This window comes from Beta vulgaris, chromosome 8, assembly GCF_026745355.1.
Source record: "Beta vulgaris subsp. vulgaris cultivar EL10 chromosome 8, EL10.2, whole genome shotgun sequence".
Lineage (NCBI taxonomy): Eukaryota > Viridiplantae > Streptophyta > Magnoliopsida > Caryophyllales > Amaranthaceae > Beta > Beta vulgaris.
Window position 1 is genome coordinate 36829052 of NC_079209.1, and position 61196 is coordinate 36890247.

Below are 61196 nucleotides of genomic sequence, written 5' to 3' on the forward strand. Positions count from 1 at the left end.
CCATACAAGCAAAAACAGGAAATTGAACCATATGATCACGCCAAGGTGAAAGTACATCAAAATCAGCATCACTAACAAAAGTAACAAGGGAAGCATCAAAGTATGCATTAATTTCATAAGTTAAACTTTGAACACTAGAAAAACCAACACTAGTGCTAGCAACATGACATACTCTTTAGCAAGGTTTATTTTCTTATAAGGGCGAAGGATAGATCTTAGACCAGATAGAAAAGGATTCACATTAATTTGACTAGAACTCAAAGAACCACCAGAAAAAGATGGATAAGTTTGAGAATAATATGTATACAATTCGATAAAATGATCAACAATAGATTTAACAGGTTTTGCACGCTCGGAATTAGCATATAAACTACCATATAAATCACTAACAAACTTTTTTTAAAGCGTGGATCAAGCATGACAGCAACACAAAGATTAAGAGAATAGTCCTCACAACACTTGTTAAACTTAGCCTACATAGGTTCAACCATACCCTTAATGCAATCAGTTGCATGATTATGAGCATTAACAATCAAATTCTCAATTAAAGCAATATTAGAAAAATAGAAGTTGGCGGTTGTGTACTCAGAACCAGAAAACAACACAGTTTTATCATAAAAAGGTTCCAAAAAATCACAAGCATTTTGTATCGTTTTCCATTCATCAAAAGAAATATCAGTTTTAAACCCTAGCTCAAATCTAACAAACCTATCAATAGCTTCCCTTCCTTCCAAACAATGACGAAGCATTAGAGAAGTGGAGTTCCAACAAGTACAAACATCAGAAATCAACTTACCACAAAATCCAGTATTAACATATTTAACATAATCATCAAATCGTTGAGTCTAGCCAAAGTTAGACCAATGTAAGTAACAATTAAATGCAGCTTTTTAACACTCTTATCAATCATAGACATATCACTTTGTACAACTAAATTTAAAATATGTCTCGAACATTTAATATGAAAAAATTTACCACCACAAAACAAAGGATTGACTTTGTTCAACTCATCAACAATTTCAGAAACTATAACATTATTAGAACTAGCATTATCACAAGTCAATGTAAAAACCTTATCTTTAAGGCCATTCTTGAAGCAAATGTAGAAAAAATCTACTCAATTCTAAACCGATATGGGTTGAGGACAAGATCAAAATGCAAGTATTTTAAGAATGTAGTGTCAAAGACTTATCAACTAAATGAGCTGTAAGTACCATATAGCTATCATTCATGGAAGTCCAAATATCACAAGTAAAACATATTCTACAATCCATATTCATCAACCCATTACACAAACTCTTTTTCATGGTCTCAAACTCATTAACACAAATGTTAAGCATCATAATCCGAGTTATGTGTTTCACTCTAGGTTCCAACTAAGAGAGCAAAACCCTAGTTCGAACATGTTCAACCATAATTAAAGCATAAGCATGGACCATTATGGCTTCGGCAAACATACGACATAAGGTTTTTTGGTTAAAAAGTTTTCCCACACCATTACCTTTAACACTTAACAATAAGGATCACAATTAAGTAAATGCCTATTTTGATTAGTGGTACCTCTAACACTTTCACCATACAAATGACAACAGTGAATGCAAGTAGAATATATCTTACCCTCCACTTTGTATAAAACAAAACGCTTTGAAACAGGGGAAGTGTGTTTACTAGATAGTGGAGGATCAGGCAAAAGAGAAGAAATAACATCATCACCAGTAGTAGTAGCAGCAGAATTTGATTGAACAATGGAAGCATAGCAAGAAACAACGATATCAATGTCCTGTAATACCAAAACTAATTCAAGAGGTTTTAGGGTTAGTAAATAAATCAGTTTGTGTTTTAGGGTTAGTAATTAATAAGTAGTACAAAGGAAAAGATCTACAGTGCCTAAACAAGATTCATGAAATGGAAAAGTAAGTAAACCAAAAAAAAGCTCATACATCAATCAGTTTGTGGCTAAATAGAAATCACACTCTTTAATTTCTTAGGGTTAGTGCCTAAACATCAATCACGCTCATACAACAATCGATTTTTGTTTTAGGGTTAGTAATATGTTCATGTTTATTCAACAAGATTCATGAAAAATAAAATGCACAATGTTGAGTCATGTAGTATTTTGATGATTGTAAACAAATGATGATTATCTAACTAACATGTGTGTTTGAGATGTGCATATTACATTAACATGAAACAAGTCATCAAAGGTTGAATATATCACATCATGAAGGTTTTCCAACAAGTGAAGTTCCTAAAAGAGTTCATATAAGGAACACAAATAGAGCGGACCCTAGGTACATCCTATGAGGAACATTGAATATGAAAGTTCTGGAGCAATTCCTGAGTGGAAGCAGTAATATAACGTTTCAGAGTTGAAACAAGAAGTTCCTGAGCAGGAACTATGAGTGCGAAGTTTCTTAAAGGAACTAGCACACTGAAGTTCCAGAGGTGGACCTATCAACATGCGGTTCTTGAGTTGGAGCAGCATGGAGCATGAAGGCAGAAAATATGAGTTTATTTTCTAGGATTCATGTAAGTATATGGAAACATGAAAGGTAATAGAACAAGGTCTAAAGGAACTCGTAAGGTCAAAGGAACTCGTGGAAGTTGGAGTCAAAAGTATTTAAGAGTCAATAAATCTGATGCATATTATTATCTTAATCTATAAGAATTTATTTAGAGTTTATTTCTTAATAAATCTCTATGTGGTTAAATATTTATAGGGAAATTCTATATGGTGACCCTCAATTTTTTAAAATTCTATTTGGTAGACAATTTTTATCTTTCCTCTATTTGGTAACCCTCTACTCTATTTTTTTAATTTTATTTAACCTTATTGTATTTTATAATCATTTTTAAATTTAAAAACTGATTTTTTTAAAAACAAAAAACTAATTTTGAAATTTTTTTAAAAAAAAACCCAAATCCTCCCCCACCATTACCACCCATCCCACCCTCCTTTCCCCTCCCTTACCCTGTGACCACCGCAAATAGAGGCCACCCCTACCCTTCCTTCTCCATTTCTGGCGCCCCTCCATGTTTCCGGCGACCCCTCCCTTTCCCTTCTCCATTTCCGGCTCCCCTCCATGTTTCCGGCGTCCCCTCCTCTTCCCTTCTCCATTTTCGGCCCCCTCCCCTGTTTCCGGCACCCTCTCCCTTCCCTTCTCCATTTCCGACCTCCTCCTTATCGAAAATAACCCCCTCCAGAATCCACTCTCTTTCCCTACTCCTGCAAAACCACCTCGACGAAACCGATTCCCTGGAACCTTAACCTACAGGAAAAGCGGAAATGGAGTAGGGAGTTGGGGAGGGGGTCGAAATTGAGGACGGGGTAGGGAGTTGGGGTGGCCGAGGTCGGAAATGGAGAAGGGAAGGGGAGTGGGCGCCGGAAACAGGGAATGGGAACCGGAAATGGAGAAGGGAAGGGGGGGCGCCGGAAACAGGGCTGGGGCTCCAAAAATGGAGAAGGGAAGAGGAGGGGTCGCCGGAAATGGAGAAGGGAAAGGGAGGAGGTGTCGGAAATGGAGAAGGGAAGGGGAGGGGTGCCGGAAACAGGGATGGGGCGCCGGAAATGGAGAAGGGAAGGGGAGGGGTCGCCGGAATTTGTTGTGGTCACAGGCTAAGGGAGGGGAAAGGAGGGTGAGATGGGTGGTAATGGTGGGGGAGGATTTGGGTTTTTTTAAAAATTTCAAAATCAGTTTTTTGTAATTGAAAATTTTCAAAACTGTATGTCTGTTCCTCTCTAAGGAACAGACGTGGTAGTCTATTAAACTTATGAGTTAAAGGAACTAGACTGAGGTTGAAGCATTGCAACGGTACATTAATGGCAGTTGAGAAAATTATGCCTAGAATATAGGTAACCGTTTTATTTAAGGAAAAATCTGATTTTATGGAAAATCTTTTTAAGGAAAAGATTTATTTTTCAAAAGATAATAAAAAATATTATTCGGTTTTTACGGAAGAAATTTAAAGATAATATTTTTATTAAAATGATTTAATTTCAGATTTAATAATTAATATGTTTTTAATTAAATCAGATTTTCAAGTAATGCTTAAAGTGGTTGCTAAAATTAAGGAGCAGTAACTAAAAACACTCCACGTTTAACAGTGATCATGGAGATCATGGGATGTTTAAGGAACGTGTTCCTTCGAGTAAGGAACATCATGGGATAATGGTTTAACCACTAACACATGATTAATCCCACGTTCATTCTAAAAGACTGCTATAAATATACAAGTTCAATTAAGTTTCAAATTGTCTGACTGGTGTCTTTCCATAGTGTTAGACTTATGTCATTCCATAAGTTTGGCTTAAGGAATAGCGTTACAAAAGAATTACATTTTCTATTCCTTGTTTGAGTCAGTTCTTATGAGTTTCAAGTTCCTACGAGTGCCATGTTCCTTTACAGTTATTCAGTTTCTATATACTAGAGTTAAACCAAATTATCAAGTGTTTGTATTTGAGTTTGGGGTTGAAGGGTTTGAGTGAACTCTTGTGATGGGAACTTGGTAAAGGGTTTGAGTGAATTCTTGTATCAAGTTCGAGTTAGAAACTTGAGTAAGTTCGATTTAGGAACTTGAGTAAGTTCTTGTTGTGTATGCGTAGACTTAGGGTGAAGTCTATCTTGGGGTGAAGGGTTTGAGTAAACCTTTTGTAAAGAGTTGTGGGAACTCTTGAAAGACTTAGAGTTAAGTCTAGAGTATAGAGTGGAGATTGTGAGAGAGTTGGAGTTCCGAGTGGAACTTGAGTATGTAATAGGTTGAATCATAGGAGATTTCCTATTATAGTGAAGAGTTTGAATCCTGAGTAGGTCGTGGTTTTTCTTCTTGTATTGAGACAAGAAGTTTCCACGTAAAAATCTCTCTTGCACTTTCAGTTCCTTATTGCTTATGTTTTAAATTCCGCATTATTTGGGCAATAAGTTCCACACTACAATTCACCCCCCCTTGTAGTGTTCCTAGTGAAATAACACACAAATCATAGATCTAGTCTAAATTCCAAAAAAAAAAGCTCAAACAATAGAATACATGTAAATATAACAGAAATTGCAAACGAAGAAGAACAATAAAATGAGAAATTACACAAAATCTAATAGAAAATGCATGAAGATCAACAAATTTGTGAGAAAAATTATATAGAACACAACTTTGGCATCAAAAACAAAGATCCGCAAAACAAATTAATTGACGAAAAACCCAGTCAACCTCCTAAAATTCTCGCCTAAAACAAATCATATAACAAAGAGAATTTCCCAAATCATAAAACAAAATTGCGACCACACATAAATAAAATGAATCATAAAAGAATCACACAAAAAAAAACATACTTAAGATCAAAAATTAAAAAAAATGTACAGAAGAAAGCAAAGTTGCGATGAACCCAAAAAGGGGTAAAATTAGATAATACCTGCGAAAGTACTTGTTCCGACGATAAAATACTTGTTCCACCGATATCTTCATGTTTACCGGTAGATCTTTCTGTTTTTCGGCGAGAGAGATGAGATAATCACTTTATGTTTTTCGGCGAGAAAGATGAGTTAATTGCTTTATGTTTTCCGGCGACTGAGAGAGATGAGAGAATCGCTTTATGTTTTTCGGCGACTGAGAGAGATGAGAGAATCGCTTTATGTTTTCCGGCGACTGAGAGAGATGAGAGAATCAATTTAGACGAGATTTAGATGAGATAATCGATTTTCGGGTAAAGACAAATATGACAGTATGAGGAGAGGCCGCAGATAGGAGAGAGAATGAGAGTATGATAGATTCAAGTGTGTGTTTGAGAGTTAGGTTTAGGGTTTCATTTTAGGGTTAGTTTTTATAGGGGGTTTTTTGGGGTTATTTCAGGCGTTAGATTAGATTTAACGGTCATGATAGAATGAGACGAGAGATGAGGGTTTCTGAAAAAAAAAAAAGGGGGGGATTATATTCATTTTGGACAGTTGGCTCTTTACTCTTTTACAAATCAAAGGCTAAAATTGAGGATCCATGTGTTTGTCTTTTGGCCAATGAGATTTGAGAAATGATAATGGTTGTGGAATATGGCAAAAAATTATTATATATAAATAACCAATTAACAATTTATTATCATTATTATTATTACTATTATTGTTAGTTAGTGTTGTTGTTGGTGGTGGTGGTTGTTGTTGTTGTTGTTGTTGTTGTTGTTGTTGTTGTTGTTGTTGTTGTTGTTGTTGTTGTTGTTGTTGTGTTGTTGTTGATGTTGTTGTTGTTGTTGTTGTTATTGTTGTTGTTGTTGTTGTCGGCCATGCCATGAGTACCCTATCACTTAGTGAGAATAGCTAAGTGCAAACAAATCAACCTCCTCGGGAAACATGGGGATCATTATCCCCCTCGAGTCGAGCATGCATCTCGTGGTACCTCCTCGGCCATGCCAGGAGTACCCTATCACTTAGCAAAAATAGCTAAGTGCAAACCAATCAACCTCCTCGGCCAAGCAAGGGGCCTTCGAGTCGAGCACATATCTCGTGGTACCTCCTCGGCCATGCCAGGAGTACCCTAAAAACTTAGCCGAAAAATGGCTAAGTATCGTTAATTGGACCTACTCGGGATCCGAGTAGCATCGTGAGACCTCCTCGAAAAACATAGGGCTCATTACCCCCCCCCCGGGTCGAGAAACTCCTTCATTGGCACCTCCTCGGCCATAAGAGGAGCGTTCGAGCAACTCAGCCAAAAAACGGCTAAGTATCGTTAATTGGACCTACTCGGGATCCAAATAGCGTCGTGAAACCTCCTAGGGAAATATGGGGCTCATTATCGTTTTCCCACTCGGGCGTGCATAGCGCCATCTCCCACGTCCCACAAGCCTTGCAGACGGGGATCCCTAAGCCCTTGACTTGGGACGTCAAGCCGGATCGAGCGCACAACGTGCCAGACGCACTCGGGCGTGCATAGCGCCACCTCCCGTGTCCCGCAAGCCTTGCTGTCGGGGATCCCTAAGCCCCCGACTCGGGACGTCAAGCCGGACCGAGTGCACAACGTGCCAGTCGCACTCGGGTGTGCATAGCGCCACCTCTTGTAATCCCCCACAATTTGAAAGGATTTTATAAATATATTTAAGTATTATATATTTATATTTAAACTCAAATGAGTTTGGAAAATGATTTGACTATTTAAAAAGGTTGACTATTTTAAAAGTCAAATGAAATTATTTTTCATGGCTTAATAAAATTGAAAATATTTTAATTAAGCATGTTTTAATAAAAATTTTAAATATTAAAGTATATTGAAAAAGAAGTCTAATGGAATCAAAAATCCTAAAAGGATAAAAAGGAAAAGAGTCATGTTGATGATTAAAGTCCTAAGTTGTTCATCTTATTAGTCATCAAATCTCATTAAACCTTATCTCTTTTCCTAAGCCCAAAAAAGGAAGTCTTTATATAAATATCCTAAAACCCAATTATTTTATCCCACACAATCATATTTTCCTCAAACTTCACGTCATTCACGCCCTTTCTCTTCCTTCGACTTTTTCTCTCTCCTCCTTGTGCGTTGTTCTTGTTCTTCTTCTCAAACCACGTTTCTTCTTCTTCAAGTAACGTTTCTTCTTCAACAAGAAACGTCACAAGCCTTCCTAAAGTCTCTGAATTTCCGCCGCTGTGCTGCTGCCGTGAGTTGTCCTTGCCGACGCCTTCCTCCTCCTTCGTTTGTTGGTTGTTTTCTTTCTTCCTTCCTAAGATTCCATTAAAAGACTAGGTTTTTATGTTATTTTATTATTATTAATCACGTTTACTAGTTAAATTACTGTTTTTTTTATATATAATTTCGGTTATTATAGTTACATATTATAATAAATTTCAGATTTGTTATATTGAGTTTATTTTTAGTTTTAATCATGAAAATAAGAGTTTTTAGGGTTTTTATTTGCTAGAAACTAAAGAAATATATTATGAACTATGAGATTTACTTAGTACGCAATTTTAAATACGTTGTACATATTTAAGGAGGGTTGTTAGATTTTAAAAGTGCTGTAATTTCATAAAAGAGTTATTTATGGAGTTTTTAAGGATTTTTAATTGCTAGAATAGTAGTACTATACTAGGAATTAAAAATAACTTAAGTTTGACACTTAAAATCGATTTTAAAACGTGTTTTAAAGGGGTTTTAAATTATTTAAAGCTGATGTAATTTTTATTTTAAGTTATTAATTTTAGTTACCTTGTTTTCTAGGCGGAGAATACATCGTAGGAGACTTTTAACGATTTAAAAGTGGCGTACAGGCTAGTATATACGAGGTACGTACATTATTTACGTGCTATGTGGCTTAATAACATGTTTAAGGAAGGTTTAAATTTTTAGTATCATGTATAGGGACCTGATTTGTTCGTATATGTGATTTCTGGAATTATTTTACATGTTTTATGCCTGTGTGCAACATGTGACATAGAATTGTTTACGAATATTGAATTATATGTTTGTATGGAATATTTGATGCAAGCATGTCAAGTTAGTGTATTTATTAATTCATAGAAGAATTAGTATATGTTAAAGTGAATCATGTAATGCATGTATTTTTTAAGTAGTATCATTTTATTATCTTATGAGGACCGTGGACCTTATTTGGTAAGTTTACAAGTTATACCTATATAAAGGTAAGGTTATTGTTGGCTAGGTTCAACAATTAAAGGAAGTTAAGATTAAGAAGGAATTAAAGTAGTCTTGGATTGTAAGTTGTGATCACTTGTTAAATCCACAGATAAAAGAAGTTCTGTTGTGATTGTCTGGTTTTATTTATATGTTATTGGTATGTGTGTGTGTATCAACACAGTAATAATATGTAAATAACGTAAAGTGTAACGAGAATAAGTTATAGACTTTAGACTTGTGCACGTCTAGAGTTGGACGTAAGGGTAGGGGTTATGGTGAGCGTGCCATAGCTTTTCTAGGAATGGGTTGATCACCATCCCTCTTTTATTTCAAAGGTTCCTCGATATCGCAGGTCACTCTGAAATGCGGAGTCGCGCCCCCATTTCATATTAGTAGGCAAGACAACTCGTCCAATAACTATTCCATTAAAGTAATAAAAAGATGTTTTGAGTTTAGTTCAGTAAAAGTTGATGTACTCCTGTAGATTATTATATGTTTATTTATTATTTATTCCTACACGTTATTATTTAGTAGCATGCTTAGGAATGTTTATGTTTGATATGTAGTACTCAGCTTTACTGATTACGTACTTTATTTGTGTGTGTGATCATGGCTTTGCTTATTGATTCTGTGATGATCCTTCTGGTGAGCAGAGTCGATATTGCATTGACATTACAGGTTCGCAGATGTGCATCGCATTGGGAATCTGAAGTGGAGAGACTGTATTTCTAGCATAGTTTAATTTATACTTTCGTAGGAACATTTTATTTTAGATGGTTATTTATTTAAGTTGGTTGTTTAGATTCTCGACATTGTCTTTTACTTAGTGAGTTTTAATAAAGTTGGTTTTAGTAAATTGCTTTCCGCTGCAAAATTCTGAATAAGCCGATACGTTATTACACGGGCGATAATACCTGGGTAATTATCTAAGTTATATATTATAAAGTTATTTATGAAAAGAGAGAATTATCGGGGTGTTACACCTCCCGCGTCCCGCAAGCCTCGATGTCGGGGATCTCTAAGCCCCCGACTCGGGACGTCAATCCGGACCGAGCGTAGGACGTGCTAGACGCACTCGGGCGTGCATAGCGCCACCTCCCGCGTCCCGCAAGCCTCGCTGTCGGGGTCCCTAGGCCCCCGACTCAGGATGTCAAACCGCACCAAGTGTCGCGTCCCGCAAGACCTGCTGGCGGGATCTCTTAGCCCAAGACTCAGGGTTGTCCTGCAGCACCAAGCGCCGTGTCCCGCAAGGTCTACTGTCGGGATCTCTTAACCCCCGACTCGGGACTTCAGGCCGCGCCAAGCGTGCGTCCCGCAAGGTCTGCTGTCGGGATCTCCCAGCCCCTGACTCGGGACTTCCAGCCGCACCAAGCGCTGCTTCCCGTAAGGCCTGCTGTCGGGATCTCTTAGCACCCGGCTCGGGGTTGTCCTGCAGCACCAAGCGTCGTGTCCCGCAAGGCCTGCTGTCGAGATCTCTTAGCCCCCGACTTGCGACTTCAAGCCTCACCAAGCGTCGCATCCCGTAAGGTCCGTTGTCGGGGTTTCTTAGTCCCGACTAAGGAATCAACTCGGGAGCTAAGTAATTGGTCTGTGCTACTAACCCGGCTTACCCACTCGGTATTTGGAGCACTCTGCTCGAAGTTATCCTGTGTTATGAAAGAAGTTATCCTCAAGATCTAAGAGACCCCCGTGCTTGGTTAATCCTAGCGCCAGATAGCTAACTCACCATCATTCAACCTCGACAAAAGCATCATCCTTCCGCCAATCAATCGCACTAAGAATGGCAGATTTTTACTCCGATTACTTGGCGTGGGGCTAATTGTTTTGGCCCATTTCCTGGAATAGCCCATCTATGACGAAGTTACTAAAATACCCCTTCCTCTAGGGAACATAATCCTCCACTAGCTGGACCTGACAAAAATGCCCTCATTAATGACATGTATCATCCCCTATAAATAGAGGTTGTCTCATAAGACAAAGGTATGCAATCATCACCTAACAAAACCAGAGCATCTCTCTCTACATTTACTTACTTTCTCTCTCTACCTCAATCTCAACTGACTTGAGCGTCGAAGGGGCTTTCCTGGGAACACCCCCGGGCCAGTTTTTCATTGTGTTTTGCAAGATTATCGGAGACCTCTTCCTCAGCTCCTCAGACCTTCTCGGGATTTCAAGACTCTCAACACTACACTTATCTTTGACACTAGGCAGAAACAATATTGATAGAATATTTTGTTTGTACTTTATCATATATAGTCCCAACACAATACATATATACCGCGTTATGTTTGTTATTTTTATTGCTATTATATATTACCATTGTTGCTACTATTATTACTATTAGTATTTATATTGTTATTGTTAATATTCATGTTCTTATTTGTATTACTATTGTTATTGTTAGCATTGTTACTACTATTGTTATTATTTGTATCATCATCATCATCATTATTATTATTATTATTATTATTATTATTATTATTATTATTATTATTATTATTATTATTATTATTATTATTATTATTATTATTATTATTATTATTATTATTATTATTATTATTATTATTATTATTATTATAGTCATTATTATTATTGTTATTATTATTGTTGTTGTTATTATTATTATTATTATTATTATTATTATTATTATTATTATTATTATTATTATTATTATTATTATTATTGTTATGCTGTGTAAAATTAGCAATCTTATATCACACTCCCAAAGATGGGTTCTTATAATTGGAGACTTGTGCAACAATGATTGATTCAAATCCCGAAGCAAACTCCTGACCAGCAACCTGCACAAAAAGGACCCACCCTGGAGGTTTGGGTGGTATTTCCCCCTCCGAAGCTTAAGTCAGATGTCAGGGATGTAAAGGAACTTTTAGAGAGAGAAAGTAGAGAGAGAGAGAGAAGAATTTATGACAGAGTAACAGTACTATCCTCTGAAAACGTACCTTTCACCCTGAAATCAAGGACTATTTATACTGTTTGAAATGACTGCTGTGCTTTGATGTCACCCTAATTTGGGAGCATCTGATTGGCTAATCAAAGTAGCGGGACACGTGGCAGTAATTGATTGGTCAGCACACCTCACTTTCATAAAAAGGTGTAGATCATTTTTACTGGGCCTAAGTACGATTTTTGGGGCCAGAAGAGGGGCCTCTAGTACACTTTCTTCAGAGAAATGTACTTTTAGGCCTGCCACTTCCAGACCCTTTGTACTTTTACCCCTCTACATGTATGCCACATGTAGGGCTCTGATGGGGCCACGTGTCAGCACGATAGCCGTTGATTTTTTAGGCTACAACATTTGCCCCTTAAAAGAGGGAGTTATTATCCTCTAGGCGCCAAGACGGTTAGTCTTCCTCTTTTAACCGACCTGGAACTGCCCTTCCCCTTTATTCAAAAAAGAGGCGCGATTTTGCCGGTCTCCATAGGTCAACCCTAGGGATAACGGTCACTTTTCACCGGATGAGGAGGTCATTTTCACCCCTCTATAAATATGTGCCTTAGTCGCTCCTGGAATCATTTTAACATCGCTGAGAAATTTTCTAGAGAGAGAGACTCTGCAAAAATTTTACTGAACTTTTAGAGAGAAGAACAACTCCCGTCCAAGCTCTTACTTTGCTCGTCCGAGGCCTCAAGTCACCTTTGACGCTCGTCCAAACTTTCCTCTACAGGTATATTCTCAACTCTTTCTTGCTTTCACACATATTTTAAGAAAATGAGCTCGTCTTCTTCATCGAACAAACCCGGCCGCTCAAGGGTTGGTACTAGCCCTAGAACAGAGGGCCTATCTTCTTCGGCATCTTCTAGAGTTGGACCCATCTTGGCCGGACATGCATTCTTTTTCTTTTCTCATGGTCGGCTAAGTCAGACGACCCATTCTTTACCTGTGCAGGGTAATCTGGCTCGTGTTAAGCAAACAGCTCGTATCAGACGAGGAGTTAACCTGCCGGCCTCCAGCTCGGAAATGGAGGCATCTACAGGGCGAAATCCTGCTGACGGGGAGCGAGAAGTTCAAAGCGCTCATCCAGCAGTTCCAAATCCGTCTCCTGAATATGTTCAGGATGAACATGTTAACAGAGGCTCTCCAGACCCCAACCCGTCCACACGCGAGACGGTCTCGGATGAGCCAAGGACGGCCAGCTCTTCCAACCCTGCCAGTGATTCAGAAGAGCCGTCGACAACTTCGTCTGAAATAAGACGACGGCTAGGTCCCCTCTCTGACCCTAGGTTCATCCTGGCCGATAATACTTGGCTGGGACGATTAGGTTCAGACCTTAGCTCCTTTTCAACAGCCATGCCCATGCCGGGCTACAAATTCGTTCTCCCTGGCCGGGAGGATACCATCTTTAGTGCCCCTCCTGGCCATTTTTCAGTTTATCGGCTGGCGTTAGATGCCGGCCTCCGTTTTCCTCTCCACCCTTTCATCAGCCAACTGCTCCATTATTTCGGTATAGGACATAATCAACTTGCCCCAAACTCTTGGCAAAACATCCTGACCTTTCTAGCCGTGTGCAATTTGAAAGGGAAGAACCCTTCTCTGGCTGCCTTCACCCACATCCATTATGTTGCCAAGGTTCCTAGAATTGTCGAAGGGAGCTGGCTGAGTGTATGCAACCGTCAAGGCTTCTTGACGTCTTGGGATAAAACATCCAAGATGCACTCCTGGAAGGGTGGGTTCCTCTTCGTCCAGGCGCCCAGCAAAGCGGTGGTAAGCCGGCTTCAGTATTTTAGCCGATCTGCCACCAATACTGGACGAATGGCTTCGTATCTGGAACTAGAGGATAGCTCTGCCGAGGAGATGGTGGAGTATTTCCGGGTTTCAGAGTATGCCATGGAAGACGTCTCTTTCAAGGGTCCGTCCAATTGGATCCCTTTCAAAGAGATGTTTTACCATGATAATTTTCTTGTCGCTGCCGGCCTGCGGCAGGACGAGGACAAAGGTATAATTACTAATGATTCTCTAAGTAAAATCCCCGGCCTGCGTGTCATTCGTCTAACACCTGCGGTTTTGTTTTTTCTTTTTTGCAGATTCAGCCAGAAGTAAGCTCATAAAATCTTGGATTGGAGATATGAGTTCATCCAGATTTGCGGATACTCTTTGAGAGGCAACTCGTCCAAGGTGACTTTTCGGACGTGCTGCCCTATCAAGGAGCAACTCGTCCAGACATCGACTGGACGAGCTGCCTCCTTGAAGGGCAACTCGTCCAAGTTATGTCTGGACGAGCTGCGCCTTCGAACAGCAACTCGTCTGGACAAGGACAGGACGAGGTGCTTCTTTGAAATGCAACTCATCCAGTTTATTGATGGACGGACTGCTTCTTGGGAGAGCAACTCGTCTGGACTAGGACAGGACGAGCTGCTTCTTCGGAGAGCAACTCGTCTGGACTAGGACAGGACGAGCTGCTTCTTCAGAGAGCAACTCGTCCGGATTATGTCTAGACGAATTCCTTCTTCGTGGATAAACTCGTCCGATTTTTCTTGGACGATCTGCCTCTTTGCAGAGCCACTAATTCTCTTTTCATGCTTCTAATATCAATAATTTATAGAAAAATGCCCCAACATCAAAGGCATTGGCCGAGAAAGCGGCAGCAAAAAAGCGGCCGGCTGGGGCCAGCGAGGCACCCCCCTCCAAGAAGCCAAAGGGGTTTACAGCGAAAAAGAAGAAACCAACACGGCCGGTTCCTAAGATCGTGATAGATCTCCCGGCCAAAGAGGAGGCTAAGGAAGAACCGGTCGAGGTCGGCCCAATGGCTCTGGTAACATATGCTGGGCCTGCTGAGCAGCTTGCAGCGCCACAACCTGACGAGGTTGTTATTTTGGATGACGCTGGTCAGTCTTCTCAGCCGGACGCGGCTGCTGATGGGTCTGCCTTTCTGGGCCAGTGGCCAAGCTGGTAGAGCAGATGCCCACTGCTTATAGGACGGCTTCCCGATCTTCTGGTGAGTCTTATTACTCAAACGTAGTTAGAACGCTACGGGTTGGCGGGCGTCCGATGAGTCCGTCCAACAAACAAGCCGTTGTAATCTCCATCAGATGTACTGACGAGTCTAATCTTTCAGATAAAGGGAAGGGTCCAGCTGTTGACGGCTCCCCTAGCCTCTCTGACGACGAATCTTCTCCAGCTTTTGGCAAGATGTCGTCGTCCGACCGTGAGAAGCTCAAGACGGAGCTGTTCAAGTGCTTCCCTGAACCTTATATTAAGGAATTAAGGGGAGCATCGTCTGGACATGTAGGTTACATGTCTCAGCTTGCTGCCGAGGTACATCCTTTTCTCTTTAGACGCTTATGTTTTATACTTGGCATTTATTTACTTCTTTTTCATCCGTCCTGACATGCCTTATCCTTTCATGTTTTCAGCTTTTTGCTCGCAGCATGATAACAGAAGACTGGGCAAAGGAGCTCAGAAAAGAAAACAAAAAGCTCGTCCACGATGTGATGGCGGCCGCTAACCATGCCCAGTTTGCTATGGCCCAGCAAGAGGTGTTGCATCAGCAGACCAAGATTGCTCTGGAAAAGCGGTCAGCCGAGCAGGAATCCCAGATCAAAGTCTACCTCCTTCGGTTGACGGAGATGCTGGACGAACGGGCATCATTGGAGCGTGCCCTGACGGACGAGAGGAATTCAGTCATGACAATGGCTGCGGACTTCTATAAAGAGAATCTCGTCCTGAAGGTCAAGAACCAAGCCCTTCGTGCTGAGGTTGCAGACACAGTGGCTGCCGCCAAAGAGGCTATGAACACCGTCATAGACACCTCAAAGGAATGGGCGGTGCAGGCTTTTGGCATGATGGCCGAAGAGGAGGATATCCCCAGATATACTCGTCGGCTGGAGTTCCAAGAAGCTTTGCATAAGGCAACCATATCTGGAGCCGACCCTCCCGTCTTTGAAGAATCTTCTGAGGATGAAGAGGGAGAGGACGATGCGGAGGCCCAGGACGAAGAGGACAATGATCCTCCTGCCGCCTAGTTCTTTTGTTGTATCTTGGCCGTGAGCCACTTGTAACTTTTTGTTTTTTGTACTTTGTTTTTAGATTAGATTGTAACCATCCTTTCATATATGAAAAGCTTCTTTTTCAATCTCTATTGTGCTATATGCTTACTTTTTGACGTCTTACATTACAATCCCATATTTGTACCAAGTACAAAGGTACTCGTCATAATATCCTTCTGACGATGCAATCAGCTCTTTTGGCCGATTACATTAACACCTTCCTTAATGTCTAAGTATAAAAGTAATTCATCAACATTTTTTTTTATATCTGACCCAGTAGCTCTTTTCTGGATGTTCATTACCAGATGCTCAAGTAAAGACTTGTTTTAATTTTTGGGTTTCCAAAACTGCCAAGTTAATAGTTTGCTCGGCCAAAACCTGGGTAATCATTCGTCATTGGACAAAGACTTAGTCAATTTATAAATTATGCCCCATATATGCCCCCCTTCTTGGACGAGGAGTTTTTATAACTTTCCACTTTCAAGAAGGAGTTAAGACATAATTTTTAAATAACTTGGACGTTTTTCAAGTGATTGTAATCGTCCATCTTTGTTAAATTATGAAATAACTTGTTCCTTTACTAAGGTTGTTATTTCGAAGTTTTGTGGCTGTTTGACGGAAAGTAGGACACCTTTACTAAGGCGTCCTAATCCTAGCCGACCTTGTTTGTGAGGTGTTCAACTCTTTAAGTAAACCACCGGCCAAATCTTGCATATATCCATTTAAGGACGATAACATGTTCGGCCGACCTCCTAATGAAAGGTGCATTGTCTTTGCTTTGTTAAATTTAATTGACTTTGGACGATTGTAATAACTTTAAGCAAATAAATCAACAAGTATAGAGAAGTAGAGCTGTATTATATGAAGTTTGCTTGACGAATAGTCAAGATACATGTATACATTCTACTTTTTCTTTGTAATGCAACAAAAGATTACAATTTAGCTGGATGCCCTAAACAAAGTATTTTTTCAAAGTGTCAGAATTCCACGTCCTAGGAATAGAACGTCCGTCCAATCCTTCTAGACGAAAGGTGCCATTCTGAACTACTTCGATTATCTTATAGGGTCCTTCCCAGTTAGGAGTAAGCTTGCCTAACTCTTTGGCTCGGCCGACCGCTTCCATTTTTCTAGGACGAGGTCTCCCAGCTTTAACGGACGTCTTGCAACTCTTTTGTTGAAGTCTCTTGCCATTCTCAACTTGTATAGTTGCATCCTCAGCAGAAGCATTGCCCCTGACTTCAGGAACTAAGTCCAGAGCCGTCCTAAGAGCTGCCCAGTTAGCGTTTCTGAATACATCATTACCTTAAAGTGGGTTCTTCAACCTCAATAGGAAGGACGGCCTCAGAGCCATAAACCATCATAAAAGGAGTCTCCCGTGGAATTCTTGGCCGTTGTCCTTATTGACCATAAGACCAGCTGCAATTCTTCTACCCAAAGCCCCTTGCATTGTCCAACTTCTTTTTAATCCCGGCCGAAAGAATCTTGTTAAAAGCCTCCACTTGCCCATTAGCCTGTGGATGAGCTACTGCTGCAAAGTGGGCTTAATTCCTTGGTCAGCCAACCATTGACGAAGCTTGGTGTTTCAAATTGCGGCCCATTATCAAAGACGATCGACTGGGGCATGCCAAACCTTGTAATCAAGTTCTTCCAGATGAACCCTTTGACGTCATTGGTGGTGATGCCCCTTAATGCTTCAGCTTCAACCCATTTTGTAAAGTAGTCTACAGCTACTATTACAAATTTCTTCTGGCCGGCAGCAATAGGGAAAGGCCCAAGGATGTCCATCCCCCATTTAGCAAAGGGAAGAGGAAAGAGAATGGGCGTCAAGTAATTGGACGGCTTTTGATGGATATTACCATGTTTTTGCAACTATCACACTTCTTGGCATAGAGCAGTGCATCTTCTTTAAGGACGGCCAAAAGTAGCCCGTCCTGAGAGCCCTTTCTGCCAAAGCTCTTCCTCCAATGTGAGAAGCACAAGCTCCCTCATGCAACTCCTTCAAAACGTCCAGACCTTCCTTTCGGCTGATGCACTTGAGAAGAGGCCGATTATAGGATTTCTTGTATAGAAGCTCATTCCACAATCAAACCACTTGTCCCTTGCTTTCACATACTTGGCCTCAATTGGATCAAGAGGCAGACGGCCGGTTTTCTTGAATTCAATGATTGGACTCATCCACTCATCATCTCGGCTGAGAAACAGTACTTCTCCGGCTTCAATGCTCTTGGCCGCCTTTACCTTCCCAGAAGACTGTTCTAGGAACATCTCCTTCGCCGAGCTGGCCAGTTTAGAGAGGGCATCAGCTTGATGGTTCTCTGATCTGGGCACCTGATCTAGGACGAACCTCTTTAAAGACTTGATCCTTCCTTGACCAAATTCATATACTTGCTCATGGACGCTTCCTTGCATTCAAACTCACCATTGACTTGACTGACAACCAGCAGAGAGTCAGTTTTAGCTTCAATTTCCAAGGCCCCAGCCGCTTTGCACATTTTTATGCCGGCTAAGAGAGCTTCATACTCTGCTTCATTATTGGACGCCTGGAATTTGAACTTCATAGCATATTCAAACTTATCCCCTTCTGGAGATTGAAAAATGATTCCTGCCCCACATCCGTTAGCAGTTGAGGATCCGTCCACCATAAGGGTCCAATGACGCCTTCCTGCCGCCGGTTTGGACGCTTTCTACGTAGGCCGAGTAAGCTCTACAATAAATCAGCCAAAGCTTGGCCCTTGATTGCCTTTCTAGGCTCAAATGTTAAATCAAACATATTAAGCTCAACAGCCCATTTTAACATCCGGCCAGAGCATCCATCTTATGCAACACTTGCCTAAGCGGCTGATCTGTATATACAAGAATGCTGTGGGCAAGAAGTAAGGCCTTAACTTCCGGCTGCCATCAACAAAGCCAAGCCGAATTTTCAATGGACGAATATCTGTTTCTGCATCTTTCAGCACATGGCTCACAAAATAGACGGGTATTTGACCGCGTCTCTTTCAGCCAAGAGGACTGCACTTACTGCGAAGGGTGATACAGCCAGTATAACATACAACTTTCTCACCTTCGGCCGGACTGATCAACCTAGGAGCTGCCGAAGATGTCTTTACTTGCTGAAGCGCCACCTCAGCTTCTTCCGACCACTCAAACTTGGCATTCTTCTTGATAGTAGCAAAGAAATGGTGACATTTGTCTCCTGATTTTGAGAGAAACCGTCCAAGAGCAGCCAAACAGCCCGTCAACCTCTGAACTTCTTTGACTTGGACGGCGAAGACATATTCATAATAGCTTGAATTTTGTCGGGATTTGCCTCAATCCCTCTCTGATCAACCAAAATCCCAGAAATTTCCCAGCAACTACGCCGAACACACATTTTTGCGGATTAAGCTTCAACTTGAATTTTCTCAAGTGAGGAAGGTTTCCCTCAGATCGTCCAGATGATCTTTCTCTTCTTTACTCTTGACGATCATGTCGTCGATATAGGCTTCCATATTTCGCCCAAGCTGCGGCTGAAATACCGTATTAATGAGCCTCTGAAATGTGGCTGGCGCATTTCTTAGGCCGAAGGGCATCCTGAGCCATCCATACAATCCTTTCTCAGTAATGAAGGAAGTCTTATCTTGATCATCCGGCCACATAGGAATCTGGTGGAAGCCAGAATAGGCGTCCATAAAGCTCAGCAGGGCATGGCCGGCCGTGAATCCACCAGACGATCAATTTTAGGCAACGGGAAGCTGTCCTTAGGACAAGCCTTGTTCAGACCGTATAATCAACGCACATTCTCCAAGTGCCATTCGGCTTTGGAACCATCACAACATTTGCTACCCAATCTGGGTAATATGTTTCCCGGATGAACTTAGACTTGAGCAGCTTTTGGACTTCTTCATCAACGGCCTTATTTCTGGCCGGCCCAGATGCCTCTTCTTCTGCCGAATAGGCTTTTGCCCCGGCTCAATGTTGAGCTTATGGACGGCCACTTCAGGTCTATCCCAGGCATCTCTTCTACAGCATAGGCAAACACATCTTCGAATTCTCGCAGCAACGCAACTAAGGCGTCCTGAATCTCTGATCTCAAAACTGACCAATTTTCAATGTCCTTTCCGGACGTCTGGATTAAGCAAATCTCTACTGGACTTTCCACGGTTCTGGACGTTCTAGTCCCAGACTCATTATAGCCATTATCTCAGATGAATGCTTTTCTTCTTTAATTGCCAAACACTTTCTCTTCTTGCTAGGCAAAAGCATGGACGGATTGCTTTCAGAGGAGGCATCTTGAACCTTCTACTTCTTCCTAAGCTAACAATCTGGCCTTTAACCTTCTTGGCCGAATCCTTCTTGGCCTTTGGACACTCTGCCTTCTTTTCCAAGATGATGGTTTGAGTGTGGTGAGATAGCATTCTCTGGCAGCTTGCTGATCTCCATAAAGAATCCAATCTTCCCACCATCACATTCAAACTTCATCAGCATTAAATGGGTCACAATGACGGCCTTGATGTGATTTAAGGTAGGTCGTCCGAGAATGACATTATAAGCTGTCAAGTCTCGTACTACCAAAAATTTCACAAAAAGCGTCCTGGCCGCATCTTTTTCTCCAACCCTGACGGGCAAGTGACGGTTCCCATAGGGTGTATGACCCTCCGCCAAAACCAATTATAGGATGATTACGGCATCAAATCATTTTTGTCAAACTTTAACGAGACAAACAATCAGCACTGATTATATCAGTGAGCTTCCAGTATCAATCAAATTCGCCTAACCCTAAGGTTGGCAATCTTCATTTCCACAACAGCGGATCATCATGCGGCGTCCTATTCCCTCGGTCCAGCTCGCTGACCACTATTTTTGGAAAGGATCAGACTCGGCCTGGTTGTGAGCATAACCTGGCTGAGTTCCCTCAAATAGTTTTTGTGGCCCGATTTGTTGGACCTCCAGCCGCAAATCCTCCTGAGATGACCATTACTACATCATCATCCGTGCTATCTCCGTCCATTTTCTTCCTTGACGGTTATCCCTTTTCTGAAACTTCCTTCCTGACGAGGGTAGGTAATTGTTCATTTTCCTTTTCGAGCCAACTCTTCTAGGCTCGCTTCAAATGCTTGCATTCATTGGTTTCATGCCCACAATCTTTGTGAAAGTGACAATACTTGCTCTTTCTCTGTTACGGTAAGGCGTCTTCATTTCGGCCGGCGCCTTTAGCTCATGCTGATCTTTTATTTCCATCAAAATGGAATATTGATCTTTGTTGAACTCTATTGGTTCACTGAGGCCGCCGGCTCTGACCGCCTACTTCTCTTGGACGAGTGGTCATAGAAGTCATTGCCCAAGTCTCAGCCTTCTTGGGCGGATTCTTTTTTGGCTGAACAGCTTCTCACTTTCTTCACTTCTGGCTGTTTGCTTCAGCACAAACCTCTGTGGCATGAATGAATGCTTCAGCCTCCCTCAATGCTTCCGTCAAAGTAGTGATTTTCTTCTTCACCAAATCAAACTTAAAACTTCCTGGCTTAGCCTCTGATGAAGGCGTCAAACGCCACACCCGCATTCAGATCTTGGATCTGCAATGCTCTAGATTAAATCTCTTCACATAACCTCTCAAGGCTCTCCTTAGGACCTTGGATGACCTTTCCCAGGTGCATGCTTGTTTTTGTTCTTGACGATTAGCCACAAAGTGACTGGTGAATAGAATGCTAAGTTCAGTAAAATTGTTCACTAGTTAGGGGCAAGTTGTTAAACCATTTTTGCGCTACTCCCTTCAAAGTAGCGGAAAATTCTTACACCAAGTAGCATCGTCCACCCCTTGGACATACATCTGATGCTTGTAAGCTGATAGGTGATCGTCCGGATCAGTAGTTCCGTCAAAAGGTTCAATGGTTGGGAGCTTAACCTTTGGGAAAGGAGGGGACTCCATGATCCTGACCGAGAAAGGAGTGGGCCAATTGATCTGGAGTGCCGCCACCTGCCCCTCAATGGGTATGTGCTCCTGACGGTACTCTTTCAAAACCGGATTAGATGAGGTGTTAGCTAAGGCTTGACGCCTGTACACCATAGGCTGCAAAACTGTCTTCTCTGCCTTGGCTGGAAAGCTGATGGCCACGGCTTCGCACCACTGTTCTGGACGGGAGCCTTAAGGACGGATCCTTCATATATGGCGTGGAGCCAGAGGCGAACGCTGCTGTGCTGCCGCCCTCTTGGCCTCCAAGTACTCCCTGCATCAGTCTCCATCATGTGACCAGTAGGAGGGATATTATCTGCTGGACGGACCACCAGTTTCCAGTCCATCTTCCTCCTAGAATCACTAACTGCTGGCTGCTTTCCTTTGGAAGGCGGCCTAGTCAATTCTGGCCGAGGTGGCCGACTAGGTCCTGGACGACCCTCTGGGATCGCCCTTTGAGTGGCGCAGCTGCCTCTCCTCCGGACTCATCTGAAAAACAAACATATTGTTCTTAATCTGCTCTTCCATAACAGCGGCCATCCTTGCCTGGAAGTCATTCAACACATTTTCCAAATGACCAGCTGTCACTGGACGGTCAAGATTCTCTTGGATGACTGGAGTTACAGTCCTACCCTCTAGATGAACGGCAGCATGGCCCTGATCCCTCCATCGAGGTGGCCTCTCGTCATCAACGGTATCATCCACCTGAACTCTAAAACTTCTGTTCCTTGCCACATTCGAAGAGTGACAGTCCGTCATTGTTGCGTCTCCCCACAGACGGCGCCAAATGTTATGTGTGTAAAACTAGCAATCTATATCACAACTCCCAAAGATGGTTTTATAATTGGGAGACTTGTGCAACAATGATTGATTCAAATCCCGAAGCAAACTCCTGACCAGCAACCTGCACAAAAGGGACCCACCCTGGAGGTTTGGGTGGTATTTCCCCCTCCGAAGCTTAAGTCAGATGTCAGGGATGTAAAGGAACTTTTAGAGAGAGAAAGTAGAGAGAGAGAGAGAAGAATTTATGACAGAGTAACAGTACTATCCTCTGAAAACGTACCTTTCACCCTGAAATCAAGGACTATTTATACTGTTTCAAATGACTGATGTGCTTTGATGTCACCCTAATTTGGGAGCATCTGATTGGCTAATCAAAGTAGTGGGACACGTGGCAGTAATTGATTGGTCAGCACACCTCACTTTCATAAAAAGGTGTAGATCATTTTTACTGGGCCTAAGTACGATTTTTGGGGCCAGAAGAGGGGTCTCTAGTACACTTTCTTCAGAGAAATGTACTTTTAGGCCTGCCACTTCCAGACCCTTTGTACTTTTACCCCTCTGCATGTATGCCACATGTAGGGCTCTGATGGGGACACGTGTCAGCACGATAGCCGTTGATTTTTTAGGCTACAACAATTATTATTATTATTATTATTATTATTATTATTATTATTATTATTATTATTATTATTATTATTATTATCATCATCATCATCATCTTTTTATGTTTATTATTATTATTATTATTCTCATTATCATCATAGCTATTTACAAAGTTATATATAAATAATCATAATGCTTATAATAATAAATCATTTATATAAAACTTGGAATTGATCGTCTACTCGTTATTATTGTCGTTGGTTATAATATATACTAATAGAACACATAAAAAGTCGTTCTACTCCTTTATTATAGTGGTTTTACGCAGTTGATAAATCGAATAAGAGTTGAGTAAGAGAATACACTAAACATCACGTTAAACAAATATATTATCTTTATTAGTTTTTCGTTATCATCCATATATTTATCGCACACACATATAGTATATATATGTCGATCTTAATACTTTTAAAAATATAATTCGTTTAAAGAATCTATAACAAAATCAAAATGATCAGACCAGGAGTCAACCGAAGTTGAGTTGACGTTCAATAGCGAATGGACCCGATGCTTCACAATGATCGAACTAAGGTCATTAGTTATTCAACCCGAGTACACTTGACTCTAAACAAGTGTACATGAAACCCAAATACAACCTGCACAAACCCGGTTAAAAATTGTCCACATGCGATCATACTCGGCAATGAATCGACTTGTAAATGGAACGTTCAGACCTGTCGGGCACCTGAAAATCCCATAATTGACATGTGATAGACCCAGTTGAACAAAACCTGACCAATCATGACCTAGGGCACTAAGTGTCATAATCCTGACCTGTCTAGGTTGACCTAGTTCGTCCTAGGTATATCCATGTTTTGACACCACTATTTCATAATTAATTCATGTATGATCATTTATTTTCTATTGTATGTTGTAAGCGAGTTTTTTGTTTTCGTTTATTTGGTTGTACCATGAATGTTCTGCTAAACTGTGTAATTTCTCTCAGACTTCCACCCATGTACATGTTAGGCTTTTACTTGCATTTGATTGATATTCATTTATTTATTACTCTTAACTAAATCAATTTGGTAAATTCATACATAATGGAAGAATTACTTCAGTTTCTTGGTAAATGAACCCTTATGTTAGGTGTTTTCGTCAAAGAAATACCCATCATCTTTGGACCCCTTTTGTAGCTCTATAACTACCAACTTGCTAAATGTATTAATGGCGTGTTCGGCGACAGCTTTTGGAGTAGCTTTTAGTGTTTGACTTAGTCAAAAACACTAATTATGTGTTTGGCATGCTAGAGGTTGAAGTAGTGGTTAGTGTTTCAAGTAGCTTTTCACTAGCTTTTCACAAACTTTATAAAATATAGCGTTCATTTTCACAAGTAGCGTTCTACTGTTTTTTCTTATTTTTCCAAAGAAAAAAAAAGGGCGACAATTCAGGAATAATTCATGAAGACTGGTTCTCATCTCCACACCTCCATAGCTGATGCAACATCACTCTAAAACCTTGAACAATATCTTTGAAAAAAATCCCACTTTTTAGGGATGAAAATTTGGGATTAACAAAATATGCGTGATATTATAGGCTTGATGAGTGTCCCCAAAATATATATACTGCGTTTCTATAAGTTTCATCGGAATTAACAGTAACATCCACAGATTTCTTCCTCAGGTAAATCTATAATTCATTGTTCTCACCCATTATATTTAATTGTATGATTGAGTTTTTTGCTCTTTTTTTTTGTATTGTGCAGAATCTCTTATTTGCCATTGTCTTGATAATTATCTCACCCAAAATATATATACTGCGTTTCTATAAGTTTCATCGAAATTAACAGTAACATCCACAGATTTCTTCCTCAGGTAAATCTATAATTCATTGTTCTCACCCATTATATTTAATTGTATGTATGATTGAGTTTTTTGCTCTTTTTTTTTTGTATTGTGCAGAATCTCTTATTTGCCATTGTGTTGATAATTATCACAAGCAATTCAATCGCCTGAAACAAAGGTATGTGATTTATCTTTCCCTTATTTTGCATCCTTCGACTTAGAATTTCTTTCTCTCTCCATTACACTCTTATTTTTCTCACCTCCATTTTTTTCTTCTTAATCCTACCGTAAGCTTTAATTTGCTTGCATTTCATTTTTTGCTTTTTGTTTGCTCTGATCACCTTTAACTTTCCAGCATCATTATTAAATTGTTTGAAGTTTAGTTTATAGTATGTTACTGAGTTATTGGTTGCTTAATTTGAATGCTGATTATTTTTAGTTTGTAGGTTTTTTTGGGGGGGTTTCATATGGTTTTTGGTTTGATTGGTTGTTAATTGAGTATGATTTTAATAGTTGAATTGAAAAAAATGGGTTTGACTGGGTTTAAGTTGTGGGGATTTCGGGTTTTTTGTTTTTGTTTTAGGTGTTTCACTTGAGCTCAATTTGATTGATTTTGAGGAAATTGAAGTCAGTGGTTTTGTATTGATGAGCTGATGTTATTAGCCTAATTAGGCCAGAGAACTTCAGAAAATGGCCAAATTCTGATGATCACTTCTTCCATTGCAGGAATAATAACTTGACTATTCCAAAATTTTGTTGCCATTGTCAAAATTCACCATCTCATATTTCTGCTTTTTCTCCTAAAGTTTCGTTCTTTGCTTATACTACATTGAAATCCAATGTGGGGGTGTTTTTTTTTTCTTTTCTTTTGTTTTTAATGTTAAAAGGGATTTTGGATTGAAATACACAAAAATGAGCCTTTTTCCATATTGACCCAGAAAAATTGATGTTCTAATTAATTGAGAGTTTTTTTGGGAGACTTTTAGAAGATTTTTTTTGTTGCTTTATATAGGTCAACTATTAACAAGTTGTAGTAGTGATGAGGATAGAAGTATAAATTTTGATGCTTATTGAAGTGATCAATTATGTTTGATGAGTTTAAGTTGATCAGAGTGAGTGGGATCATAATTAAATATGGTCAATGTTACTTAGGTGATCAAATGATTTTGCTTATTTGGCTCATACACCCTGAAAACTCGTGATCATGAATTATTGATAATTTGAATCCTGGAAACATGTCTATAGTTCATTTCCTCTACAACAATCCATGACTCTAATGTCATTTACACACACTGCATCTCGTTCTCCATCGTTTTATGCCTTAAACCAGAGAAGCTGGTGGATTCTTCATATTTGGGTGGTGCTATGGTTTTTAAAAATTCATTTTTTACGGAAATTATGTCTTTTATTCTGTCTTGCTTGCTTACTCTATGTATGTTCTTCTAGCATTAAGGTTAGGATTTCTTTAGATTTTTGATGTATCTAATCCTAGAACTTGTAACTAATATTTTTATTTTTTTATTGTGTTGGAACAGACTAACTAATTACTAATTAGTTGTATGAAACAATCTATGTTAGCCAACGAGATAATGTATGAAACAATCTTACCTTGTGTAGACTATGATTGAAGTTGATACAGGGTTTACTCTTAATTGGCAGTTGGCACTCAGTATTGCTTCTGTAAGTTGAGTTGAATAAAATTGTGTTTCGTCTATTACCTTTGAGTAGTTCTAGGTTAGCAGGGGATTTTTTGAAAGGCTGTGAAGAGGTAAAAGGTAAAAGACTTAAAAAGGTTATGGAATTTGTTTGGAGAAGTTTATGACATTGTTTCTTCTCTTTGAAAAAAAGTTGTTGCGTTCTAGGGAAACCTCTAGGAGGTTCTAAAGAGTGGAAAAGATCAGATGTGCTAGGCAATTATGGAGTTTAGTTTTGATTTGGGGGATGGGAAGTAGACTATGATTATGAATTATAAGAGTTGTGTCTATGATTATAAATGATAAGAGTTGTGTTTATCACTTTGATAATAGGTTGTGACTTTGTATCTTAATTTTCATCTCTCATTTGAATGAATCAAACAAGAAGGTGTTTTTTTTGTTCTTGTGTGCTTGATAAATTACAATATAGGAAATATAATATTTCATAATCAAGTTATCCCAACTTTTTAGATTTTTATCCATTTGTCTTCTTAACCATGATTTTCTTTGTTTCCTTCAATAATTTTGCTTTGTTCTGGTGTTATTGTTGCTATTAATTAGCTTGGTAATTAAGATTTTATATTCTTCATGGTTATGTTAAATATGTAGATGGCTTCATCTAGTAACAAAGAAGGGACGAAAGAAGTATTTAAGTGGACTGATGGGGACACTATCATCCTGTGTGAAGTATGCCTTCAATTTATTAAAGACAATGGTCGATCACAATGTTTCAAGTGGAAGGAAATCCAAATAGACGTGGAAAAAAAATTGGGCGTCCATTTAGTAACTTGAGTAGTTGCAAGCATAAATACGATACAATGAGAAGAGATTGGCGTAATTGGACTAAATTAAAATATTCGAAAACTGGTCTCGGGTGGGATCCAAATTCTAGAAAAATTGATGCATCAGATGAGTGGTGGCAAAGAAAAATTAAGGTGTGCTAATGTTTATTATCCATAATGATTTTTAGTAATATAATTTTCAACAACACTAGGATAACAATTAGTGGAATTTAATACAAGTATTGTTTATTTTTGTAGGAAAATCCAGATATTAAAAAGTTTCGACACAGGGGTGTCAACTCAACTCTTGAAACTAATTGGGATAAATTATTTGGAGACTCGTATGCAATGGGTGAAAATGTTTATGTACCCTCAATGGACCACATTGAAGACCTTACAGTAGGGAATGAAAATACTGAGGAAGAGTTTGTAGAAAATCGTAGAGTTGATGATTTTACAACTGAATTATTAGATGAATGGAACTTTTTTCGAAATTTTGTGGAACAAGCAAGAAATGGTGCCACCTCAGGTAATCGAGGAGGTGGTTCACAAGTAATTAGTGAAGGTGCAGATAATGACATGCATTCTTCTAAGAAGCAACCTATGACAAAGCAGAATAGTGTACCATTGAAGCGTGTAAGAAGGCAGTCTGTTGGATCTGCCATGTTGGCTAAGGAAATAAGCGAAATGTCACAATGTGTCAAACTTATGAGTAAAAGCAGCTCTATTGATAGCATTGATCCATCTATGTCCACAATCCCTGTAGCAATGAAAATGCTTAATCGTATGGTAGAAAATTACGAATTAGAAAAATGTAGTGATTTGTGGTTTTATGCTACTAGTGTAATTCAGGATCCCAGTAGTAGGGATGTAACACCCCGATAATTCTCTCTTTCTAGAAAATACCTTTATAACAAACCTAGAGAATTACCCAGGCATTATCGCCCGTGTGATAACGTTTCGGCTTACTCAGAATGTTGCAGCGGAAAAACTTATTAAAATAAAAATCAACTTTATTAAACTTACGAAACCAAATGACAATGTCAAACTTAACACACCAACTAAATAAACCTCAAACTTAAATGAAAGATGTTCCTACGAAAACAACTTAAATAATACTAATGTCACAAAAGCCTCTCCATTCCAGATTCCCCAATGGTATGCATCTTCGAACCTATAATGTCAATGCTTTCTTGACTCTGCTCCCCCGAAGGATCACCACAGGATCAATAGGCAAAGCCATGATCACAAACACAGACAAGCACGTAATCAGCAAAGCTGAGTACTACATATCAGACATAAATAATCCTAAACATGATACTACAACATAAACTTGCAGGGATAAATAATAACATAAGTAAGTAATACTCTGCAGACAACTTTTACTGAACTAAACTTAAACATCTTTTATCACTTTAATGGAATAGTTATTAGACGAGTTGTCCTGCCAATAAAAATGAAATGGGGGCGCGACTCCGCATTTCAGAGTGACCTGCGATATCGAGGAACCTTTGAATAAAAAGGGATGGTGATCAACCCATTCCTAGAAAAGCTATGGCATGCTCACCATAACCCAACCCTTATGTCCAACTCTAGACGTGCACCAGTCTAAAGTCTATAACTTATTCTCGTTTCACTTTACGTTGCATTCATTTTAATATTTGAGTTGACACCACAACAACCAAATAACACACAATTCGCAATCACATAATCATAACAATTTCTTTTATCTTTGGATTAACAAGTGTCCACAACTTATCAATCAAGACTCCTTTTATTTCCTTTTTATCCTTTGTTGAACCCAGCCAACAGAAATCCGTACCTTTACATAGGTATAATCCATACTTACCAAATAAGATCCACGGTTCTTATAAGATAAATAAATAATCTCCAAGAATCTATGTAACACATGATTCCAACTTACTTAAATTAATCCATTACGAATTAATACCAAACTGAACTTATTTGCTTGCATCAAACTTCCATACAAACAAGTCATACTCATACATATTCTCAGTTTACATGTAGCACACAGGCAAGTAACATGTAAAGTAATTATAGTAAATCAATATACATGAACAACAAGGTCCTATACATGATACTAATAAATAAAAACATCCCTAAGGCATGTTTCTAAACCATATAGCACGTAGACTATGTACGTACCTTGTATAAACGCAACGGTAGGCCACTTTTATGCTCTAAAAGTCCCCACAGTGAATTCTCCGCCTAGAACACCAAATAATCAAGTAAATACTTGAACTAAAAAAAATACAGCAACTTTAAAAACGTCCCAAACCCTTTTAAACGTCTTTAAAAATCGTTTTTATAATTTAAACTCTCGTTATTTTTAATCCCTAGTATAGTACAACTATTCTAGTGATTAAAAATCATTAAAAACCTTAAAATACTAACTTTCTGAATTTCCAGCATTTATAAAATTTTCTAAACCTTCTGAAAATATTTTAAATGCATATAAAAATCGTATTCCAATCAAAATTCATATTCATACTTTAAATATACGATTTCTAGTGATTTAAAACCCTAAAAATCACATTTTTCATGATAAAAACTAAAAATAATAAATCTGAAAATTTTTCTTTTATCATATGAAACCGAAACTATTTTTCATAATAAATAATAATTCAAATTATAATCATGTAAATAGAAATAAAATAACAATAAAAATTAGGACTTTAATGGAATCTTAAAGGAGAAGTAAAGAAAACAACCGAAACAAAAAGGAGGAAGGGGCGCCGGACTGAAGACAGCAGCAAGGACCGGCGGCAGCAGGTTTTTCGGCTTCAAGAAAATGTTTGTGACGTTTCTTGTTCAACAAGAAACGTTACTTAGCGAAGAAGAAACGATTTTTGAGAGAAAAATGAAACTCACGCTCAAGAGGAAGAGGAGAGAGAAAATGTCGAGTGAGAGAGAAGAGTTCGGAAAACGTGCAAGGAGGAGAGAGAAAATAAAGTGTAGGGCAAAATATTTAGGTTTTAGGATATTTAAATAGGCTAATCCTATTGGGCTTAGGAAAAGGAATTTCAATAATTAAAACTTTGATGACTAACAAGATGGGCTTATTAGGACTTTAGTCATCAAATCATCCTTTCCCTTTTTATTACTTTTGGGCTTTCGATTCCATTAAGTTTTCTTTTCAAATGTGCTTTTAATAATTAAACTCTTATTTAAAACACGCTTAATTAAAATATTACAAATTTTATTAAGCTAAGAAAAATATTTTTAGTTGACTTTTAAAATAGTCAACCCTTTTTAAAAGTCAAATCATTTTCCAAACTCATTTGGATTTAAATATAATTACATAAATACTTAAATATATTTATGAAAATCCTTTAAAAATGTGGGGGATTACAAGGGAAGTCTTCTTTAGTATGGAGGATGATGAAACTAGGGTTAAGTGGTTGCAATACTTGATTAACGAGAAAAACAAGCATTGAAGCTTCTTTAGTTTAAGACTAATTTCTTATTTGCTCTTACATGTTTTTATTGTGTTTGAAGTGTATGGATAATAAGTTTCTTGTATTTTTTTCTTTTGAGGATGTAGTTGAATTTATATTTCATATGAATTTACTAAAATCTTTGTTTATGGTGCTTATAATTGTGGTTTGCTTCATAATTGACAGGTTCAACATAATATGAATGTCGAAAGAAAACGCAAAATGTGTATTGCAATAGCGTACACAATATCTCTAATAATTACATATTATTATAAGTACATTTACAAGGAACCTTGCATGACTTCAATTTTAACGGGGGAGATGTGGATGAAAGAAGTGATCAATGGCCACCCTATTCGATGTGTCAATGCATTTAGGATGGAGCCTCAATTATTTTTGAGAGTATGTAACAACTTATCATTAAATTATGGGTTGAAAGCTAGTAGTAACATGCCTATTTTCGAGAAATTAAAATCGGTATATTTTTGTACGCAATTGCTCAAGGTACCTCAAATAGAGTTCTTGGTGAGTGTTTTCAACGTTCTGGTGATTCTACTAGTAGAGCAATTCATGAAGTTCTTAATTCAATTTCTTGTCGAAAGGTGAAGAGTCTTGCACATGATATTATAAAGCCTTATGATCCCGATTTCACAAGTGTGCCTGCAAAAATAGCTCAAGATAAATGATATATGCCATTTTTTAAGGTACATATTATTTAAGGTTTCTATTTGTGTCCTATATATGTATAAAACTATAATGTTTATATATGTCTAATATGGGATTTATATGATATTCTTACAGGATTGTATTGGATGTATAGATGATACACATATAACAGCATATATACCTGAGGATCAACAAATGCCTTATAGAGGAAGGAAAGGAATTCCCACATTTAATGTAATGGCTGTCTGTGATTTTGATATGTGTATTACATTTGTATCAGCGGGTTGGGAACGTTCAGTACATGATACTCGGGTTTTTCTTCATGCGATTGAAACTCCATAATTAAATTTTCCTAAGCCACCTGAAGGTATTTTTATTTACAAATCATTTTTATGTTTCGAATATAGTTTTACAAATATGGGAATATAGTATGTGTTACATGCTAATAAATTATCTTTTCTTCAATCAAATTTTCATGTAGGTAAGTACTACTTGGCTGATAAAGGGTATCCAGATCGAAAGGGTTATTTGGTACCATATCCCAAAAAAAGGTACCATCTAGAACAATTTAAACACACACCTCCACGAGATGATCGAGAAACTTTTAATCGCTGGCACGCACTCATCTCTTTGAAGTTGCATTGAGAGATGTTTTGGAGTCCTGAAGTAGAGGTGGAAAGTACTTACTAACATGCCACAATATAATGTTGAGACACAAATACAAATTATGGTTGCTACATTTGCATTGCATAACTATATTAGAATAAATTCACCTAATGACCCCCTTTTTAGAGTTCTAGAGGAGTATCCCGATTTTATACCCTCGTCGGAGCTTCCTAATGTTCATGTTACTTCAGATGGTGGAATTAGAACGGGAAGCTCTACTGAAATGCAGATTATTCGTGATTGTATAGCTGAATCTTTATGGCGAGCTAAACGTAGCCAAGTAAATTAATGTAAAGGATATTAGTTTTTGTAGAATGTGTTCCTGATGAAGACTATTTTTGCTTTTTAGTTAATGCATATGAATGCCATTTTATTTTTTTAGTGTTTCACAATCCTAATTTTAAATTTATGCTAAATTTATTTGGAGAGCTAGACAACATTATTGAATTATTCAAAATGATATTATTTTTTTCATATTTTATTCATTACAAGATGGTTTTAGTTTTTATAAAGTGTATACATTTGAATACTATATTAAGAGTCGTAAAATCCAACTAAAATTTATTTGTTATGAAAAGAAAATAATGCGTTGTGTTCATAATATAAACATTTGATTTAACCATATAGTAATTAATCATATAATTATAATTAATATTATAATTAAATAATGTCTTTTTTATCATATATAATCACAACAGCTACTTTTACTGAACACTTATATTATAAACATCTACTTTCACAGCTAAAAGCTAACAGCTACTAGTCGACAGCTAACAGCTACCCGAACAGCTGACAGCTACTCCAACAGCCAAAAGCTACTCCAACAGCTACTTTTGCCGAACAGGCCCTAAAAGGTGGAGTAGGTTGGTGCTTAACATGTTGGCATATATATTATGTTTTTGATTCTACATGTCATGCATAGAAAAGCCAAAGTATTCCTTATAGCAATTACAATAAACTACTTTTCAAGTTGGTGCGCACGAGTTATTGTTTATTTTATTTATGCAGATTTTTTATTAGAATTGTTGATTTTTTTGTTGCTGTGAAATGAGATTTTTCAACACAATTGTTATATAATTTTTCCATTCTTCTTCTATTGCAACAATTACCACTTTGACTAGTTTTGTCTATTCGAATCATTTTGTTTTTGGTAAAAAAAAAACAACTAATGACAACATCGCATTTACTTTATGTTAATAAAACCATCATTAATTACTCAAATTGCCTCATAAAGTTGCGTTTACTTTATTATGGATTTACTTATCCCTCACTCTAGTTTAACCCTCTATGTTAAACTACCCTTTTTTATTTTCTTAGAAACCATGCCCAAACTCATTGTTGCAGTAGAAAAAGACAGAAAAAGTATTTGTCGTTATACTTTAATTTCTATATTTCTTATTGTGATATATAAATTCTATATTTTTAATGTTCAGTTGAATATTGTAACTAAGTCTATTATTAAATAGCAGCCCAATAATTTGTATGACTAACAATAGCTAACACATTTTTAACATGAAAAACATCTGAATGATACTTTAAGAAAGTAGAGGGTAAAAATTTAATAGATGTAGGACAGAAAGAATAGAGAAAAAATATGAGTGTCAGCCACAACTTCAACTTTTAATTATTAGCACATAAACACTAATCCATATATAGAATAGAAGATGAGAAAACAAAAAATAAGATCATAATGATGGTATCATGAATGAATTAAATTAAATATAAAACTAACATCTATTAATAATCGAAAATACTATTTAAGAGAAAAAACATTTTTAAGACTTATCAAACTTCCCCCTTTTTATGATTTGCAACCTCAAATAGTATAGAAACTCGAACCTTGATTTTTCAATTAGTTTTAGTAGAATTAAGTTATTGAGAAAAAATAAGTTTTGACATATAGATATATGAAAAAGAAAAACATAAATAATTATTTATGCAACAAATATACTCGGAATAAAATAATTAGTCAATTGCATGATACCTCTGCAATGTCGTTGACAAACTTTCATTTGATTATTCATGTAATGTCATCATGGTATGCTATAGGTTCAAAACTATATGTTTGTATTTTGAATCTTTATATGACTCGATTTTTAAAATATGATTTTAAAGCATAATTGCTATTGTTACATATAATATGCTATTTTTATTGTTAATTTTATATGTATTTATAGTAAATAATAAATAATAAGTTAGTGTTCATCCAAATAAATATATTTTCTAATTTGTATTATTATATTATATATGGAACTTATTTCGACATATTTCAAACACTCTCGATGGTAAAAAAATATAATATTGCGAATTATGTAGCAAAAACTATATTCAATTTACATAGTTTAATAATTTAGGTTGTTTTTTCAAAATTAGAGTGTAATCTTCACTTATTAAAAACACCTTATATGTATTTATATCTATGTTAAACACTTTTTTAAAAAAAATTAAAAAGAATGACATGTCATGCTTAGGGGGAGCTCTCTATAATATTCTAAGGTTGTTTTGTAAAATCATGCTCTAATTTTTTCATCATATCGCTATACATTTTAATTTTTGTTGTAACAACAAAAATTCCTTAATATTTTTTGTTGGAATACTAAATTATTTTATTTCAGTTGAGTAAGGCTGGTGTTTGTATCCTTTAGAGTTCTAAAAGAATTCTACAATGTAGAGTTTGAGCAATATCAACCATTAAATAAATAAATCAATAGCTCATATATCATCTTTCCAAAACCCACTCTATTTTTTCTCATCAAAATCCACCCCCTTATTTCCCCCCTTTCACCAATACACGCTCTTGATATTTTACCATATGCATGAAAATTTCCTATGCAATATCTACCATATGCATGAAAATTTCCTAAATTTTTCGACGGATATTTTGTAGTATAAATTACATTTTTGCATATAAACTAAAACCCATAATTCTAAAAATGAAAAAAAAAGTAAAATAAAAAAGAGAATCCCTAAAAGTTATTGTGGAAGAGAGAAAAAAAAGGTATATTTACTATAAAAAAAAAGGTATAGTAAAATTAAATACAAACTACTACAAGATGTTGAAAATAGGAAAAATTGATAAAGGCGGTTCGAACTATGGCCCCTTTCCATAAAAGGTCCCAACTTTTGAATACTCCACACCAGTCCCAACTTAGAGATGCATTTAACATGCGTGGTCCGTATAGATTTTTCTACCTACTGGAACCTGTAAACTTAGTCACGTGAGATAGTAGTTGTAAAATGTTTTTTTTGTCTTTCCACCCTCTCTCTCCTCCACCACTCTCTAGTGTGCGTTTGATTCTGTATTCAGGGTTGATATTTTATGGATGTTTATATTGTGGTTTGTGATGAGTTTTAGTCCATTGGTTTGAAGTTGTGTGGACTTTGGTGGGGACATCTTCGGCGAGGACGGAGGAGAGGACTTAGGCAGATTTGAGGACGTGATGAAATTGTGGACCGAGTTGGGTAATTGATTGAGATGAGGGTAGTCATAACTTGCAAGTGTAAGGTGGTGGGGGAGAGAAAGAGGGTGAAGCAGGAGGGGGTGGCAGGAGAGCAAGAAGGGATAGAGATAAAGAAGAGGATAAAATTAATAATAAGAGATTAAACAAATATTTTTACCGATCAAATTGGTAACTTGTCCACTTGGACCAATTTTGTAAACAATGCACTCAAAGTTGGGACCACTATGTAGTATTTAAAAGTTAGGACCTTTTATGAAAAGGGGCCATATTAAGTCTGGTATAGTCAGTATTTTCTTTAAAATATAAATCTTTCAAAAACAAAACTAAAGATTATATTATTTTAAGCAAATGGGTACATTATTAGTAGTTGATTACCACAATTTTAAGTTTGTAACCATATATGGCGAACATTTTCAAATTTTGTCAAAATTCAGTTGTATAACTTTACGTACCTGCAAATTAACCAAAATATTATCATCAAATCACAAAATCAACAGAAAAAAATCCAAAGTGCAATCAACAAGTTACCTCTAAGTTGTATGTCGCGAAAAACCAAACAAAACAATAATGGTTTGACGGGAGGTGGCCAACGGGTGTCTTGGTGTGATGCGGAACATCAAGAGAAAGAGGGAGAGCAGGAGTGTGGGAAGTTGGAGCGAAAGCAGTTTCATGATTGAGTGCCAGTTGTGGTCCAAATTGTGATTTTGTATGCGCGCCCTACAAGGGAATCAATTTTCCATTAAGTTTTTACTTTAAAAATTGGTGGTCACGTGATCCATATCTATTGAACACATGCACAATAAGTCAATCCTAAAATATTCTTAATACATAGTTACAAAATTTTGATCAAATCAAAAGCGTAGGAATTTACATGGTTTTCGCAGAAACATTCTAAAATCTTAAATATATAAAACAAAATTTTTGTGCAATTTGATGTGTTTTTTTGTTTCATTTACATATCTATAAATTTATATATCATGATTATAAGATTTTTAAACTTTAACATGTTATAACAGAGGATCTTTGTATCATCAAAGATAATTTTACATTTTCTTTCAACAGAGGATCTTTGTATCATCAAAGTAATACACACTTTCCTTTTTAGTTCGTTTCTTTTTAAACTACACTGTTGCTTTTTTATTTTTGGTAACGTATCACAGCTACTTTTTCCTCTTTTTCCACCCATGTCATTCACTTTTTAATATTTTAACCCGCTCTTTTGTTTCTCTCTCTCACTTTTAAGTTTCTCTCTCCATTTTTTCATTTTCTCTCTCATACTTTTGTACTTCCTCCTTGGTTCTCCCCCAAAGTGAAGTGAGTAAATTAAAAAAAAAACGGAGGGAGTATTTAATAAACAAAACAATTTTATGCACGGATCCAGAATCATATTTACATAAAACTTCCCATTCATTTTTGCACTGATTAAAAACTAGTTTTGATAAATAATTCTCGAAAAAGGAAGAATAAGTTTAAAAGAAGACCTATTAAGGAAAATTCCAATGAAATGAGAAAAAATGCAGATGTGGGATCACTTTGACGATAGTTGGATGGAATTAATTACTACCTCTGTATTTTTTTAGTTGCATCATTTGCTTTTTAACATTTGTCGAGACGATTCTTTGAACATTAATATCTCTTATTGGGTGTAAGTAATAATTATAAAAATTTGATATTTGGAGTTGTCGCATTGAGACAAATCTAATAAGACCCCACTTGACTATGTTTTTTCTTATATAATAATGCGAGATAGTTCATCAAAGTTGGTTGATGAATAGTGCCACAAACCAAATGTTGCAACTAAAAATATACGGAGGTAGTATAAGGTAGCAAAATCATTAATTTAACACTGTGTTTGGTGTTTTTTTAATAAAGAAAAGGAAAAGAAGGGAAGAGAAGAGAACATATGAGAAAGGAAAAGAAAAGAATTAAATTTTCTAATGTTTGGTTAATATGAAGAAATTAAATTAATTATCTATTTCGTCTTAATTTTCAAATTCCTCCAATTTTGAGAGAAAATGAAAGAGGATATTTATTAGGGTTTCCCTATCATCTTTCTTTCCATTTTAATTAAATCATTTATAATTTCTTTCACTAAACGTAGGAAAATCTCTTTTTTCTTTCCATTTTCTTTCTTTTCAATCAATTCCTCCCTAAACTAGTTATTTAAGAGATGTGGTATAAGAAAGGAGAAATTGACAGAAACAGTCATAACTATGGCCGTTCCGCCATTTTCAGACCCAACTTTTGATTATTTTTCAATGATCCCTATATTCTATAATAACGATCCTAGCAAGTTAGTGACCTTCTACCGCAAGTAAACCCTTTAAAGCCACCATCCCAGCCACCCCTCCCCTTACCTCAAAGCTGTCACCCCTCCTCCACCCAACTATCATATGAATAACTAGATTCCATTCATAAATCATTCTAGCCTCCCATTTTTGGAGTGCGAAAATCTCACGATGATATTGTTTTATGGTAAAACATAATATTATTTTATAGTAAAATCATTCCACCTCCTGAACCAAGCATCCAACACGTGTCTTAATACACCTCAAATGGAAAGAAGAACTAACAGGATATCTTCGCAAGCGACATCAAACCACTACTACTACTCAAACCCTACTTTTATCCTTAATCTAAACCTTAACAAATCAATTGAACCTTTCATATCAACATATTTTCAAGTTTTTCATTTCCTTCTCTTAACAATTACGCAAGTTACACTAGTTAGCTAAAATGATCGCATTTCTAACAAACTCCTCTTACTTTCATGAAAAAAAAGCAATTACTCAACTTTTCTAATATAAATGTAAAAACAACAAAATTCTACATTTTCCCTAATTTAATGTTGAAAAACTTACATCACAAAACAAAAATCAAATAATAGAACATTGCATTTCATCCAAATTCATATAATTCAACAAACCTAATTAATTAAAAAATCAAACAAAAAAAACCCCATAGAATTGATAAAATCAAATAAAAATTATTTGTTTGAGACAAGAAGGGAAGGTGATCTTAGTAGTAGAATGAAGAGACCTAACAATCTCTCTAGTAACATCTCTCCATCTATTACGAATACAATCACAAACGACTACGTATCTTCAGAGCTGCCATTTATCTTCAGAAGATTCAACTCGATCTATGATATCAATGAAAAGCTCCATCAACAGCCACGATCATCTTCCAACGTTGACGAAATCGAAGGTGGAGAGAGAAAATGAGGCGGTGGAGGTCGGCGGTTCGCGCTAAGATTTGGGAGCAGTGGGAGGGGGAGACAGAAATTGCATTGGAGTTGATCGAAAAAAAGTGTTGCGAGTAAACAAAAAGTGGAGGGAGTATAAAAATGTACTTCCTATAAAAAACTATTTAAGAAATGTACTTAAATTATAAATCCGAAAGATAAATGATTTTTTAGCTAGAATGATACAAACTTTTGTTTGTTCTCTCGAAATGATATAAACCTTTGATTATTTTTAAAGAATACAATTTTTTACCCAAAATTCCTCTAGTAGGTCAATGTACCTCTAACTTGTAAAACAGGTTTAATCTTTTCCTCTCTCCTCCCCCTCCCACAACCAGCTGAACCACCCCTAACCCACCAGCCCCTCCCACCAAGATACCACCCTCACCCCACGACCAAAATAATATGCAACCCCGAATCCCTAAGCCATCCCCATCTAGGGGTGTTCATGGGTGGTTAACCGTCCCGAAATAATATTTCGGTTCGGTAACCGGAAGTTTCAGTACGCTCTTTTTGCGAACCGTAACCGTTTAAACCGGTTACCGCCTAAGCGGTTAACCGTTTTTTTGGTACGGTTTTTCGGTTCACCATTAACTGTTGTTTAAGTTATACTATTATGTTTTACTTAATGTACATATATATTTTTCACTTTTTTTGTGCATATATTTTAATGTTATATTTACTCTAATATAAAGTGCATAATAAATCAATTGGAAAACATAACTAACACTAAGAATTCACTTCATTTCCTAATTACAGAGTTTATATTAGTACTAGAGTTTTTAAATAATTACATACTTCCTCTAATTGTTGTAACTTAGCAACAAATATTAGAATTAAAGTAATTGTTTGAAAATGCTTCATAACAATTAAATAGAGAAAAAAAGATTTCGGTATTTCGGTTAACCGTTTACTCATAAATCATAACCGTAACCGTACCGTTTAACCGCTAATTTTTTCGGTTCGATAACCGTACTGTTCAAACTTTTTTTGTCGGTACAATAACCACCCATTTAGACCGATTTTTCGGTATTTCGGTGCGGTTTTTCGGTTTCGGATTTTTATGAACACCCCTATCCCCATCCACCTGAAATACCACCCGTAAAACCATCCATAACCCCGAAGCCACCTGAACCACCCTTGATCCCACCAGTGCTGAAACCACCCATGAAACACCATCCGTAACCACCCTTGATCTACCCTGAACCTCCCCTGATCCCACCAGCCCTGAAACCACCCCTGAAACATCACCTGAAACCAATTCTCTCTCCTCTTTCAATTCTCTTCCTCACTCGATCTCTTTCTCTCTCCTCCAATTCAACCCCAAGAATCATCAGAGAAATGGGTGGAGGGACTGGGGAATTGTCTCATCATCACACGGAACCGCTCTTCGTATCCCTAATTACTCGTTTCCCTATAAAAATTACAAGATCACTCAAATTAAATCACAACCCACATAAAATTCAATTGTTTCTCCCAAATCACTAATTGCTTTCACAAATCAAACAAAAACCCATGAAGAGTAATCAAAGTTAACAACATACATCATGAGGGCAATCATCCCAAATCACCAATCCCACGTGAAATTAAATCACGATATTGAAATTAAATCACAACCCACATGAAACCCAATTGATATCTTCCCCAAATCATCAATCACAAACACAAATCAAACAAACCCAACAACAAAAATCATAGTTATTTAAGAAAATACATCGGCGGCTGATTGTTCAGAGTTGTGGCTGTTGTAGTGGAGGAATTTGGCGGCAGACCACGCAAGCTCCGCTACTTCAATGACAATCCGTGTGCTTATTATGAAGAAGAATTGCGGGGAGGGTGGGGTGGGGGTGGGAGAAAAAGAGTGGAAGGAACCAACGAAGAAAGAAAAAAAGGAAAATGTTGGGTTTTTTTGGTCTTTCAAATTAAAATAAAAAATTAAAAAACAACCAATAAGATAATGACACGTGTCATAGTGACTTGTTACAATAAGTTACAACCGATATTGACCTACTAGGAGAATTTTGGGAAAGAGTTTATATTATTTAAAAAAAATCGAAAATTTGAATCATTGTGAAAGAACTGACAAACGTTTGTATTATTCAAGTTAAAAAAATCCAAAAATAAAGGGGGAAAGTATAAATCTTGCCCTTCAAAAAAAAGAAAAAAAGAAAAAGAAAGTATAAACCTTGCAGTTGTCTGTGCTTCCCGGTTCCCGCCCACTCGCCCAGTTGTTTCACTTGTTTGTAAAGTAAATTGAGGGAGATTTTTCTGGTAAATTGTGAAGAAATGGCGAGAGAGAAGAAGAAGAAGGCGGAGAATCAAGATGAAGAAGAAGCAAACCCAGAGTTAGAAGAGCGAAAGAAACTGAAGAAACTCGCTTACTCTAACAATATTCTTTCACAAACTCCTGCGAAAGTGTTTACCCCTCTTACTCCCTCCAAAACTGTTATTAAACACCATGGCACAGATATTCTCAAGAAATCCCAGAGGAAAAATCGTTATCTCTTTTCATTTTCTGGCCTTTTTGCCCCTATTTCTGGGGGTAAAATTGGTGAACTCACTCATTTGGGTTCCAAAAACCCCATCCTTTACCTTGATTTTCCCCAGGTATTCTTCTTTCTTCTGCTATTTCTGCTTTTCTTGCTTCATTTCTTAGTGTGGGTACTTCTTAATTTTCATGAATGTCAGTTTGCCGGGGATTTCAATTTTGGGTCTGAAATATTGAGATTAAGCAGATCATCAAATGTATTAGTTCTAAACAAGTTTTTTACTTGCTTACTTATTTCATTGTTTAATGATGAATTAGGGGAGAATGAAGTTGTTTGGGACGATTGTATATCCGAAAAATCGTTACTTGACTTTGCAGTTTTCTAGAGGTGGCAAAAATGTCATGTGTGAAGATTGCTTTGATACGATGGTGAGGTTTTCTTTTCTTTGCCTGTTTTGTTCAATTTTTGTCCCACTGTGATAGATGTTGCTCAGGTTTAAATCATTTACTCTATATAATTGTTTCTAAAGTTCACCTAATACAAATGGTATTTGTTTCAATATGTTACTTTTGGTACTTTTTGTGAAGGCGGAGTATTTTTTACAACGAGGTCATGCTATGCAAGTATGCAACTTTAAAGTTGAGGAGAAAAATCACTATAGGTTAGTAATTGATAATGAAATTGATGTTCCTGACGAGGTTTAACTCAGAATCATAGTGACTTGGTTCCCATTTGTTGCATTTTTAAGGTTAGGTTTGAGGGTGCTTGAAGGACCAAATAATTGGTTTATTGTCTATGTGTTGGAATATTGCTTGGCTTGATAAAGTTAGAATATGCTTCTTCCGTTCCAATATAATTGCATAGATTCAAATGCACACAATGCCGGCCTCCAAGTTATAAAACATGTACGATAATCATAGTATATTAACATTAAATTTTAGAACGGTAATAAAAAAATAAAGGGCAATTAAGGTACTTTAGGTAGACGCTCAACTCCTCAAGAGTTGGTTCATATAGTAGAGATCATATAAGAGTGTGGCACACAAATAAAGAGCTTAGTGACAAGGTTAGAGATAGAGAAGGATAAAAAGAGGGACCCATGTAAGAGGAGAGAGATATAGAGAACCCATTACTAAACAAGCTATTGATGCAATTAAAATGAAACTTCACAAAATTGGAAATGATGCATTTATCTTATAGATATGTTATTCAATCATATAGAATTTCGGTATAATTCTTTCTCAAGCTTATCATACTTATGTGGCTTAGGAAGAGTGCACATAGTATTTGGAGAATTTTCATCATGTATACATGCATATGGGCTCCTATCGTCCTGTTATAGCAGATGAATTTGATGTTGTTAAAGAGAAGGGCATTAAATACTTCCTTGTGGATCTAGGCTTCTTTAGCATAACTGCTGTTACTTATGTGTCTCATGATTTTCCTGGACATTGTGATACAAATGAAAGTGTCATCAAGGTAGAACGCTGCCAAGGGCAGGGGTAGGGGGTATAAAATTGGATAAGACTGTTCGATTTGCATGATCTGGTGAGTCATTATGAGGCTGGTTTTGAAGGAATGTTTTTCTAGCAGCTCTAACTAGGACGTTTTGGTTATCACTTCCACCCTGTGATTGCTATGAAATTTTTACTTGCAGATAGTATTTTCTGATGCATGCTGGGTTGGGAAGAAAGAACAAAATCCAGATGAAACCAGATTGGACTTTCCGAAAGAGCTATATGAGGTTTTTATTCTTCCTCAATCATATATATATATATATATATATATATATATATATATTGCAGGCATCACTATAAGTGTAACGTCCTTTTGGTTTTAGAGAACACATCTGGAGTCTGATTTTGAAGGTGGTGCTGGTGCAACTGCTATGAGAAGCAAAAATTTGAAGAAAGTAGTTTCCAAGTCTACTGAAGAAGAATCTCTACCTGGATCACCAGTTGATGAGATGGAAGCTGAATTACCTGAAAGGTGTCAAAAACCCAAAGATGTGGAGTACAGCACACCAGTCCGGCAATCAGGGAGGACCACTGGCAAGACATTCAAGTATGAGCTGTCTTTTCCATCAGATTTTTTTACTGAAGTATTTGTTTTCGTTGGAACTTCATCAGTGTCAAATCTGTCAATCTTGCCACTGAGCAGTCAGCAAGTTTACCTCACTGTGATTAATTATAAACAGCCGTAATATGTGTTGAATTACTATACAACATGGTATAAGGTTTTTCTTTCGAGTTTTTCCTGATCATGTGAATATGCTAGTTCTTCCCACCTATCTGTCCTTTTGTGTTGCGTTCAGCTTGGACACTGCATTCTTGATGGGGTTATATCTGACTATCTTCTCTATACTTCAAAAATAGCTTGGAAGTTTCCTTTCTGCTCATAGATATTTCTTTTATTTGCATTCATGAGTGAGATAACTTCTTTGACTTTCAACTTCTGCCTCTAGCATATGATGTGGACTGTGGAGCAAGAAAGCTCTACGTGGGCTAGTATTTTATACTCCCTCCGTTTCATAGAAATTTACCCACTTTGGCTTTCATCGAAACCAAGGAAATGGGAGAAATGTTGGTGAGAGAAATTAAAAAGGTGGGGTAGGGCGAGAAACAATTATAAAGTTAGGAGATGTCCTTATGAAAGTGGTGGGCCTCTCAAACGGTCAAACCCAAAATAGAAAAAGTGAAGTGGGTGAATCTTTGTGAAACGTACTAAAATGGAAAGTGAACAAACTTTTGTGAACAATAGTTGGATGCAGTTATCTCTTCAAGATTGGAGATATGAGCTGCCTGCTTTTTCAGTATCTAAAAAGGAAAGTGAAGTGGGTAAATCTTTGTGAAACATACGAAAAAGGAAAGTGAACAAGTTTATTTGAACAATAGTTGGATGTAGTTATCGCTTCAGGATTGGAGATATGAGCTGCCTGCCTTTTTAGTATCTAGTTGGGTTCATGGCTCTTGCTTTTCATCCTTCTTTCGGATCTTAAATATTATGTAGATTGTATCTATCTTGTACATTATCAACGTATTGAGGTATAGTCAGCAGTGCATATTTCCTCTACCAATTCTTGCTAACTCATTTCTTTACTTCATTCAAAGTCTAGAAATCCAAAAAAGGGCGAAGTGAGTGGAATTTTTATAACGTTATGTTGCTATTATATCTCTTTGCTTGGCCAGCCAAGAAAATGCAAGTTAAGAAACTAATGGCAATCCAGATGAGGATGGTTTGTTGGATGTGTAACCATACTAGAGGAGATAAAGGAACCATGTAAGTAGCAAATATTTTTGAGTAACCTAATATGTATCACTTTTTGAAAGACACTATCTAATTGTTTCTTTTTCTAAATAAACAACTACGGATTATTATTTTTTTACAAAAGTCCATTACCTTTTGTCGGACAACATTAATAAAAGATGTTTTAGAGGCATTTTGTAGCGCTATTGGAAAATGTGTGTGTGGGGGGGGGGGGAGATAGGTTTTTAAAAGGAAGGTAGAAGTTATTGTGGGCTCTATTAGAGTATTTGAATTTTTCCAGCAACAAGTAGTGGTACTCTAAAATCAAGTTCAAACTATGTAGTTTCTTTTTAAACAAAAAATTGTTATCAAAATTACACTTATTAGGTTGTTAACATTTTCCTAAGAAATAAGGTGAGGGTAGATTTATTAGTAAGAAACTAGTCTTATATGCACGCTATGCGTGCGAAATTGTTATCAAAATTAAATTAGTTGTTATTCTTTTGTTCTTTTTCAATTTTTTTTGTTTAAATAAAGGAGTTAATTTCTTGTATTTTCTTTTTTCTGATTTTTTTTTTAAAAAAACAAAGGCATTAGTTTCTTCAATTTTCCTTTTCTATTTTTTTCCTTTTTCCTTTATTTTGGTGTTCCCCACCTCTTCCAATATGTAATAGAGATAGCTAGCAACAAGACTTTAGTGTTTTGGCCATGTTTATAGCAAAATCCCTTGAGAAGGTCCCCTTAGTCAATTACTCTATCCATCCCCTTTTGTTTGGCCTACTTCCTTTTTGGATGTACCCAAAAGATTGCCTCATACTATAAATGACCACAGGGACCACCACTTTACTCTTACATTCACTCTTTATGGCCCCACTAGTTTTGTCCTTCATGAACTCCGTCAAACCAAAACATAAAAAAGTAACCATAGTTCAATGGGGTAAACAAATGAAGATATTGGGAGTATAAGAGGAGAGGAAATGGCCTAAAAAGAATTAGAACAAGGTTATTAAGCAAAGATTGGCTGCTATAGGCCAAAATAGAAAGTATTTGATTCTTCTTCCCTTTAGGACAATCAAGGTAGGTGCAAAATATTTTGTTTTGCCTCATCATTGTTGTGTTTCGCAATATCATCGTCTCTTGGAGTTTGTGGGCTCTTATACTTCCGTCTTCCTCCGATTTTTTTTAGTTGTACCATATTGACTTTCGACACTATTCACATTCTTTATTATTTATACACAAGGTCACTTAGTTATGTGAGATGCTGAGATCCTAATAGATTTTTCTTAATATGCTTTTTCAACATATCAACGTTTTACAATTTAATTTATGTATGACTAAAGATATTAATGTTCAAAGTTGTGCATTGGCAAATATACAAAATCGTTTTAAGTACAACTAAAAACATAGAGGTGGTATTTTATATTCTACAACTTGATTTATAGTGTCTTTGTTTATTTTCCCTTTTGTTACTGATGTAGTGGGTGATTTCGATTAATTTGCTTATTTTAGTTTTTGTGTTAGTGGCTATAGATGCTAGTGTTAAGCACGGAAATTATACCTACCAGCATTATAGGTGCTATTGCTAGCCCAGTTGGTGTTGATGCTTTGCTGCTGCTGCTGCTAGTGGTGGTTTTAGTATCATCATCACCTTCGTCTTCATTTTGATCATCGTAATCATCATTATTGTTCCTTTTATTGCATTATCCTCTTTATTTCCTTTTTGTATTAACACACCTATTATCATTATCAAAATAAATATAGGATGTGGTTGTAATCTATTTGCTCCAGTTGGGAATGTTGATGCTCTCAATAACACTTTGTCTATTGTATTGGCTTTAAGTTGAGGCTGATGTTAATGTCTTCCTTCCCTGGTCCAGTTTTGCTGAAGTTTCTTCAGGAGATGATTCTGCTGACAGTGTCAGTGATATGTCTGGAGAAGTGAACAAAGAAGCTGCTAATATCCTTCCCGTTATTAGTCTTTAGCTTCTTATATGGAGTTTACTTATGCTGGTTTTCTCGTGTTCCTTTGAATTGTTGCATAAACCCAAGATACCTCTAGAACGTTTGGAGCCAAAAGTGATACTTCAGTCACAGCCTATAGTTACTTGCGTGAAGGGAAAAAAACTATGAACTGTAGTGAAATTATCATATTTCATTGTAAATAATAATTCTTTCAGCTAATTAGCTCGAATTAACTCTTTAGGTACTTCTCTGTTAGCAGCCTAGAGAATTTCCCCTTATGTTCTGATGTTGTCCCTTAGATGCAGGATGCACTTTAATGTGGGTACAGGATGTCTGGATATCACATAGGTGACTCTTCACTACCATATCTCAGGGCATTTTGTGCTCTTAGAGTTGTAAATACATCCTTTTGTGATTTTTGTGTACTTATATTGTTAGTAATAATTTTTAGCGATGTCACTTGCAAAAGGTTTTGTAATTTTTTTCAGTTCTAGAGTATCTTTGATACGAGATTTTAAAGTGTTGGGAAAGGAACCATGAAACCATTTCCATTACATGAGAAACCAGGGAATTAAAACTCTCCCGTTCCGTTACAGAACGGCCGTTCTGTAACGGATTTTGGATTTGACGTTCCGCAAAATCCCGTTACGGAACGCCATAATAAAATTCACGCACTTCTCGCCGCGTTGTCCGTTCCGTAACGCGAATTCGCCGCGTTAGAACGATTTTATCCCCGTTACATCCGTTCTTTTCAAACATTGGCCAAATTTTTTTATGATTTAATTATATAGTTGAGGAAACATGTATTCTATTAGATTTGATTATATTATGTTGTAATAATGCTTCATAAACTAAAAAATGCAAATAAGGTTAAAACATATTAATGTGAACTTTTTTAAAAAATTCACGCCGCGTCGGCCGCGAAACGTTCTATTTCGCCATTACAAGCCGTTCCCGCGACAACGCGACCGTTCCCGCGAACGCAACCGCGAGCGCATTTTTTTTACCTGTGAGAAACCGGTTGATGTTTCCATTTTATGAGGATAGTAATTTCCACCTAGTTATTACTGTCCTCAGCAATTAACACTACGGTATGACATTTCCTTACCCTTTTGAATTCCACTCTTATAAGTGTTTCCTTTCCATAGTGGAACCAATTATCCATTTAAACAATTACTTTTACCATTCCTCCCCACTATTTGACTATGTTCCCTTTTTATTTCATGAATTGATTCACGCATGCATTAATATTGGTATTTCCTTTACATATGGTAACACCGTTCCTCTTCCAAGACTTGAGTTTACCCCCCCCCCCCCCCCCCCCCCCTTATCTACTGCAGAGTTATATTTTGTTGTTTTACTAATTTCATTCATGTGATACAAAATTTGCAACCTTTAACCTGTAAGCACAGAGTTTCAAGTCACGCCCAGTTGATATCGAGAGTCCAGTGGAGATACACAGCTCTGAAGACACAGCACAAAAACCATTGCCTTCTTTGTCAAGTTCTGGAACTAAGGGATCTTCTTGCACTTCACTTGTCCAAGCTACTATATCAACTCTTTTCAAAAAGGCTGAAGAAAAGGTAAGCATATTGATTTATTTTGCTGAAATTTGGCTTAGCAAATAAAGAATCTTGGGGGCAGGTCCTTCAATAACCACCTTTTTTTCCCTTCTCCCTAAGGATAAGGTGTCTTCCCTAAAACATGAAAAATGCTGGAAGAAACCCCCTTGAAAACTGTGAAAATCAGAATCAAAGTCCATATAACATTTTCGAAGTTCTTCTTCCTTGTGTTGAATTGGCGAACCTATATCTTTGAGAAGTTTCTTTGATTATTATGTTCATGAAGCCAAAGAGAATACTCTAATACCTTCAATCTTAGGTCTCTTTTAGAGGGTGTTTGGTATGGAAAACGTAAACGGAATGGAAAGGATTTGGATAAGAAGGGGAAATGGAAATGATAACTGTTACCTTTAATTGTTGTTTGGTATCTTAGTGGAATGGAAACAATTGAGAGGATTATGATTGAGGAAGGAAACGTGATTTGTTTCCACTAGTTTGATAAGGGTAACAAATGGGGGGATTATGTTTCCCCTTGGAAACGGTATTTGTTACTTAACACTCATACCAAACAATTAAAAATGGAAACACTTATTTGAATCCGTTTCCTACATCAAAAAATTTCATACCAAACACCCTCTTAGTATATTTTGAGCTTCGCACTGCAGATTTTATTCTTTGGTCACAGCAAAATCCTCTCTCTTACATAAATGTAATAGGGTTATAGGGGTTCAAACTTTCCCTTCTCATAAATGCTCAGTAATGAGACTCCGTAGGAGTCATGTTGGAACAAATTTCATAATGTAAGCTCCTATAAAAAGACGCCACAAATAGAAATTAGAATCTATGAGTTTAGGGCAGTTTTTGGGTTTGGTTAATCAAATGCCTCACTGTCTGTATAAAGTGCTATCCCTTGTGGTGACATTATATATCCTAGGAAGAGGAGCTGAAACTAGCGTGATAATTATAATAATAGTTGTTTGGAGATTCTGTCTTTAGGCTTGCTTGCTGTTATGAAATTTTTGTGCCCATTGGCTTTTGTCAACTTTGCTCCCAATCATTTAAAAGCTCTTCAATATTGGATTGGATTTTTATCAGTATGTTCAAAAATTATGAATGGCTTACCTTAGTAAAATATCTATAGTTGCTTTGCTGGATATCTGTCTTTGCAGTGACCTATATGTGTACTATATGATTGTCATGTTTCTGTTTTTTGAAGCTTTAACTAATTTAATTCTGATCATGACGTGCTAAGATATCTTAACCTTTTTCTCCCAAATTTCTGCACTTCATTGGGTCATCGTGATTGTCTTTCTTTGCATTGCATAATGAATGTCGCTATTTATAATGGAACTATTTCTCATTTGAAGTATTATTTTCAGAATACATCCGGAAAATCGACAAAGGCAACTTTGCATAAAGGTTTCCACTTTGCCTTTCATATACATTCTTATTGAAGTTGTGGATAACTGTATCCATGCTTAGAAACGAGGAATTGTCGTCCTTTTTCAGTTTCTAGTGAGAAGATGCAGCTGAGTAGTTCAAAATTAAGTAACAAAAAAGTGAAGGTGAGGCAATTGACATTTGTGATGTACATCAGTTCAGGGGAGATAGTTGTTTGTTCATACCTTGATGCATTTGGTTGTACAGACTACAGCGCAGAAGAAAGTGGAAAATATCTTACAAGACAAAACACCAGGTAATTTGTACTTTAGATTGCACAGCAATAAATGTCTCATCTGGTTGTTTCTGTGATGGATTGTCTTGAATGACTTTGCCTTTTTTCTGAGATCTTATCTTTGTTGAATTTGGGTTAAATAGTCTTTTACTCTTCTCTGCATGTATATGCATGTAAGTTTTGATGACATATCAAAAGCCTGCTAACTCGTTTTTAGCGAAAAGAGTATACAAACTCTCTTTACCTATGTGTGAAACTTGGGTGTTTTTTTAGTCGAAATAAGATTTCCATTTATCATCCCCAATGTCTTTCATCTCCTGCTTTTGCTCTTTATGCTAAGTTGAAGAATATGGTATCTTCTCATTGTCTTCCTGTTGGAAACAATGTGAATAACTCTAAGAGATAGCTTAGAGAAAACCCCTCTTCACAATCAAAGTTGGACATTTTTTTTGTCGAGCAAGAAAATTCTGGTCTATTAGCTGAAATTCTGAAACATTTGAACAAAATTCTAGTCTTCTGCTCTTTTACAAAATTTCTATGTGATAAATAAGGTTTATATTCCGTAACTCAGCAGATTTTTACTTTTGTGTCTTTGTTCTCGTGTTTTTCAAAGTATTTCTCATCACTGCTGAAACATTGCAGGGGTAAAAAGTGATAGAAAAAAGCGGAAAGCTGAGCTAGCGGAGGTATTCATTTAAGCTCTATGTGTTTCATATAATCTGAATTTTCAAAACATGTGTGGATGGAGCATGGTGTGTAGTATGTGTTTAATATCCACTATGAATCATATGGTCTTGATCAGGATGCCCTGCTTTCTCACTGGTCAAAGAGCTTGTGTACATGAGGAGTGGGAGTTGATTTGCTTTAATTCTTATCGCTTTTCATACTGGAATGGGAATTTAGTCTTATTAACAGATTTTCAGCTATAATTACAAGTCCTGTTCTACTGCCACGTGATGTAACCACACCATATTTTTCTTGACCCTTTATATCCATTACGTGATCCCTTCTGAGCAGCGTATTATGTTTAGAGACTCCCCCTTGATACTTTATTTACGAGTCAGGATCTACAAAGACTTTCCCTTGATACTTTAATTAGCTATCACAGCCATAGTTTCTGCTGTCAAATACTGGTTTCCTTTTCACTTTTCTTTACCCTTTATACCCATTTGGAGAACCCTTCTGAAGCAGCATATTATCTTTAAAGACTTCATTTACCTATCGAGATGTTATGAACTGGGAAGACAAACATAACAGCTTCACACAACAATGGTGAATATTCAAGAACAAGTTGAAAATAGCAACGTTCAACAATCAAACAGAAGAGAAAGGATACTAGGAAGAACAGAAGAAGATTAGATAAGGCAGTAGATTGTAATATGGATTGAGATGGTAACCAGATAGTTTTCAGAGCATTCGAGAGGCTGGAACTCTCCCTTACAATAAGAAGTTTACTCTCAATTTCTGAATGAATGATCCAATTCCTATGCTCCCCTATTTATTTACTGCCATATCTCTCTCTCTACAGCTGTCCTATTCTTCCACTACTGCTAATCTCCACTACTGCTAATCTGGTAATTTGGATTATTCCCTGCCTAAGTGTCAGAGTACCTCAGTGCCCTAGTAATGACCTTCTTACCCCTTGGCTGCCTTCTTGCACAAGTAAACCTGATGAGTGGCTGGTATGGGTAGATATGGTTGAATAACATGGGATTCTCGCATCTGTTATCAAAGTTCGATTTCTCTCATTTACATCTGAGTGCATGTGTTCTACTAGTATTTGTTCTTGTAGAGAAAACAGGTACTATAATGACTTGCCCTTACATTTTTTAGGGTCCGTTTATTTTGGTGGAAAACAATTTTCAGGGAAAATGGTTTTCCATGAAAAGTCTTTTTGGGAAAATGCAAATGAATATTAGTTTTCCTTTGTTTGGTTTGATGGAAAACTATTAAGCTAAGAACGGAAAATGGAGATGTTGGGAATGAGAGAGTGGAGGAAAATGGTTTTCCTCGAAATCGTGGAGGAAAATGTTTACAAAGGGATGGAAACTCTTTCCCACCTTAGTTTTCCTTTTTAAATTCCTTGTTCAACCAAACAACGGAAAACATGGAAAATCATTTTCCTTCAGAACAAATGGAGCCTTAATGAGAAAGCCATTTTTATGTTAAATGGGTGTCCAGTTGTAGTTTAGCATCTTTAGTTGACACATTTTCCCTTTGTTTTGCATTTTGTATTTTGGGGCATTGCTCGCATACTTAACATGTATATCATTTGTGATTTTATAAGGAAGGAAAAATATAGTTATGTCGGATCTTGTTAGATTCATTTCAATATGTATATTTCGAAATATGAACTTTATATTTAATATAAATACATAATTAAACATATTAATGATCAAAATTTTATAATTACAAGCCTGCAAAGTCTTAACTTTTTTAAATGTTGAAACTTTTTTCTCTTCCGATTTTGCAACTTGTAACCTGGTATGTGTTGCTAGCCGACAATTATTTTTGCATCATTCTTATTCCCTACATTTTGCAGGTTGAAGATGATATCGAGGATTCCTCGAGTGCCTCAGAGGTCCCACTCCTATCTTCTTTCCTATATACTTCTAACCCTTTTTTCTTGTAGCCTTTTCGGTTGATTAAAAAATTAGTAGATTGGTTGTTTTCTTGGTTCAGTTACTTGTGGATCAATTCACATGTTTAGAATAATTGAAGGCAGGAATAGTTGGTCTACAATATTGGGTATATATTGCCACGTGGTGCTCTTTTTTCTTCTTTTTTTTTATTGGGGGGGGGGGGGTTCTTAAGTTAGTTTCATACTAGTTTTTCTATGAAGCTTTCAATTTGTGCAGGGTTTCCAACACCAGCTCCAGTAAATTTAGGTGTTGTGGTTGGTTATGTGTAGAATTGTAGATGTGTAAGCGAGGTTATTAATGTCTGGATCCATCACACCAACTTTGGCTGTGCGAGGTTTACTACAGGTGGTGGTAGATGGTAGAGCTTGATGCTTAGTAGCAATATTTCTGCAATGCAAAATGATGCTATGTTACTATGACATTAATGATACGTCCATGCAGTTTTAATCATTTAGCGAAAATATCTGCCGAAATGCTTCAGCTTGTTTCTGTCCGCAGGAGATTGATGGAAGCGATGACGATTGGCAAGCTTGAAATATTTGCTTTGTCACCTACTAGCAATAGCATTGTTGGCAGCTTCATGTGTACAGGATGCCAAGGCATTTATGTTAGACATCAACGTTAGAATTTCAGAAGGTGCATTATGTATTCTTTACAATTGGAAGATTGACGATATCTTGATAAGCAGGCATTGAGCAATTTTACACTGTGCAATGCCAATGAATCAGTGAAGGGGATATTCATCTTACAGAAGATGGTGGTGTATCTGGAAATTAGCTCTGTAGTCTGTTGGGACTTTACCCTTTTAGAACTTAACAAGGGCCTATCGTAAATTTTAAAAATCTTAAAGAGGATATTATTTATCTTAAAGGTGGCCATTTCTTAGTGTTAGACTACACATTTTTTTTAAAAAAAATTGCCTAACTTCTTGGTATTTTGTATACTTTTTCTGACGGGATTTTTTTTTTAATTATTAATGTTGTACTTCCTCTATTTCCTAATAAATGCATTATATCGACTTTTTGCATTTTTTGGATATCAAGTAACCATTTTTTATTACCATTTTCTCAACAAATTCGAGATATTGTAGAACTCGACTCCTAACTTACAACCTTACCTTGCTTTAATAATCTTCGATTCTTCATCCACCAAAGCACGATATGCATTCACCATCACTTCGAGTCCATTTGAGTGCTACTCAGTCAGGTTTTCCGTAAAACATAATTCAGTTTGATGCAGGGTGGAAGAAAGAAACAAAGGTCATGAGTTGTGCTTGGATCCTTCAGCTTCCTTCACCCATACAAATTTCTTCTTATGGAGGAGGCAATTATGGTCTGCTCTTCTCGGCTCTCCATGCAAGAGTTAAGCTTTCCTCAAGGCTCTACAGTGCGCAACTTCACATGGCATGCAAAACACTACCTTTCTCACGGATTGCACAAATCTTATTATGGCTCTTCAATATCCCATGTTTGTCCCTTCATCGATTTACTGGACTATAAGCGACATCAAGCTTCTTGCATCGTCTTTCCTTTGGTATTTTCTCTTAAAAGTGAATCGCCAACAAGTTCAAAGAGCTCATGATACAGTTCAGTTGTGTGCTAGAACTTGTTTGCAATTCACGACTTGTATCCCTTAGTTTTATGTCTTTCCCATTGTCAAAAAAAGAAGAAGATAAAATGTCATAATTTCATTATTGATGGGTTAATCTCAATGTATATTATCAAAATATTATTTACTCTGATTTTTAATAATATTGAAAATATTAATGGACAAAGATGTACTTCAGTAGTATATTTGATCATTGAAGGTTGGGAAGAATTATGTAGCTCCTTTAATAGTTATTAGTTCTGGAAACTCTTGCAATTATGTGGTAGAATTATATTCACATGAGCGTAAGATGTTATGATAAGTAAGATAAATTAAACAGTTTTCTCATTTTGTTTTATATAAAATTTTCCTTTTAAAAATATTTATTTGGGATATTTTATGATATATAGTATTAATAATTGACATTGAAAATATATAATTTTAAAAATTAAGTCTCACTCCCTCCGTTTCCTAAAGATATTCTTTTTACAGTTCCTACAGATATCAAGGAGGATCCATTTGTGTGGGGTGTGGGATGGGTAAAGTAGGAGAGAGAAAGGAGTTAAGATAAATAAACAAATAAAAAGGGGTTAAAGTAGGAAAGAGAAAGGGAGTAAAATTGAATTAATAATGTAATGGTGGACCATATGATAGGGACATGAGAAGGTTTAAAAGGGAAAAAAATTTCAAATAAGGAATAAAGTAAAAGAGGGAAGATCTTTTGGAAACGCACTTAAACGGAAAAAGGGAATAAGATCTTTAGGGAACGGGGGGAGTATATTGATAAATAAAAATAATATGTATTAGAGTTTTGGATGATAAAAGAATTAGAGTTTGATTTTAAAGAAACAACCTTAAAAAGTTATACGATGGAAGTTGAGTACTCCATCCGTTTCAATTTAATCTACCCACTTTCCTTTTTAGACCGTTTCAATTAATCTACACACTTTACTTTATATATTTTAAGTAACTTGTCCCATCCAACCTTTTTCTCTTTCTCCACCCAAATAGGGCCCCTCCATTCATTTTAACCCAAATTACCCACCTACCAACCACTTTACAACCCATAGGATTTCTCTCAATTACCCACTTAATTTATTACCTACCCACTTTACAGCTACCCCCATTCTCTCTCTTCCCCTCCATTCATTATTTACACCTAAAGTTGAACGTATCTCACTCCTCTATTTCACTCTTCATCAATACACCCCATTTCCTCTCCTCATTCATTTACTTTCTCTCTCTTTTTTCTAGATCTCTAGTTATCATCTCTTTTTCTGTTGGTTTTTCTTCATCTCACAAAATTAGAAATTGTGTCTCTACTGGTTTATCTTGCCAAACGAAAATTAGGGTTTTTTTTCAAGCAAAATTCTACAAATTTCTGAGTGTTGAATAAGCCTTAATTCTGGATTTTTTTTCGAATTATGGAGCGATCTTCCATATTTAAGCGAAAATGGAGGGGCAAGTATTGTAGATCTAAGTTATCTAAGCCTGGTTCATTTGAAATATCGAAGGAAAATGATCATTCAGATTCTTTTGCACCTAATACGAAGGATCTGTATGATTCTGGTCTATATTTTGCTCCTGATTCAGAGGATTCTTATGATATTTTTGATTTCATCGCTCCTACTCAGAGTATTAAGGAACTTGAACATTCATGTAAAAAAAAGCACAAAAGAAACAGAGTAGACGAAGATGAACTGCGAGAGGAAGAGAGTTTCTCATCTATGTGCAAAAGAGTTTATTTTTCAACTCTTAAAAATCAGAGTTCCTCGTCTCAAACGACGTCATATGAGCTAAGTTTTATGTTTAATTTTTTTATTTTATATGCCTTGCATAGTTGCATGTGGTGTTGTGTGTGGATTATGTGCTGAATTATTGGTTAAAAAAATATATCTATTGGCTTTGATCTTATTGTGGGTGTATGGATTATATGCCTTGCATAGTTGCATGTGATGTTGTGTGTGGATTATGTACTGAATTATTGGTTAAAAAAGATAACTATTGGCTTTGATCTTACTGTGGGTGTATGGATTATATGCCTTGCATAGTTGCATGTGGTGTTGTGTGTGGATTATGTGCTGAATTATTGGTTAAAAAAGATATCTATTGGCTTTGATCTTACTGTGGGTGTATGGATTATATGCCGTGCATAGTTGCATTTGGTGTTGTGTGTGGATTATGTGCTGAATTATTGGTTAAAAACGATATCTATTGGCTTTGAACTTACTGTGGGTGTATGGATTATATGCCTCGCATATAATCCTTGTGGTGTTGTGTGTGGATTACGATACTGTTGTGTGTGGATTATGTGGATTATCAGTTGGCTTGCATGTGTTGATGTGGAAAAAGAAAAGATAAAACACCCTAACTTGACAATACTTTAATGCATGCATTTAGACTTCAGAAGATGATGATAAAAAACAGAAGTGAGATGTACTTAATGTGTTATAGGTCTGGTGAAATTGGTTCATGGACTTAATGTGTCCTTGTTTTCTTCCAAAGTGAACCAAGTTAATTAAAAAGATATGGAGGGAGTATTGCACCTTGATTGTATCTATTTCTAGAGCCAACATCAATTTTGTTAATTGAAATTGTATGATGAAGCACTTGATTATATACATAGAAGAGTTTTTGGTTTTTATGTGTTTCCTCGATGATGAAAGATGCCCTATAGGAAATGAAATGATATTCTATTGTATGTGTATCTCGAGCACCATCAGGTTGCAGCTTTGTGATAGCCTAAATTGGATATAAGAAATTGATACTACAATGTGACACCTTTGGCACACAGTAGCTTAACCCTGTATGATGAGGCACTTGATTATATATACATGGAAGGTTTCATTGTCAATTTCAATGCTGAAAATAGTTATGCCTGAGAGGAAAAAACTTGCAAAATACTTCAATTTATAAATACTTCACTTTAAATTTAACTTACAAAAGAAGGGACTACTTCTCCCTTGGTTTCTACATATCGATTCACAAAAGAAGGGACACCTTTTCCCTTGGTTTCTACAAATTACTCCATAAAATAGGGGGGTTGATTTACAAAAACTTACATAATGTTCTTGAACTTTGATGTAATCTTGACAAAAAAAGATTATCCACTCCGTGTGCAACTACATTCTGCATGCTTTGCTTTATCTTGCTTTACTCCATTGCTTGTGTTTCCTCAGTTGCTTCTTGTAACCATTGTCGTGCCTCATCAATTAATTGTTGAGATACATGAACTTGTAGTGGAAGTTGACCCAAACTTTCCAGCCTCGCTTTGTTTACATGAGGCTGCACATAATTGTTGCCTCCTCTCACTTTTATCATCTCTATCATGTTGTATTGCAAATTGTGCCACACATTAGCTAGTGTTTTTGGATGAAACTCATCATAATACTTATTAACTGCTTGTACAAGTTTGAGGACTGTGTTTGGTCTTTCCTTGTGCTGTAGAGTTTGTAGTGCTCTAAAAAAACAACATCTAATAGGTTTAACTCAGGGCTGTTTGGTGGTTGTTGAACTAAATGAAATTCAAACCCATTTTGTCTGCTTGCTACTATCCACTCCGGATCTCTTGAGTTCACATGTCGCTTTGTGTTATCCTGTTGAATATAGATAACTTTGCTTCTGTGAGCAGGCCACTTGGCCATGATTGCTGGCAGTACATAGTTGATAAGTTTGTCTCTCATTCTATCTCTTGTAATTAAAGTTGCTGCTTTGGTTTCAAGAGTTCCTGCTGGCCTGTTGTTGGATGATCTTTGAGCAGACACTTCTTCCACAAAAGGGAAAATACCAACCTTCCCATCCCATGTATTCTGACATAACATGTTAAATGAAGGCCTGCCCACAACACCTACTAGGGGTGTTAATGAGCCAGGGTGGCTCGCAAACTGTTCGAGCTCGGCTCGGTCAAAGCCCGGCTTGAGAGGGCTCGACTCGAGTTCGAGATCGGCTCGCGACCTTAACGAGCCGAGCCTGAGCCCAATAGAGTTCGGCTCGAAAGCTCGCAAACTTGTTCGAAAAATTTTAAAATACAAATTTATACATTAATTTTTAACCCAACTTGAATTTCAATTTCAAGCCCACTTTAAAATATATAAAAATTTAAAAGTTTTAGCCCAATTAAAAGATACAAAGTAAGAGGCTTTCTTTTCAGCCTAATTACAATTCAGAAATACAAACAATTAAGAAAAGTTTCTTTAGCCGACTGTTCTGTACTTCTGTTCAAGACTTCAAGGGTTTTCGAAGAACCTTAAATCTCCATAGCTATTCTGTACCAGTTGAACGCTGAGCTTCAACGGCGGCAACCAGCGAGTGTCCTTTGTCTCGGTGGCGAGCAACGTCATCTTCGGCGGCGAGCAGCATCATCTTCAGCGGCGAGCAACATTGTCTTTGGCGGCGAGCAAGATGACATGTAAAGTTCATAGTTTTTATGTTATTTTTAGTTTTTTTTTCAATTTAATCTGAATTCGAAGTTTCTATGTGCTAAAGTATGATGAATTTGAAGTTTTTCGATTTAATCTGAAGAAGGTTGTCGTTTTAATCTAAATTCGAAGGTTTATGATTTCGTCTGAGTATAATGAATGGTTTTCGAAGGTTGTTTATGAATTTGGAAAGCGTTGAAAGTAGCAGTACTTTTCTTGTTTAAGTGAGTGGAATTCATGCATTTTATGTTGTAATTTTTAAGAACCTTGTGCATTGATGATACGATTTCATTCAACAAGGAATGAAGCTCATTAAGAAAGGCTCTTTTACTCATTTACAAAGAGGTTTGCTGGGTTTTTCTTGCTGCTATAATACTACTGTTCTTGTATTCTTGCTGCTACAATACTACTGTTCTTGTCTTCAAAATAAAAACCTAGAAATATTCTTGAGCTTTTTCGAGCCGAACAGTTCGCAAACTCTTCCGAGCCGAGCCTCGAGCCGAGCCGAATTTTTTTTTTCGAGCTCGAGCCGAGCCTGGATTTTCGAGCTCGACGAGCTTCGAGCTCGAGCCGAGCTCGGACCCTCACATCCTCGAGCCGAGCCGAGTCTGGCCATGTTTGGTCTCGGCTCGGCTCGTTAACACCCCTAACACCTACAAACATTATCTTAATAACATGTCTTGTAGATTGGCATGCTTTGTATGGATTTGCTTCATATGGATGTAGATATAATTTCTGAGTTTTTTGATGCATGTAAAACCACTTTTTATCAATACAGATGAAATTGAACATGTCCTTAAACTTGGGCTGCTCTCCCGGTGTTGGTGGATGCTCAATGAAACAGAGTATCCAGATTAGCCTTGCAATTTGATTTTGTGGGGTTAAAAGTGAACGCATTGCATTGTTATGAGGCCTTATACTACCCTTTTTTACTAGCCTACAAACAGTAGCTGCAGATACTTCTAACTTGTCTGCCAAGTCCCTCAGATTGCTTCTATGTCTCAATGGAATTGATGTTAGCATCTGCTTTGTTAACTGGAATTGCTTTCTTCCAACTTTACCTGCCATGTTCTTCTTTACATTTACTTGCTCCTGCTCTGCTTCTTGGCTATGTTCTAGATGACACTTGTAGTTTTCCAACATACATGAAAGTCAGCTGCAATTTTTGATATTGCCCCGTAAGGAAGTTCATTGTTCTTGGCTTGTGACAGCAGCAACTCAGCCATTTGTTGCCTTTGATCATCACTCAACCAAGGCCGAGGATGATGTTGAGGCAAGTTAATGATATCACTATCCATGATTTCTCCCATGATAGAACGACTGAAGCCTCCCCCAACACCCCCCACCCAAAAAAAACAAAGGTTGAGTGAGAAAAAAAGATCTTAAATGGCTAAAGTTGCTGCTGTTGACTTGATGGTGTTGCTGTGGACTTGAGGGCGCTGTGGCTACAAGGAAGTCCTGGTGGAGTAAATGTGCTGCTGTTGAGTGGATGATTGCTCTCTCTCTCTCTCTCTCTCTCTATCTCTCTCTCTAGTACTGGTGGAGTAAATGGTGGAGTAAATGTATTTATGTTTAGTTTGGCTGTTGAAATTTTGGAAGTGTAAATTTGCCTCCAAAATTTTGGTGTGAAATTATGTAAAGTCAACTTTGGAGGGAAAACGAAAAAAAAAACTTAATGGATCCCTTTTTCGTTGAATTACAGTTTCCCCACTCCCCTTAATTTTTTTCTTAAAAAGTTGCCCACATGGGCTGTTTATTTCTCTTTCTTACTTTTTGGTTTTCTCTTTCCTACTTTTTACACTTCTCTCTCCTCCTTTTCCCCTTGTTGTCAGCAAATAATGCTTTTATCTTGGTTCTCCCCCAAAGCACATCGAGTAGATTATATTGAAACGGAGGGAGTATAATTTTTCATACAATCTAAACTATTAGTATGTTTAGTATACCACTAAAGATTTCCCAAAATATGGACTGAGACAAGGGGACCACTTGACTCTATATATTTTCATTCTCTGCATGGAAGTACTTTCGCGGAAATTAATCCAGCAACAGGACCGGGGGCTAGTTAAAGGGCTAAAACTCAATCGAAGAGCACCAGAAATCTCGCACCTCTTCTTTGCAGATGATGTACTTTTTTTCTTCCAAAGAACTATGGAAAATGTACGGAACCTAAGGAAAACTCTGGATAGGTTCTGTGAACTATCGGGAGAAATGATCAATACCTAGAAAACATACATAGTTTTCAGTAGGAATACACCTAGGAAAATTGTCAGGCTTTTGAATAAAGGTTTTAAAGTTGCAAACAAGGAAAAACTAGGAAAATATCCGGGTTGCCCTGTAACACCCCATAATTTCAAAGCGGAAACGAAAGAGATAATAAGGGTTAAAATTACGGGGTGTTACATGCCCAATGGATGTCACAGGCCACTTTTTGAATACCTTCCAGGACCTGCCCGAAAAGATAGTGAAAACGATATCTGCTTGGCAATTCTCGGCTCTTAACCAAGCAGGGAAGCTGATACAATCCTTATTGTCTATGCCTCACATGTAATGGCCTTATAAATGATCCCTATAAAGATTCTTGCTACAACCACTTTAGCAATGTTGAAATTCTGGTGGGTACAAATATGAATAAGAGGCTTATATATTTTGGAAAAAGCGAAGCCTTCTAGAGGAGCATAAGCATAAGGGAGGTTTAGGTCTTAGGAATTTGGTGGCTATCAACTCAGCTACCCTCTTTAAGCGAGCTTGGAGAATCCATAACAATCAAGCTCTCCTAGTAAGCAAAATATTAAGAGCCAAATATTCCGATTCATGGTTTCGAAACACTATTAGAGGAAAATCCCACAAAATGGCTCATGGGAGGCAGCAGTATTATGAAGAGT

At 37.0% G+C, this 61196-nt stretch overlaps 1 protein-coding gene across 3 annotated transcripts; it reads left to right on the plus strand.

Annotated features, from left to right (window-relative positions):
* The first annotated feature begins 40837 nt into the window (after positions 1–40837).
* Positions 40838–53336, plus strand: LOC104901387 (DNA-binding protein RHL1). Of its 3 annotated transcripts, XM_010688953.4 has the most exons (12): positions 40839–41340; positions 41540–41650; positions 42880–42966; positions 43063–43286; positions 46346–46425; positions 47841–48013; positions 49372–49411; positions 49502–49557; positions 49640–49688; positions 50310–50353; positions 52210–52248; positions 52808–53336. In XM_010688953.4, exons 1-12 carry the CDS (start codon positions 41020–41022, stop codon positions 52841–52843), a joined length of 1260 nt encoding a protein of 419 aa, XP_010687255.1. In that variant the 5' UTR covers positions 40839–41019; the 3' UTR covers positions 52844–53336. The 3 variants fall into 3 exon arrangements, with proteins under 3 accessions (XP_057246985.1, XP_010687255.1, XP_010687257.1); XM_010688955.3 differs by lacking the exon at positions 52210–52248; XM_057391002.1 differs by lacking the exons at positions 50310–50353; positions 52210–52248 and having other exon boundaries at positions 40838–41340.
* Positions 53337–61196: the final 7860 nt, after the last annotated feature.

Coding starts and splice junctions, on each gene's coding strand:
- LOC104901387 (XM_010688953.4), top strand. CDS start 41,020: ATGGCGAGAGAGAAGAAGAAGAAGGCGGAGAATCAAGATGAAGAAGAA. Junction 46,426..47,840: donor AGTGAACAAAGAAGCTGCTA/ATATCCTTCCCG, acceptor ACCTGTAAGCAC/AGAGTTTCAAGTCACGCCCA. Junction 52,249..52,807: donor ATTCCTCGAGTGCCTCAGAG/GTCCCACTCCTA, acceptor TTCTGTCCGCAG/GAGATTGATGGAAGCGATGA.